Genomic DNA, 57576 nt, shown 5'->3' on the forward strand with positions numbered 1-57576 from the left:
CCTGTCATTTTCACCGGGGGGGGGGGGGGGGGCTTTTGTCCGCCCTGTCATTTTCATGGGAGGGCTTTTGTCCGTCTTGTCATTTATTGACGGGAGGGCTTTTGTCCGTTTCCCTTATTATTATCATGGTTTTACTTGTGTCCAAAATATGTAATTGTTATTATCATGGTTTTACTTGTGTCCAAAATATGCAATTGTTATTATCATCCTCTTGTCATTTTCTAAATATGTATTGTTTTGTCTTGTGCAGCCGTTATACTACATGTATTGGCTATGAACATTGTATTTATGTTAAAACAAAATAAACATAGAATTGAATATAGAAGTTGTACATTGTATATGTTTGTTTATTTGCTCATAAGGATAATTCTGTAAACAACATATTAGTATCCATACCTATGAAATAACCTTGAATTTTTCACAATAACTGTAAACTGTACACATAAATGTTTTATCATGTCCTGGTAATAATAATTGATTAATTTAAAGAGTGTACATATTAATTCCTTCTATTCAAATTTGATTACAGTAGAACCCATACTTAAGACCATCCCGGATTTTTAAGACCACCCCTCTTTTAAGAACAATTCTTATAAGAATGGAATTTTTTGTTCTTTATTTATTAAGCAGCACGCTTCCAGATTTATGTTAAATTTCATGAAATTTAGATAATGTATTTGACAGTAAAATATTGTAAGGTGAACAAGTAAAATTATTTACATATTGCAATGGGCACTTACTATCCATGCAAATAACCAAAAAGAGGTAAAAATGTGCAAAAAAAAAACACCTTAATTACTGCGTTAGTAACGAAGTAGAAATATGGTGATAAAATACTGCAAAATCAGTCTTAAATCGCAAATACCATGTAAATTTCAACATTAATCTTGTTTGTTTTTCCCTTTGTTGAAATATTAGTACATTTTTCTCAATTTTCATTTTCTTGAAATATTTTGGCTCATCTGGAGGCGTGCAGCTTTAAATGGTAACAAGATCTACATTTAAGACCACCTAACTTTTCCACTTTTAAGACCACCAGTTTCAGTCCCAACCCCACTATTGTGACCGATAAGCAAGTTGTTCTTTTACGCGTAGTTGTACATGTAGTCTAAAAAATACATGACATAGGACTTAATTACACAGCAGTGAGAAGAATTATAAATGTGAGATTTGTGATCGTGCATTTGCATGGAAAAACAGTCGTAAAGGACATATGACTATACACACTGGTGAGAGCAATCATAAATGTGATATATGTAGTTTTTCATTTGCACAGTTTAGTAGACTTAAAGCACACATGGCAAAAGTACACTCTGGTATGGGAAATATATGTGACCATGTAACTTTTCCAAAGAAATAATCTTGTAAAGCATATGAAAACCCACTATGGTAAGAAAATTTTTAACAGTAAAATATGTCATAAATCATTTGCATATAGGAGTTATTTTTTTAAAAAAGCATAATATTTGTGGCAGTTCTCACTAGTGAGAAGACTACATGTGATACGTCAATTGTAGACAAAGGTAACCTCATAAAACACACACATCAAAACATTACTCTGATTTTATTGACCTGTCAATATAGGACTCATTTAAATATTCGATCCCACTTCGGTTTGGTCCGTGTAGTTTACGAGAATTAATGTGGAGTGAATTGGATGGATTGAAAGTCACGCCAGCTTAATGTGAAAGTTTTCGTTAATTCACAATAGTGAATTGACTTTAACACTTGGGTCTATGTAGACATTCATTTATAAGATTTGATTTTGCCTTTTGTCATGACCGTAAATGAGGCCTTTTTATATGGTGATGACATTGTAATTTAAGGTCAAGGTCAATATGGTTTTAACACAAAAATGCTTGTTCACCTATAATTAAAGAATGCTTAGAATTGCAGCGTTACAATATGGTATTGAGCTGCTACTGCTTGACATGACCACAGGGACTCGACAGACAAGTGTAAAAATGATTCTAGAAAAAATTCCGATTAAGATATTTCCTTCTACCATAAAATACCTTTAAGCTAATACATAATAATATAAATATAACCCTTCTGATTGTTTAAAATAAAAATAATTCTTCAATTTTGACTTGACTTGCGTTGTCAAATGCTCCTAAATTTTGATTCTTTGACGAGTTAGGTGATATCAGAAATGATTTTGTGCTATGTCTCAATTGATGAAAATCCTTAAATATACGACATGTTTAGGATGATATCGATATCAAAAGATTAAAAAAAATGAAATGGCAATGTTAAAGTTGAAAAAATGCACGGTCCGCCTCGTCTCGAGTCATGGTTCGCCCTGTCCCAAAATACAGTCCGCCCCGTCTAGACTTACAGTCGATCCGCCCCAGTTCTGGTGAAAGGTTAATTCACGGTGCATATCCATATCGGTACCCTCTTTGCGAAATCTGCTGAAACGGTACCCTCTTTGTACATGCACAGGCCATTCTCTGCTCAAAACAAACCAGCGATGGATAACAAGCCAGTAAAAATTCATTGTAATAAGGAAAGGAGGTATGACACGTGGAAAAGATGTATACAACGGAACACTAGAATGTTTTATCTATGTGCTGATTTGTCATGTGCCCGTTTTTCATGAACTGCAACTTCACAATAACCTACAAAAAATCAACATGTCTTGCATCGCTCATCACCTCGACATACTTTTCGGGCTGAAATGAACCTGTGGCTTGGTTATACATTCATCATACATATCTAATAATTATGTTCATTCTGGGATGTATGTTCCAGGTTCATTTACATATCATCTCCGGACAAAATGCAGTACATTGTCAAAAATAATGGTAAAATTCATAAAAAAACACCCTACTTTCAGTTTTGCAGCGGCACGGGCTACCTCTCTTCATTTGAATTTTTATATCACAGGTACCCTCTCATTTTTTAACACATAGGTATACTCAATGCACGACATATGCTTTTATCTGCGTTAATCGTTAAACTTGTACGTAATATTAACATAAATAAAGAAATATTACATTCCTAACGATTAACGCAAATAAAAGCATATGTCGTGTTATCCATCGCTGGTTAAAGTGTTTTTAGCAGAGTGGCCTGTGCATTAGCCTGGGATTCAGGCGTTGATATTTTTTGCTAATTCATAACATACGCGCATCATATTCGATCGTCATAGATAACACATTATCTCTGGTTTTGATAGTATCAACCGGTGCCTTTTGGGAGACTTGATTGTTCTGGGGACTGCGTTCTGTGAACGTTTCCATGCCTTGTTGATCCTTATTCTATTTTTTTATTTGTTTGTTTATTTTGTTTGTTTTTTGTTTTTTTTAAGGGTGCTAGTACGGAAGCTTGTTCTTAATACTACCGTTCATGAACATGCCTATACAAACAGAAGCACATAAAAAATCGCCAGACTGGAACCCAGGCTACCTGTGCATGTGCAAAGAGGGTACCGTTTCAGCAGATTTTGCAAAGAGGGTACCGATATGGATATGCTTCGTGTAATTGTGTCTCCCACTGGAACCAGAGACTGTATTGGACGATCCAGGCATAAGATATTGCCATGTAATATCAAGATAGCATGACATACATGAATATCTCTGTTTTATGTTTGTTTATTTGGTGTAGATGCAGGGATTACGAGGTGTTGATATTATATGAGTTTATTTCTAAGACTGTCTAACAATATGAAGTCAATTAATTGGTCAGTACACTAAGTAGGCGTAGCCTAACAATCAAGGTGCAATATATATTTAATGTAGGATTAAATATGAAACAATATATATTTAATATGATTAAATATGAAAAGGTGATGTCCTTGCCTTTTCTTCCCAGTGAGAAAATCCCGCCTGTCTTCCGACAGCTGCTGGACCACGCTATGGAGGTTGCTTGACCAATATTGGCTGTGTGGAGAGGACATGGATCAACGTTACGGTAGTTCGTGGCATCCAATTCACTGGAGTGTATTGATGTTTTCTTTTTCACATTATACAAGGGAAATCAATTTAAACAGGGATTTATTTTTGAAATTAGTGACGTTGTACATAGGTTTACTAAATCAACTTTAAAATTTTACATTTGTTCCAACAGTAATCATTACAGGATGACACAGAAGGATCAACACCCGCAGGACGTGCGGACTTGCATGGGATTATACATGTTACTACCTTTACTGAAAAGGGAGGCCCAGCTTGTGGATCTTCAAATTCGTTTCTTTTCTCAGAATCTCTTGACAAGACTTAATCTTAAAAGATATGAAGAAAGTCCATGAAGCCTTATTCTAAGCCTGGGACAAGTACGACCCAGCAAACAAAAGACGTTGTACCAACGTTGTACTGACGTTAGACCCTGACGTTGGATAAACGTTGGCAGAAGGTTGGATTTGAAAGTTTTTTAGACGTCAGAATCCGACGTCTATACAACGTCATAAAATGACCCTTATCCAACCTTATCTGACCATAATCCAACCTTTTCTGACCATTATCTGACCATAATCCAACCTTTTCTGACCATTATCTGACCATAATCCAACCTTTTCTGACCATTATCTGACCATAATCCAACCTTATCTGACCATGATTTAACCTCATTTCAAACTTTTTGGAATATGATTTTTTCATTTTAAGCTCATTAGTAGGGTAAACAAATAAGCATTCTTATAATTTTAACAATTTATTTGCAATACGAATCACATGTACAAAACAATAAATGTGGTACTATAACAAATGTAACATTAACATAATGTATTTTGAACTATTAAACTTGACAGTATGTACGTAAATAACGCTTCATGTATTAAATAATCATGTTTTAGATATACAAAATTCTTCATAAACATTAACACTGACATTTTTTATGGTTAACATTCATGCATGTTTTTCTTTTATCACCAAGGCTTATTTCCGACTGAACCGATCACCCTGAGGTTGGGATTTTCCAATCATCTATCCAACTCACTGATTGTATATTTTTCTTTGTACTTTTTGTTCTGAATGTTAAATGGAACAATATTGTGAATAATTTGATATTACTACAAATCAATGTTCATATATCTTAATCAGCATTCTTCTTTCACCTCCACTATGGCGATCTGGGGCATACTTTAAAGTTTAAGCATATCATAATCTGAACCTCTACCGTCTCCAACATTCACACTATCTGAAATTTAAAAATAAATCAAATAATCACTTACAATTGCAAGAAATAAATCACTTTTACATATTACAAATAAATGAAATTCTGACAAAACTCTCCAACTACTTTAACAAAAGAGGCTTATTTTTTATTTACTTTAGTTTTAACCATGTAGTTTCATGTACCTATATATCCATTGATTTTGATAAAAATGGCTTCGTGATCAATGTAATATTTTTAATATACCTGTCACAAAATCTTGTGTTTTTTCTTCTTCATTTCCTCTTAATAATTTTATCTTCCTCCTCTGAACATTCGACAGTTGTTGAATTTATCATAATTTTCACAATCTCTGATATTCACTGAAAGACAAAACAATATTACGATTATCAAAGCACGTTTACGAAAAAAAAACTGATAAAATCTTCAATTAATTACATTTAATTTTCATTAAGTATGACCTGAAAATTTAGTAAGAAATTACGATTTTTGCCTGCGCAAAATTTAATATGAAACTGATATTTTTTATATTTATTATAATTTATATAAATGCTACAACATCAAAGAAATTCACATGTTACTGTCATTTTTATAGATATAATATCTCTGCCCAGCATGATCCGATCTGCTAAGAGTATAAAGGACAGACTGGCTGAGGGTACAAACGTTTTATGATATGAGCATATAACTTGTTTCACTATATTTGATAAGCAGGCTAATTAACAAACTATTACTTTTATTGATTTATAACCTTGATAATGTGTTTACTGACTGATAATATGTTGTCTTATTACATTAATGAAAAGATAAGTAGTCGAAAACAATGTGGTTTCAGATATATCTTACCAAAGTTGTATCATTTGTATCATTTACATGGATAAAATGCCATGAATCATAATCATAATATAAGAAACACTAAGTATGCTCATGGGTAAAATTATTCAATTTAACAACCTATAGTTACACAACTACACAGACATCAAAATCAAACTGTGCGTGAGACCCTACAGTTATCTGATACATGTGTAAATGACTGGCCCCTCATAAAAAAATTCATGTTGATAAGAAATAAGAGGAAATTTTATATGCCAGCATTTGAATAATAGAGTCTAACGTACTGCATTAAACCTTTTATTGATTTCAATTGCTAGTATATTTTACCATTACCATTGATTATGCAAAAAAAATTTAGCAATGGCGATTTAGTGTGGGAAAAATGATCCGATAACACAAATTGTTCTAAAGCAAATAATAAAGTGGTCTAACGAGGAAACGAAAATATTTATCTCGCGAAATCATGTGAATTTAAGTTTTACCAGTCAAACTTTACAATGATCAATTAACCGTCGAATCCATGCAAACATGCGGTAAATAAGCATTAAAAACAATGTATAAAGTTTGCCTACCTTTTTCTATTTGTTTGGAATATACAACTTTGTCTGTCAACCCGTCGTTTTTGTCCGCCAATACAATTGAATTTCAAATCCGATAAGACTCCAATTCGAATTTACTAGATTATTTACCACTATTAAATGAAGCCCACAAAAATAATTACAACTTCATTGTTAATTATTTAACAATCTTCTTTCACTAATTCGAGGAGATAAGTTATTATTAAAAAGAAAATAGAGCAAATATATATTATACTGATCTGCGGCTATCCGTTTACCGAGCGCCACCTATCGAATATCGAACGGTAGCCACCCACGTGACACTGTTGTTGTTTTGATTAGGCAAATAAATTTATAATTTTCCCTTTCTAAAGAAACTTAAAATTCTCACTGTTTATGCTTATATTTATATATATTGGTTTTATAAATTAAATTTACCAATTGTCAGATTACCGACCAAAATCCGACGTCGGGTCGACGTCAAAATGAAACGATTGTTAGACGTCGGGGTTTCAACGTTGGTTTGACGTTGTGTGAAGGTCGCCGACGTCGCGACCAATTTTCAACGTTGATCCAACGTTGAGTCAACGTCGGGTGTTTGCTGGGGAAGATGATGAGATGACTACTTCCCAACTACTGAAATTATGTAGTCACAATTTAACTACGAGATCTATGAGGACTTTTTTAAAGTTTTATATAGAGTGATGAATAAAGAATAAAGAGAGATTATTGTTGTTTATTACGTAAAAATCATGGTGTATCCTCTTACAATACTATACATGTGTCAATTGTTTATATACATGTAGAGATGAATAAAGTTTTTAAAAAGATGAGTTATTAATTACGTGTACAAAATCACTTTGTATATATATTTTGATTATAGAAAACAAAGTTAATTCTTTCCCATACAGATTTTATTTTTCTTTGTATATAATATGTCGATTTTATTCCGATTAATAACATTGTTTCTTCTTTTTTTAGCATTTACCATTTGTATAGTTTGACATAATAAATTAATAAAAAATGTTTTCATATTTTACAGGTTTTACTTAATGTGTAATATATAAGATTAGTTTGCCTAACCGGTAGTTCGACGAAACCACTCTCATTCCTGTCTTCCATAACTTTATAGTCTCTGTTGATGCCGTTTTGGTGGTTTCGGTACGAATCGGTTATGTATGAATCATATTTAGTTTAGACATGATTGACTCCCTTTGAAAATTTGCACCATTTGTAACGATTGTTGGGAAGAAGAGTTTTTTAGTCTTAAATATTGGCAAAAAGGTTTGTAATACAGATTTGTTGTCTATTTTATTGTCTTTTGATAACATTTGTCTGTGAAGTATTGTATTGCTGCTTTTTGAACCAATTTGTTTGATATTTTAGGTCTCATAATTGACCTTTCGAAAACCTAGCTAAACACCGTTTTCCGGTACCGTTTTCCGGTACGTTACGATTTAGCACCCAAATGAAGTTAAAAGTACATATCACTATTATGTGTTTTTTAGCTCGACTTTTCTATGAAAAGGGGAGCTATCCTACTCGCCCCGGCGTCGGCGTCGGCGTCACACCTTGGTTAAGTTTTTCGTACCACCCCACTTTATTTCAGAAGTATTACAAGTATGGCTTTGAAACTTACCATACTTGTTCACCATCATAACCTCCATCTACAGACAAGAGTACATAACTCTGTCAAGGTTTTTGACAGAATTATGGCCCTTTTTTGACTTAGAAAGTGTATTGAGCTTGGTTAAGTTTTTTGTACCACCTCACTTTATTTCAAAACCATTGGAGGTATTGCTTTGAAACTGACCATACTTGTTTACCATCACACCTTCATCAACAGACAAGAGGACATAACTCTGTCAAGGTTTTTGACAGAATTATGCCCCTTTTTGACTTAGAAAATACATTGAATATGGGTAAAATCCACTTATTGCCTTAACCCTTTGAGAATATTGCTTTGAAACTTTTAATGCTATTTCACATCATTACCCCCATCTGTACGCAAGAGAAGGTAACTCTGTCAAGGATTTGTTTTAAAAATTAAGGCCTTTTATCGACTTAGAATCTTGGTTAAGTTTTTAGTACCAGTCCACTTTTTGACTGAACTGTTTGAGATATTAATTTGAAAGTTGGAATACTTGTTTACAATCATGATTCCCAAACATGTCCAGGAGAAGGTAATTCTGTCAAAGATTTTATTTGAATTATGGCCCTTAACTGTCAATGTTTTGTATTATAGGCAAGCACTAAAAAACTTAAAAAATCTAAAAAAATTCATTCCTATCCACTTGTTCACTTTACCATAAATTATGTCATATAAACATTGCTGTAATATTCAAGGGTATCAAACAACTAGTTCACTTTAAAAATACAGAGATTCTTGTATTGCCTTTTACTGCAAAAACTTTTTTTATTGGCAAGCAATAAAAAAAGTCGAGCGCGCTGTCTTACGGACAGCTCTTGTTCCATTTTTTCTACCATTATTTTACCATTTACGGTGGAAAAAAACTTGATGTGTTTGAAATTTATTAATGACCTGTAGATCTACTATCTATCGCAAATTTTTCCAAAAAAAAAAAAAAAAAAAAAAAAAAAAAATATCTACTGGTTGGGGACCACCAAAACCGGACAACCACCAAACCCGGTTGGCCCCGAAAATGCTTGATTTAGAATTTTCTTTGTTCAGTGGTTGTCAGTCACTTTTTTATCAACAATAAATGCATGTTTCTTCTATAATTAAGTAAATAAATTTATTTCAACCTCCGTAAATGGTAAGTTTTTAATGTCTATTTCAAGAATGAATGTTGACATTGAAATTTGGGGGTCAAGAAAGCAATGCCTGACCTCATATAACAGAAATAATTATTTGCAAATAGGCCACTAAAGTTATGAGTATATGTAGCTTGACATCAAACAAATTGCAACACAAGCTTTCTTTAGTATTTTGCAATCAATATAATTATATGCATGGACCTTGTAGTAAAACCCTAAAAGAATATACCTTCGGAAACTTGACTTTGGCAAGTAGTTAACGAGTACCTGTCCAGGCATAAAAATCGTAATATATAATATCGTAATATGTTTAATATGTGGCGACTGTCTTGTCTTTCTCTGTTATAGATTGGTAGTTTTTTAGCCAGCATGTATTGTTGTTCATAAAAATAGAATTTGCAATGAATCATAACAGGTTTGGCCTCTTTTTTATTATTTTATTCACTTGTGACACACAAGATTATTACCCCACCCACTCATAATAATAATGCAAAACGTTCAAATTGCATTATCTTAAAAATACATAATATTTACAATTGAAAAGAGGTTCAAGTAATATTTATATCACATAAGCTTATATAAATAATGGAGAAACATAATCACTTAAGCAAAATGTAACATACGTTACATCAATTACATTGACATTATTCTAGCATTTTTTAACTATTTTTGAATAATTTATAAAAATAAAGACAACAAACTTAGTTACAACAAACAATGCATCTGGTAATATACTCAATTTCTGAAAGTAACTCGTTATTTAGTCTTTTGCTGTGTCATTTAACATATTTGTATGTTACCAAAGTCTCATCCATCCAAATATTACCCATAAATGTTATGCAAATTATCACTTTTAACATGATTTAGTAGAAATAACTTCATCTATCATTGCCAGGATGGTCCAACTATCTATATTGCACAACACTTAAGTTAGTGAAGAATAAATGCTGAAAATGAGCTGTAGTTATGTCTTTAGGAATGGTTCAAAACTAGAATTTTATATGTTCAAAATGCCAATTTTATGTCATGTATCATTTAGGTTGCTTTAAAAAATATTTCACCTATGATATTGAATGCCATCACATCTTGTTTAACCTATTTATGTTTTCTTCCTTATTATATAAAAAGATATTTAAGTGATCTCCACATCTCTATATCTCTCATAATGCCATTAGTTTGACTACACCTAGTCACATTAAAAAAAAAGTTATCCTTTCAATAACTTTCAAAGTATTGCATAGTGGTTAAAAAGCTTTCTCCTGCTGTTTTCGATTGTCTTTTCACTAGATTTACAAGTTGTGTGTTTGCACTTTTCATAAAAAGAACGTCTTGAAATGACTGTTACTGTTACAACAATGGTGGTAACGTATTTTAGCTGTCAGGAGGCCATTTACGCCTTTGATTCTTCCTAGGACCTTACTTCACGCTTAAAGTGTCTTGTTTTACTTAAACATGAAAGTCGAAGGTTTCAACTTTACTGACAACATCGCCACGAAATTTATGTTCTTTCTGCAACTTACACAGTTATTGTCTTAAATAAATATACGTTCAACATGGTTTTCTTGTTTCTGAACTTCTTATCATATTATGGTCTCTTGCAGTTTTCTCTTCTCGTCAAAATGATAACAATACTCTTTTCTATCATTTCGGCTTTACATCCAGTCATCTAAAATGGAATTAAAAAGAGATTACAAAAAAAAAACATTGTCTGGTCTTAAAAAAATAATACTATTCAAAGTATTCATCAAATAAATTTTACCCAAAAAGTGGAGTCCTCTTCAGAGAAATGCATAAATTTGGGTGCACTATAGAGCAAAACGTATGTTCAACGTCAAATACAGCTTTCATGATCACAGACTCAATCAAACCATGCCTGTAATTTTCAGTAAATTTGCTGTTTTTAAGGCTTCCGAGGGATCACTTATTTTACAAGATATTTATAGATGTGAAGTGCTGTGTGGCAGCCGTAAAAAGTTGCCCCATACTTCACTTCAGTATTGTTATATTTTTCTGGTCTTTCGGGATCATTGAATCCAGCACTTTAAAGTGTTGAGAATTTAGTACCGCTCAATCCGGTGCTAGGGGGCATGAGGGATGTTGCACTTTTTCATTATCCGTCATATACAGACTCAATCAAACCGGCTCTGCAATTTTCATGTAAATTTGCTTTTTAATGCATCTGAGGGATCACTTTTTTACCAGATATTTAAATTACATCTGTAACTGTTATTGACGAGAGAAACAGAATTAAATAAAAGGAGGCATTTCCCCTGTGGTCACATGGTTGTAGGTATGACAGGGCTATCATTTTTGGCTTATCAAAAAAAGCACCCGAACTATTTATCAATCACTGTCTTCATATAAATGAGTTATCCATTCGTTTAGGCCAATACTTTCAATATGATTCACAGACCATATACTGTAGTTTTCATAAATATAGGACGAAAAGCATAAGGAATGGAAAACAAACCCTATTAAAGATAGGCAGATGTTAACAGTATCTCAGAATCAAGTTTTACAACTATCAAATTTTATTTTTTGGTAAAGACAAAAAACAGAGAGCCACACGGACAGAAAGGCAGATAGACATGTTTTTAAACAGAAAGACAGACGGTGTAGATGGACATACAGATATCTATATTAGCACAAACATCTCTGATTCATTACGTTTGAATTGAAACTATCTTATCTCATGTGTTTGTAAAATTGTACAACGAATTTAACACTGAAAATGGGGATCTATTACCACTGGCAAAGCAACAGTTAACTCCAAATATAGCTCCTCATCAATATTTGTAGCACAATTTAGTTAAACCAGAGACACAGATAACATGTTATCTATGTCTCTGGTTAAACCATGGAGCTCAACAACAATTTGAACTGCTTACTGTGACTGTAAAATAAGTTTTCTCCCTTTTTGGAATCACAATTTTGAAATTTCATACTCATTGTAAATTATGTATCTGTTTTTGACTCCCCTGACAGCTCATATATCACTAGTATGTAAAAAAGATAATATACTGTATCACACTCAGTATTACCTTTCAATTCTTATCTTCCAAATGTTATTAAAATGAAAACATAGTAGCTATCATACACAATGACATTTTTATACTAAAAACTAATGATCTGTTAATAAATATCATGCATTTATGATTCTAAAATTAATAACAATTTATTCTAGATTTTTCGTGCATTGTTTACCCAAACACGCTTCCGTAGTTACATTTTGAAGTTACCCAGGATAAACTTAAATTTGTTTATTAACCAGGTTTTCAATTTTGAAAATCCTGGTTATTAGATTGGGGTATGGCGGGCGGATGGGCGGATGGGCGGGCGGGCGTCAAACGAAATTGTGTCCGCTCTGTAACTCTTCAACCCTTTGAAGAATTTTGATGAAACTTCAGACAAATGTTTACCACATCAAGATGACGTGCAGAACGCATGTTCCGCATGGCTGGCTCCAAGTTCAAGGTCACAGTGACATTAACATTGAAAATCCTGTCCGCTCTGTAACTCTTCAACCCTTTGAAGAATTTTGATGAAACTTCAGACAAATGTTTACCACATCAAGATGACGTGCAGAACGCATGTTCCGCATGGCTGGCTCCAAGGTCAAGGTCACAGTGACATTAACATTGAAAATCCTGTCCGCTCTGTAACTCTTCAACCCTTTGAAGAATTTTGATGAAACTTCAGACAAATGTTTACCACATCAAGATGACGTGCAGAACGCATGTTCCGCATGGCTGGCTCCAAGGTCAAGGTCACAGTGACATTAACATTGAAAATCCTGTCCGCTCTGTAACTCTTCAACCCTTTGAAGAATTTTGATGAAACTTCAGACAAATGTTTACCACATCAAAGATGACGTGCTGAACGCATGTTCCGCATGGCTGGCTCCAAGGTCAAGGTCACAGTGACATTAACATTGAAAATCCTGTTTACATGATTTTAACTTGATTTGGCAGTCAAAGGTCATATCATCTTTGGAGGTAATTTAAAAAAGATATGATATATTATTTCATGTCTACTTTGTAACTTGTTTTTCATTATACAGAATTATCAATATAATTATAGTGAACTAATTATTCTGTGCTGAACTCGTCCTACATTTCTCAACGGATTTTGTTCAAACTTTCACAGAAGCTTTGTCATCAAGCACCCTGGCACATATTGTCGGGGTTTTGTGATTGGATAGTTTTTGACCTAATTATGGCCCTTTGTTTTTTTCCTTATACATAATATTATAGTGAACACTTCTTCAGTGGCAATTCCTCCTACATTATTCATGTTTTACATTGCACATAGTTACATTGTTTGTTGCTTGTATTTGTATTTCAAATACAACATATTTATCTACAATGGTGATAATTGAAAACCTGGTTTCATGGCATTGCCATGTTTCTTGTTTTTATTTTTCCTACTTCATAAACATCTTATTATCAAAAGGAATGTTAATATATAGGCTAATGATTATTTATATCTCATGAAAATTGCAAAATCTTTACTGTTTTAAAAGACAATCGCTGATTTATATACACGCGAAAACCCATTACAATTAATTCATTGTATTTGATATTTGGGCATGTACGAGGCTAAAAGTTGTAAAAACAAGTAAATATAATATAAAAATTTATACATACTTTGCACAACAGCTTCTAAATCCAACTCCAAGTAGTAAATGTGTAAATTTTGATATATTTAAATCGCGCGGCCTCATAACTTTTGTTTACCTCGACACCGGTTACAGTATAAAACTCTGTGTATGGTGTACATGCAGAGCCATATAAAAACTCGAAACAAATGCAAAATTTGAATTGCTTTTTTTACTGGTTTGCCATGGTTAGATTTTTTTAGGGTTTTTACCTGTTTTATATGATGTGTATAACAAACTAAAAATGTAAAAAAAGCTTGTGTTGCAATTTGTTTGACGTTAAATTTTACTTTAATCGGACTAAAAGTAAACAATAGAATATCAAAAACTTCAGCAATTGCTGCTGAAATATTGTGTGTCATGTTTAAAATAAAGAAAAGAACACCAAAGCTTTTATCTGAATTATATCAACGTTATTACATATCTGTCCGGACACATGGTACTGTAATATGTACAATTTAGGTAATTTTGATACCCTCCTTGACGGGCCTCGGATAAAAGTGTCAACATAATCAGAACTAAACAAACTAGTTTGTTAGTAAGGAGAAGAACCTAGCTGTACTGTGTCAAATTTTTGTACCTTTAGCTTTAAAATTATGAAATTTGTATAGAAAAATGTTCAAAAAGTGTCCGGTTGATGGTCCCTGACCAGTATAGTATGATAAAATTCTGTAGAATTAAAACAGTCGTTGTTGTATCTGCCATAATAGATAGAGATATTTTCTGCAGAAACTTTTGTATTTACTTTTTTGTTTGTATTGAATTATTCATACAGTGGTATTTAACCAGGTTTTCAACGAAAACAGGGTTATTGTAATGCTGAAGTCGGCGGGCGGGCGGGTGTACAGGCAAGCGGGCGGGCATGCATCAACTTTTGGTTTCCGCTCAACAACTTTAGTTTGCTTTGGCCATTTGACACCAAACTTTGCGTGTAGGTAGCTTATATCAATAGGCAGCTTGGGATTGCTACCCAGGTGTCTGTGATCAAGGTCACTGTTACTAAAAATAGAAATTCAGTTTCTGCTTAATAACTTGAGTTTGCTTTGGCCTAATGACACCAAACTTGGTGTATGAATAGCTTATATCAAGAGGCAGCTTGGGATTGCTACCCATGTGTCTGTTATCAAGGTCAAGGTCACTATTTCTGCTCAGTATCTTGAGTTTCCTTTGGCCTATTGACACCAAACTTGGTGAATGGATAGGTTATATCAAGAGGCAGCTTGGGATTGCTATCCAGGTGTCTGTGATCAAGGTCAAGGTCACTATTACTAAAAAAAGAAATTCAGTTTCTGCTTAATAACTTGAGTTTGCTTTGGCCTAATGACACCAAACTTGATGAATGGGTAGCTTATATCAAGAGGCAGCTTGGGATTGCTACCCAGGTGTCTGGGATCAAGGTTAATGTACATGTATTTAGTTTTCATGTTATAACTTGAGTTTGCTTTGACCTTTTGACACTAAACTTGCTGAGTGGCAGCTTTGGATTGCCACTAAGATATCTGGGAGGAACTTCAAGGTCAATTGCTTACAATAGAATTTTCAGCTTCTTCTCAATAACTTCAGTGCTTTTTTACCTATTGATTGCTGTCACATCAAAACTTGGTCGTTGAAAACCTGGTTTTCGTCGCATTGCGGCGCTTCTTGTTAATTATTTTCGTACAAAGAAATTATTGTTTTATTACACTTTAGTTTAATCCAAAAAAATACCCAAAACAAACAGATTGTGACTACATGCCTTTAAGGTGGATTCCCCAGAGTTGTACATATACAGAAAGTACCGGAAAATGGCGTTTAGCTAGATTTTTGAATTCCTGAATTTTTATCTTTCAGTTTTCACGTGAGCAATGCAAACAATACTATCGAATTAGTGAATTACATAAATGAACTGTATTGAACTCTCAGTGTATTATTTTTGTCATTCAGCAATAAGCTTGATACCGTGATAGGATATCAGAATACCAGTCAACCGTTTACATTTCTTATCTAGAGATAAAATAAATTATCTAAAGATCCAATCTGAATCACTACAGTGAGTCATGATGTACATGTTTTAATATGTGATAATGATCTTTCCCGTTCTTTAAACAGGCTGGTGAAAATGCCCGATCAGGCTTATGACATAAAAATCATATTTCTAGAAAAATAATAAAGCTATTTCTTTTAAAGTTAATTTGTTTATTGGGCATACTACATAACAGAAAGAACATGACATAAAAAGAAAGAAAAATGATAAACTAAAAGTTTGCACTTAGTCTCGTTGTTGACATTTTGACGATTGATGGTGGCCATTTTCAGACCAGGCATTATATTTGTCAAAAGCTCGTAACAATACAGTATTCATGATATATTTTGGCTTGGTGTATTAAAAAGAAACAGTTTGTTAAAATGTGTGATTTTTATGATGAGAGATGTATAAAGAGCTATAGATGCACCATATAAGTACTAATTTCTGCGGACTTAATATATTCTGTGATTTTTGTTAAAATAATGGGTTTCAAATTTCTGCGTATTTTATGCCTCTCGCATTGGTACGATTTATTTCTGCGTTTTAATAAGATCTTTATTCAAAATCATCAAATAAAACAGACAACATTTCAAGATTCGTTGTGTTTCATTACTTCTGACGACTTATAATGTGTCTCGTCATAATCTTCATGTATCGGTAGATATATGTACACGTTAATAAACAAAAGACAATAACAGTTACATTCAAACACAATTTGAATAAAAGAATATCTCACATTTTTTTAAGTCAACAAGTGCAGGTAAGTGTGAAAAATAAACAATGACAAAAGCGCACATAGACACAAGGATTTGTACAAGTACAAAATAGTATGTTTATTGCAGGTTTTAATGGCACTAACAAACGTGTCATTTTTAGCTCGACTATTTGATAAGAATAAGTAGAGCTATTGTAGTCACCCGAGCGTCGGCGTCGGCGTAACCACTTATGTTAAAGTTTTTGTAATACCTCAAATATTTTCAAAGTCCATTGACATATGGCTTTGAAACTTTGCACACTTGTTCACTATCATGACCCCAACATGTAGACAGGAGGAGGTAACTCTATCAAGCATTTTGACAGAATTATGCCCCTTTTTATTATGCCCCCGCCATATAATGGCAGGGGCATATAGTGTTACCCTGTTCCGTCATTCCGTCATTCCGTCCTTCCGTCATCATCAGTTTCCGTTCATTATCTTAATAACCCTTGCACATATTGAACTCAAATTTGACATATGGATATGTCATGAGAAAATACAGGTCAAGTTCGAAATTGGTCATGGTTCGATGATTTTTGGCAGAGTTATGCCCCTCTTACATTGAAAATAATATGAAATTTTCAGTTTCCGTTCATTATCTCCCAAACGATTCAAAACATTCAATTCAAAATTGACATATGGATATGTCATGAGAAAATACAGGTTATGTTCGAAATTGGTCATGGTTCGATGTTTTTTGGTAGAGTTATGCCCCTTTTACTTTGAAAATAATATGAAATTTTCAGTTTCCGTTCATTATCTCCCCAACGGTACAACACATTCAACTCAAACTTGACATATTGATATGTCATGAGAAAATACAGGTCAAGTTCGAAATTGGTCATGGTTCGATGATTTTTGATAGAGTTATGCCCCTTTTACTTTGAAAATAATATGAAATTTTCAGTTTCCGTTCATTAACTCCCCAATGGTACAACACATTCAACTCAAACTTGACATATGGATACGTCAAAGGAATGGGCAGGTCAAGTTTAAATTTGGTCATGGTTCAATGATTTTTGGCAGAGTTATGCCCCTTTCACTTTGAAAATAATATGAAATTTTCAGTTTCCGTTCATTATCTCCCCAATTGTACAACACATTTAGCTCAAACTTGACATATCCATACGTCAAAGGAATGCGCAGGTCAAGTTCAAATTTGGTCATGGTTCGATGATTTTTGGCAGAGTTATGCCCCTTTTACTTTGAAAATAATATGAAATTTTCAGTTTCTGTTTATTATCTCCCCAACAGTATTAAACATTCAACTCAAATTTGACATATTGATACGTCAAAGGAATGCGCAGGTCAATTTCAAATTTGGTCATGGTTCGATGATTTTTGGCAGAGTTATGCCCCTTTCACTTTAAAAATAATATGAAATTTTCAGTTTCCGTTTATTATCTCCCCAACAATACTACACATTCAACTCAAATTTGACATATGGATATGTTTTTGGAATGCGCAGACCAAATTCGAAGCTGGTCATGGTTCAATGATTTTTGGCAGAGTAATGCCCCTTTCACTTTGAAAATGATATGAAATTTACAGTTTCTGTTCATTATCAACCCAACAGTGTTACATATTCAACTCAAAATTGACATATGGATATGTCAAAGGAATGCGCAGGTCAAGTTGGAATTTGGTCATGGTTCGATGATTTTTTGGCAGAGTTATGTCCCTTTCACTTTGAAAATAATATAGATACATCTTAGGAATAAGCAGTTTAAGTTTGAATTTGGTCGTGGTTCAATGATTTTAGACAAACTTATCTTTCCTGAATGTTGGAAAAATTTTGAACTTTCAGTTTCAGCACTCATACTTTTGTGGAAATGTATATAGCCATTATGTTGGCTACAAATATGCAATATGCTATTTTTAAAACTGGTTAAGACTGAATAATTTCAGTGCCTTAAACATTGTATAAAAATGGTTAAGACTGAATAATTTCAGTGCCTTGAACATTGTATAAAAATGGTTTGTGTTAACATTGAAAAGTTTTAAGGGCTTTGAACTTAGAATGAAAAAAATAATTTGTGCAAACAAATTTGGAACTAAATATTATAACATTTGAAATTTTGGCTGCATGCGGGGGCATCCATGGCATGATGACACATTTCTAGTTCCAATTAGAATTTACGTTAAAGTTTTTGTAATACCTCAAATATTTTCCAAGTCCATTTACATAATATTGGCTTTGAAACTTTGCACACTTGTTCACCATCATGACCCAAACCTATTTATAGCCATGTTTGTTGTTTTAACATTAATGTATGGATGATCAGAAGGCAGAGTTTCTCCTGCAAACAGAAATTGTACTTCCGATTTAGCCACAAAAATGTTTCAGGTTTTTATGCTTTGGTTGTCTTGACACCAAAATAAGATCTAGAGTCGATATGAAAACCAATTTATTAATAAAATGTCGCTATTTCTGTTTTTATGAAATTTATTAAATGCAGTTTTATAAGGTCTTGAAAGGATTAACAGAATTTCCACTAAGTAAATATATTTTTACAAACGTTTACTAACAGTTGCTTGTTCCTTTCTTTCTTTTTAAACAGTGACAACCACGTGGTACTGGCAGAAAGAAACAACAACAACAAAAACACTGTTGAGCAGTAAATATTCCAGTTATCGAAAATGTTACCTGAAGAAACATGTGGCTGAATATCCAGTTAAAAAGAATTATTTTATTAATCATTGTAGAAAATTGGTAACCTCAAAATACAGCTGTCAATACAGTGTGTTTTAAATCTTTTACTTGTAGATTCAATCTTCAAGTATATTTAACAATGTCTACTAGTGAGGAAAGTTTCAGATGTAAAATATGTGATCGGTTTCTTTCATCTAGTGGGGATCTTAAAAAACATATGACAATACACACTGGTGAGAGAAATTATGAATGTGCAATATGTCATCGTTCATTCACTCAAAAAGGTCATCTTAATAGACATATGAAAATACACACTGGTGAGAAGAATCATGAATGTGAAATATGTCATCATTCATTTTTTCAAAGTGGGGATCTTAAAAGGCATATGACAATACACACTGGTGAGAAAAATCATAAATGTGAAATATGTCATCATTCATTTACTCATAGTGGTCATCTTAATCAACATATGAAAATACACACTGGTGAGAAGAATCATATATGTGAAATATGTCATGGTTCATTTTCTGGAACCAGTATTCTTAAACAACATATGACAATACACACTGGTGAGAAAAATCATCAATGTGAAATATGTCATCGTTCATTTTCTCAAAGTGGTAATCTTAAAAGGCATATGACAATACACACAGGCGAGAAGAATCATAAATGTGAAATATGTCATCGTTCATTTGCTCAGAGCAGTAGTCTTAAAAAACATATGACAATACACACAGGCGAGAAGAATCATAAATGTGAAATATGTCATGGTTCATTTTCTCAGAGCAGTAGTCTTAAAAAACATATGACAATACACACTAGCGAGAAGAATCATAAATGTGAAATATGTCATGGTTCATTTTCTCAAAGTGGTCATCTTAAAAGACATATGAAAATACACACTGGTGAGAAGAATCATGAATGTGAAATATGTCATCATTCATTTTTTCAAAGTGGGGATCTTAAAAGGCATATGACAATACACACTGGTGAGAAAAATCATAAATGTGAAATATGTCATCATTCATTTTCTCATAGTGGTCATCTTAATCAACATATGAAAATACACACTTGTGAGAAGAATCATATATGTGAAATTTGTCATGGTTCTTTTTCTGGTACCAGTATTCTTAAACAACATATGACAATACACACTGGTGAGAAAAATCATCAATGTGAAATATGTCATCGTTCATTTTCTCAAAGTGGTCATCTTAAAAGGCATATGACAATACACACAGGCGAGAAGAATCATAAATGTGAAATATGTCATGGTTCATTTTCTCAGAGCAGTAGTCTTAAAAAACATATGACAATACACACAGGCGAGAAAATCATAAATAAATATGTCATGGTTCATTTTCTCAGAGCAGTAGTCTTAAAAACATATGACAATACACACAAGCGAGAAGAATCATAAATGTGAAACGGACAAAAGCCCTTCTGTGAAATAAACAACGGAGACAAAAGCCCTCCCGTAACCAAAATATATATGTATGTTACTGTGTGTTTTTAGCTCACCTGACCACGAAGTGGTCATGGTGAGGTATAGTGATGGGGCTATGTCCGGCGTCCGTCGTCTTGCGTCGTTCGTCGTCAACAATTGGGTTGTTAACAGTCTAGCAGTCTTAGTTTTGATCGGATCATCATCAAACTTTGTCAGAATGTTTGTCTCAATGAAATACAGATCGAATTCGAAGATGGGTTATCTCGGGTCAAAAACTAGGTCACAGGAGCTAAAAATAGAAAAAAGCTTGTTAACACTCTAGAGGCTGCAGTTTTCATCCAAATATTCTGGAAATTTGTCAGGAAGGTTGTTTTGATTATATCTAGGTCAAGTTCGAAGATGGGTCATCTCCGGTCAAAAACTAGGTCACAGGAGCTAAAAATAGAAAAAGCTTGTTAACACTCTAGTGGCTGCAGTTTTCAATTAAATATTCTGGAAATTTGTCAGGAAGGTTGTTTTGATGATATCTAGGTCAAGTTCGAAGATGGGTCAAGTCCGGTCAAAAACTAGGTCACAGGAGCTAAAAATAGAAAAAGCTTGTTAACACTCTAGAGGCTGCAGTTTTTATCCAAATATTCTTGAAATTTGTCAGGAAGGTTGTTATGATGATATCTATGTCAAGTTCGAAGATGGGTCATCTCCGGTCAAAAACTAGGTCACAGGAGCTGAAAAATAGAAAAAGCTTGTTAACACTCTACTGGCTGCAGTTTTCATCCAAATATTCTGGAAATTTGTCAGGAAGGATTTTTTGATGATATCTAGGTCAAGTTCGAAGATGGGTCATGTCCGGTCAAAAACAAGGTCACAGGAGCTAAAAATAGAAAAAGCTTGTTAACACTCTAGTGACTGCAGTTTTCATCCAAATATTCTGGAAATTTGTCAGGAAAGTTGTTTTGATGATTTCTAGGTCAAGTTCGAAGATGGGTCATCTTCGGTCAAAAACTAGGTCACAGGAGCTAAAAATAGAAAAAGCTTGTTAACACTCTAGAGGCTGCAGTTTTTATCCACATATTCTTGAAATTTGTCAGGAAGGTTGTTTTGATGATATCTAGGTCAAGTTCGAAAATGGGTCATTTCCGGTCAAAAACTAGGTCACAGGAGCTAAAAATAGAAAAAGCTGGTTAACACTCTAGTGGCTGCAGTTTTGATCCAAATATTCTGGAACTTTGTCAGGAAGGTGGTTTTGATGATATCTAGGTAAAGTTCGAAGATGGGTTATGTCCGGTCAAAAACTAGGTCACAGGAGCTATAAATAGAAAAAGCTTATTAACACTCTAGTGGCTGCAGTTTTCATCCAAATATTCTGGAAATTTGTCAGGAAAGTTGTTTTGATTATTTCTAGGTCAAGTTCGAAGATGGGTCATGTCCGGTCGATAACTAGGTCACAGGAGCTAAAAATAGAAAAAGCTTGTTAACACTCTAGGGGCTGCAGTTTTCCAAATATTCTGGAAATTTGTCAGGAAGGTTGTTTAGATGATATCTAGGTCAAGATTGAAGATAGGTCACCTCCGGTCAAAAACTAGGTCACAGGAGCTAAAAATAGAAAAAGCTTGTTAACAATCTAGTGGCTCGGTTTTCATCCAAGTATTCTGGAAATTAATCAGGAAAGTTGTTTTGATGATTTCTAGGTCAAGTTCGAAGATTGGTCATCTCCGGTCAAAAACTAGGTCACAGGAGCTCAATATAGAAAAAGCTTGTTAACACTCTGGTGGCTGCACTTTTCATTTAAACATTCTGGAAATTTGTCAGGAAGGTTGTTTTGGTGATTTCTAGGTCAAGTTTGAATATGGGTCGTGTCCGGTCAAAAATTAGGTCACATTGCCCAAATATGGAAAAATCTTTATAACACATTAGAGGTCACATGTTTGACTCAGTTGTCATCAAACTTGGCCATGATGCTTGTTTAAGACATTGCTTGGATGCGGTTGTGTCAGGTGAGCGATCTAGGGCCATCATGGCCCTCTTGTTTAATTAATACACTCAACATATTTGTAATATATAGACTCGTTATTGGTTCAGCTAGTTTGCCTAGCTGATAACCCCGGCAAAATTTCCCCCCCTGGCATCCCCTCACTTAAACCCATTAAAAAAAAGATTTAAAACCACGACGGTTTTTAAATCTTCTTCCATGTTTTCCCAGTAATATGAATGAAAGCCATTAAATTTAAAAATTGGGTAATATTTTTTTGGGTAGTTTTTTGGTTGTTTTCAATTAAACCTAAATTATTTTACAGTCGTTTAAAAACCCCAATCTTTTTTTATATTTCAAAAACAAATAAAGAACCCAACGGTTTTACACAAATTATATACGGTACTAAAAAACTATTTTGATATTTTTTGAATTTTAATATTAATGTCTTCTGTTTTGCGTAAGGTCTGAAGATTTACCATATTAATAATTAGGGGCAATTTATTGTAAATATTACTCTTTATACTACATATTTTTGTTATTTTTCCCAATGTTTTGCAACATACTTTGAAAATATTTGGACAAATCTGCTGTCCAGTAAACAGATAAACACATGGGAGTTAATATGTGCATGTTAATCATGTATTTATCATTAATATTTTGTATGATATCATAAATGCCATTTTCTTATATGATGTAGCTAAACTTCCGGAACTTGTTGTGAATAAACGTTATTTCTTCACAAATTATGTCTATATACGTATGTTACTACAGACTGTGAAAAAATGTGTCAGTAGAACACAAACATAAAATCCATGAAAAGCGAAGTTCTAAACAGAATTACAAGATACTATTTACTTTTTTGCTTCCAAGGGAGACAACTCCACATACCATTCATGTATCTCAGCAGTTTACTGTTTTATGCACTTAGGAATTGTATCTCCTAGCTACACAAATTTCATATGATCATTAACATTCATTAAAGGTTATGTTATAATTTTGCAGAAATAACGTCAATCTATTGACACTACTACATTTTTTTTTCTTATAGAAGTTAACATTGTGGTATTAAATGGGACACAATGAATAGAAACAATACTAAATTGTTTAAATGTGTAAATTATATCATTTAACATTGGAAAGTATGTCATTTGTTATACTTTAAACTTCACATTCTCAAAATGTTACCAACAACTTAAAAAAAAATTGTATTCTTAAACAAAATTTACATGAAGATCTGTTTTATCCAGACATTTATAAAACCATATCCTGTCAAATAATTTCTAGGTCTGTTTTCACTATGAAACTTTACACTGTTCAATTAAACCATTCTAAGACTATTTAAACTATAAAATATTATTTACCATTTGAAATAGTATGTAACAATGTTTGATATTTGTAAGAGACCATGGTCTTAGTGTAGCTAAAACATTTGTCTAAAAAACTACATTCCAGTAAAAACATTTATCTGGTTGTTACACTTATTAAAATTTTGTCTCGGTAAAATATCATTTTTAAACAGCCTTCCCATATGTACACCACAGACAGTAACTGTAACCATAATTGTTATTAGAGTGTAGGACAAAAGCCCTCCCGGACAAAAGCCCTCCCGTCAAAAAGTGACAAGGCGGACAAAAGCCCTCCCGTGAAAATGACAGGGTGGAAAAAAGCCCCCCCCCATGAAAATGACAAGGCGGACAAAAGCCATCCCGTAAAAATGACTTGGCGGACAAAAGCCCTCCCGTGAAAATAATATGGCGGACAAAAGCCCTCCCGCAGCAAATACATATATGTACATTGAATAGTTTATATTTTCTTTTCAATGCACTCAACATATTAAAAAGTAATCATGAATATTTTGTTTTCCATTGGCATAACCGTGTTTGTATGAGCTTGAGCACATTCCTGAGAGGCATCTGAATAATTAGTGCTAAAATCAGTAAGTGCATATTTATTCACGTAGATATGAAGGATTACACCTATGTGAAGTTAATATTAATAGAGTAATAAATGATAAAAAGAAGTTAAAATTATCTAACTTAAAAGTATAAGACATTTATAATGTTCCTTGCAATGAGTCATTTACTTTCAAAAGTGGCTTTGTTTTTAACGACATTCGTGTAAAAAGTTACCTCGTTAAACATTTCAGGAAGGTATACTCAGAATAAAAGGTGGTTCTAGTCCATACACATACTAAGGCCAATTGAAAACAACAAGAAATATATGTAACAATTTTAATATGTTGAGTGCAATGAAAAAACACAAGTATTCAACATACATATTTATTTTTGTTACGGGAGGGCTTTTGTCCGCCTTGTCATTTTGACGGGAGGGCTTTTGTCCGCCCTGATAATATCACGGGAGGGCTTTTGTCTGCCCTGTCATTTTCACGGGAGGGCTTTTGTCCGCCCTGTCATTTTCACGGGAGGGCTTTTGTCCGCTTTGTCATTTTTTGACGGGAGGGCTTTTGTCCGGGAGGGCTTTTGTCCGTTTCCCTTGTTATATTATCATGGTTTTACTTGTGTCCAGAATATGTAATTGTTATTATCATGGTTTTACTTGTGTCCAAAATATGTAATTGTTATAATAATGGTTTAACTTGTGTCCAAAATATGTAATTGTTATTATCATGCTTTACTCATGTTCAAAATATGTAATTGTTATTATCATGGTTTTACTTGTGTCCAAAATATGTAATTGTTATTATCATGGTTTTACTTGTGTCCAAAATATGTAATTGTTATTATCATGGTTTTACTTGTGTCCAAAATATGTAATTGTTATTATCATCTTCTTGTCATCTTCTAAATATGTATTGTTTTGTCTTGTGCAGCCGTTATACTACATGTATTGGCTATGAACATTGTATTTATGTTAAAACAAAATAAACATAGAATTGAATATAGAAGTTGTACATTGTATATGTTTGTTTATTTGCTCATAAGGATAATTCTGTAAACAACATATTAGTATCCATTCCTATGAAATAACCTTGAATTTTTCACAATAACTGTAAACTTTACACATAAATGTTTTATCATGTCCTGGTAATAATAATTAATTGATTTAAAGAGTGTACACATTAATTCCTTCTATTCAAATTTGATTACAGTAGAACCCATACTTAAGACCATCCTTGATTTTTAAGACCACCCCTCTTTTAAGAACAATTCTTATAAGAATGGAATTTTTTGTTCTTTATTTATTAAGCAGCACGCTTCCAGATTCATGTTAAATTTCATGAAATTTAGATAATGTATTTGACAGTAAAATATTGTAAGGTGAACAAGTAAAATTATTTACATATTGCAATTGGTACTTACAATCCATGCAAATAACCAAAAAGAGGTAAAAATGTGCAAAAAAAAAAACACCTTAATTAAATTACTGCATTAGTAACAAAGTAGAAATATGGTGATAAAATACTGCAAAATCAGTCTTAAATCGCAAATACCATGTAAATTTCAACATTGATCTTGCTTGTTTTTCCATTTCTTGAAATATTAGTAAATTTTTCTCAATTTTCATTTTCTTGAAATATTTTGGCTCATCTGGAGGCGTGCAGCTTTAAATGATAACAAGATCTACATTTAAGACCACCTAACTTTTCCACTTTTAAGACCACCAGTTTCAGTCCCAACCCCACTATTGTGACCGATAAGCAAGTTGTTCTTTTACGCGTAGTTGTACATGTAGTCTAAAAAGACATAGGACTTAATTACACAGCAGTGAGAAGAATTATAAATGTGAGATTTGTGATCGTGCATTTGCATGGAAAAACAGTCGTAAAGGACATATGACTATACACACTGGTGAGAGCAATAATAAATGTGATATATGTAGTTTTTCCTTTGCACAGTTTAGTAGACTTAAAGCACACATGGCAGAAGTACACTCTGGTATGGGAAAAATGTGACCATGTAACTTTTCCAAAGAAATAATCTTGTAAAGCATATGAAAACCCACTATGGTAAGAAAATTTTTAGCAGTAAAATATGTCATAAATCATTTGCATATAGGAGTTATTTTTTTTAAAAAGCATAATATTTGTGGCAGTTCACACTAGTGAGAAGACTACATGTGATAGGTCAATTGTAGACAAAGGTAACCTCATAAAACACACACATCAAAACATTACTCTGATTTTATTGACCTGTCAATATAGGACTCATTTAAATATTCGATCCCACTTCGGTTTGGTCCGTGTAGTTTACGAGAATTAATGTGGAGTGAATTGGATGGATTGAAAGTCACGCCAGCTTAATGTGAAAGTTTTCGTTAATTCACAATAGTGAATTGACTTGAACACTTGGGTCTATGTAGACATTCATTTATTAGATTTGATTTTGCCTTTTGTCATGACCTTAAATGAGGCCTTTTTATATGGTGATGACATTGTAATTTAAGGTCAAGGTCAATATGGTTTTAACATAAAAATGCTTGTTCACCTATAATTAAAGAATGCTTAGACTTGCAGCGTTACAATATGGTATTGAGCTGCTACTGCTTGACATGACCACATGTGGGACTCGACAGACAAGTGTAAAAATGATTCTAGAAAAAATTCCGATTAAGATATTTCCTTCTACCATATAATACCTTTAAGCTAATACATAATAATATAAATATAACCCTTCTGATTGTTTAAAATAAAAATAATTCTTCAATTTTGACTTGACTTGCGTTGTCAAATGCTCCTAAATTTTGATTCTTTGACGAGTTAGGTGATATCAGAAATGATTTTGTGCTATGTCTCAATTGATGAAAATCCTTAAATATACGACATGTTTAGGATGATATCGATATCAAAAGATTAAAAAAAAATGAAATGGCAATGTTAAATTTGAAAAAATGCACGGTCCGCCTCGTCTCGAGTCATGGTTCGCCCTGTCCCAAAATACAGTCCGCCCCGTCTAGACTTACAGTCGATCCGCCCCAGTTCTGGTGAAAGGTTAATTCACGGTGCATATCCATATCGGTACCCTCTTTGCGAAATCTGCTGAAACGGTACCCTCTTTGTACATGCACAGGCCATTCTCTGCTCAAAACAAACCAGCGATGGATAACAAGCCAGTAAAAATTCATTGTAATAAGGAAAGGAGGTATGACACGTGGAAAAGATGTATACAACGGAACACTAGAATGTTTTATCTATGTGCTGATTTGTCATGTGCCCGTTTTTCATGAACTGCAACTTCACAATAACCTACAAAAAATCAACATGTCTTGCATCGCTCATCACCTCGACATACTTTTCGGCTGAAATGAACCTGTGGCTTGGTTATACATTCATCATACATATCTAATAATTATGTTCATTCTGGGATGTATGTTCCAGGTTCATTTACATATCATCTCCGGACAAAATGCAGTACATTGTCAAAAATAATGGTAAAATTCATAAAAAACACCCTACTTTCAGTTTTGCAGCGGCACGGGCTACCTCTCTTCATTTGAATTTTTATATCACAGGTACCCTCTCATTTTTTAACACATAGGTATACTCAATGCACGGCATATGCTTTTATCTGCGTTAATCGTTAAACTTGTACGTAATATTAACATAAATAAAGAAATATTACATTCCTAACGATTAACGCAAATAAAAGTATATGTCGTGTTATCCATCGCTGGTTAAAGTGTTTTTAGCAGAGTGGCCTGTGCATTAGCCTGGGATTCAGGCGTTGATATTTTTTGCTAATTCATAACATACGCGCATCATATTCGATCGTCATAGATAACACATTATCTCTGGTTTTGATAGTATCAACCGGTGCCTTTTGGGAGACTTGATTGTTCTGGGGACTGCGTTCTGTGAACGTTTCCATGCCTTGTTGATCCTTATTCTATTTTTTTATTTGTTTGTTTATTTATTTTTTTTTTAAGGGTGCTAGTACGGAAGCTTGTTCTTAATACTACCGTTCATGAACAGAAGCACATAACAAATCGCCAGACTGGAACCCAGGCTACCTGTGCATGTGCAAAGAGGGTACCGTTTTAGCAGATTTTGCAAAAGAGTCGGTACCGATATGGATATTGCTTCGTGTAATTGTGTCTCCAAACTGGAACCAAGAGACTGTATTGGACGATTTCCAGCATAAGATTGCCCCTTGTAATAATCAAGGATAGCATGACATAACGCATGAATATCTCCTGTTTTTATGTTTTTTTTTATTTGGGTGTAGATGCCAGGGGTTACGAGGTGTTGATATTATATGGTTTATTTCTAAGACTGTTAAAATATGAAGTCAATTAAAATTGGTCCAGTACACTAAGTAGGCGTAAGCCTAAACAATCAATAGCCAATATATATTAAATGCGTTTTTGGATTAAATATGAAACAAATAAATTTAATATGGATTAAATATGAAAAGGGTGATTGTCCTTGCCTTTTCCTCCCTGTGAGAAAAACCCGCCTGTCTTCCGGAACAGATGCTGGACCACGCTATGGAGGTTGCTTGACCAATATTGGCTGTGTGGAGAGGACATGGATCAACGTTACGGTTGTTGGTGGCATCCAATTCACTGGAGTGTATTGATGTTTTCTTTTTTTACATTATACAAGGGAAATCAATTTAAACAGGGATTTATTTTTGAAATTAGTGACGTTGTACATAGGTTTACTAAATCAACTTTAAAATTTTACATTTGTTCCAACAGTAATCATTACAGAATGACACAGAAGGATCAACACCCGCAGGACGTGCGGACTTGCATGGGATTATACATGTTACTACCTTTACTGAAAAGGGAGGCCCGGCTTGTGGATCTTCAAATTCGTATCGTTTCTCAGAATCTTTTGACAAGACATAATCTTAAAAGATATGAAGAAAGTCCATGAAGCCTTATTCTAAGCCTGGGACAAGTACGAAGATGATGAGATGACTACTCTACTTCCCAACTACTGAAATTATGTAGTCACAATTTAACTACGAGATATATGAGGACTTTTTTAAAGATTTATATAGAGTGATGAATAATTAAAGAATAAAGAGAGATTATTGTTGTTTATTACGTAAAAATCATGGTGTATCCTCTTTAATACTATACATGTGTCAATTGTTTATATACATGTAGAGATGAATAAAGTTTTTAAAAAGATGAGTTATTAATTACGTGTACAAAATCACTTTGTATATATATTTTTATTATAGAAAACAAAGTTAATTCTTTCCCATACAAATTTTATTTTTCTTTGTATATAATATGTCGATTTTATTCCGATTAATAACATTGTTTCTTCTTTTTTTAGCATTTACCATTTGTATAGTTTGACATAATAAATTAATAAAAAATGTTTTCATATTGTACAGGTTTTACTTAATGTGTAATATATAAGATTAGTTTGCCTAACCGGTAGTTCGACGAAACCACTCTCATTCCTGTCTTCCATAACTTTATAGTCTCTGTTGATGCCGTTTTGGTGGTTTTGGTACGAATCGGTTATGTATGAATCATATTTAGTTTAGACATGTACGTCAATGCCCCAGAGTGGGTTATGTACAGTATTGAAAGAAGAAGAAGAAGATTGACTCCCTTTGAAAATTTGCACCATTTGTAACGATTGTTGGGAAGAAGAGTTTTTTAGTCTTAAATATTGACAAAAAGGTTTGTAATACAGAATTGTTGTCTATTTTATTGTCTTTTGATAACATTTGTCTGTGAAGTATTGTATTGCTGCTTTTTGAACCAATTTGTTTGATATTTTAGGTCTCATAATTGACCTTTCGAAAACCTAGCTAAACACCGTTTTCCGGTACGTTACGATTTAGCTCTGGGGAATTACACCCAAATGAAGTTAAAAGTACATATCACCACAGGCGGCAGTATCAGTGTTTGGACACCCCATCCCTATCTGCCCCTGGACCCCTACTACAACCCTGAAAAAAAATTCAACACTCTAAGGCTTACTATAAGGTACCAAATACAAAACCACCGATGAAATTATATATATAAAAAATTTTTTCCACTATCAAAATTATAGTTATAGAAAGGTGTAAAGCCTACTATATGTCCATCTGCCAAACAATGTCACGCATACATGTGACATCCCGGCGGGATTTCAAAAAATCCCGATATTTCAACACTGATCCCGATTCCCGATATTACAGCTTGAATTCCCGATATTTAAAAAAAAAATCAACATAAAAAAAATCAAACACGGCACCTGTATCTAAAATGTAAACCGTGCCTCCGGGCATTGATTGTTATCTGTCCATATCCTAAATTATAGCGGATTAAATGTTGAGTCGCTAATTGACAGCAAGGTGACGTAATAAACAGTTCCAATACCCAAAGTTATTCTCACATGTTTAACTTATCACGTGTCGTGTGTCAGTCAATTGACCTCTTTTGTAATTTGGCAGTAGGTATTACACACTACGTCATCAAAACTACCCTGTAAATTTACATGTATGAATTCGGCTCAACCTTTGATTTTCTTTGATTAGTGCCGCACTGATAAAGATAAAAGGTGAGCAGAATCATTTAAAGTGGATCATTCAAAAACCTGTTCGAGATGTCTAATTAACCTATTTTTAGTGAGTGGGTAATTTTTTGTTTTGTTTAGGAATTACACAATCATCGAGGCAAAAATGTGGATTTAATTAACGGAACGATTCTTGCATTTATTTTGAGTCTTCTACTTATGTTACGTTATTTAACTGTCATAGTCTTATGTTCATGAATAGTTGTTGCATGTTTTCAAATAGCTTGTGTTTAATTATTGAATGACTGAAAAGACATATAATTCTTCAAACTGAAAATAATGAAATGTGAAAGTGTGACTGTTTTAGAAATAGCCTGTATGACTACACTTATCTATTTATCTATTTATTTTTTTATTTTTTTGTGAAATAAATTAATATTGATCAATAAAAAAATCATAAAAAAGTATAATCATTTAAGGATTTTGAGGGTAATATAGATTCTTTGAACCAAATGTTCCAAACACGCATTGAAATTCGAGTCGATAAAAAAATCCAGTTTTGAGCCTCAAAATCCAGCTGAAAATCCAGATTTGGCCCATTTCATTTGTCACATGTATGAATGTGGAACACGAAAATCGTCGTTTCGGCGACTGAGGCGCATTCCGGCGGGATTTCGCTGCATCATTCATTTATATCAATAAAAAGAACTTGAATTCCACAGCTTACTTAATTCAAGTCCAACGAATATTACTATCATTCCGATTTTTTCTGTTTCACGGTATTTTTTGAATTGTGGTAGCCATTTTGCAGTCTGATACCTGGGTTGAAATACACGATCTGATTGGACGAGCCAAATTGGACGTCCAATCAGATCGCGTATAACACACAGGTATCAGAATCCAAAATGGCAACGACAAGTCAAAAATTACCATGAAATCAAAAAAATCGATAGAATATTGATATTCATTGGACTTGAATTAACAAGGGGCAGGACGTGAAGTGGTTGCACACTTGGTTCAAGCGAGCGAATTGGTTGCAAACTTGACAAAATGGCGAAAACGGCGTGAATTTTTGAAACGGGTTAACGAATTTTTGCCAGGCAAGTGGGTTTCTTTGTTATTTTGAAGTTCATTAGTATGTCTATTCCATAATGCAATATATATGCCACACTCGGTTAAAGGTTTCAGCATCCTAGATTCTGTTTTGACGAAGTTATTGAAGATATAAACTGATCATGTAGATTTTTTGAAATTTGACATGACTGTTCTGGCCGGGTTTTCTCCTAATTTATTTAAATTTTGAAGTTTTAAACTGCATTTAACAATAACAAAACATGTTTCTGTCAATGCTGTACAAACGGTTTAGTTCGCAAGTCCGAAGATAACGTTCAATACACAAAAATATCTTGTTCAAGCACATTTTGGTTGCAGACTTATACTTCAAGCATTGTTGGTTGCAAACTATTGTGTCAATAATGTGGCATGCATATTTTTAGCGAGGAATAACTTATCATTTTTTTTTAAATAATTAGCAATATTATGGCAATTATACCGGTTCATCTAATAAGAAATATATATAAAAATTGTGCATGCTTGCAGATATATCCTAACACAGGGTCTTTCAAATAGATATATAACACAATACAATGTATGCTAAATTAAAGTTCAGTTGTGTTTATCTTCATCAATTTTTCTCCTCGATATACTCCTTTTCTTTTTACAAAGTCTTAGGACTTTTTTATATCTTTGCATGACTAACTGTAAAGGAAAAGAAGAAAAATAGCAACAAACAGCTTTCATTATTGTTCTTTTTTGAGATTTGAAATGAAATTGATTATATAGTATATAAAAACTATATTAACATTGACACAAGGGCATTATTCACATGTTTCTTTAAATTGTTCCTTATTATTGACCAATCGAAATTTTTTCCAAATTCCTTAACTCGAACAATGACTTTAAGTAGTTTTGTCACATAACAGTTAATGTAAATAACCAATCGTATATCATTTATATTATGATCTAATAATCAAAATCATCTTTAGAATACCAATGGACATATGATGTACATCAAATCCGAAATATTGTAAACAAGCATGTACGTCATTTTAACTTTTGGTTTGTAAAAACATTTTAAGTACATGTCTAAAGCAACTGCTGATCTTTACATACGAAACAAACAAATTAAAATTTCTTGTGGTAAACTTTGGAAATTTTTCCGAATAACATCGTATGTGTGCACATGTCCTTATGTTTATGATGAAAATGATTCACTTAAATACAACAGTACTCTCACATGTATACGTTTGTTTTGTATGTAGTTTTCATTTGCATTTTACATATGATGACATATTTTAGAATTGAAGTATCAATAAATATTTTTCTATATGCTATTATTTTGTTTGCAGGCTTTTACTGATGATTATAGTATTGAACTGAGAACCATGTAATTTGAAACATAAAGTGCATAATTGTTGTAAAAGAAGAAAGTATAAATAACATTTATAACAAAAAGAAGTAACAGAACATAAATGTCAATAATTGCCATTGAAAATAGGTTAATAGATATAACGTTCTACACTCCTTTTGCAAAGTTTTACTATGGATTTCAATAGAATAAGAATAAGTTTGCAACCAAAAATGCTTGAAGTATAAGTCTGCAACCAAAATGTGCTTGAACAAGATATTTTTGTGTATTGAACGTTACAAAACTATATTGAATTATGGAATAGACATACTAATGAACTTCAAAATAACAAAGAAACCCACTTGCCTGGCAAACATTCGTTCACCTGTTTCAAAAATTCACGCCGTTTTCGCCATTTTGTCAAGTTTGCAACCAATTCGCTCGCTTGAACCAAGTGTGCAACCACTTCACGTCCTGCCCTTGATTAAGTAAGCTGTGGAATTCAAGTTCTTTATATATATATATATATATTATATATATATATATATATATATATATATATATATATATATATATATATATATATATATATATATATAATCGGCATTTTCTACGCCTGTTAAATATTAATTTTAAGGGATTTAAAGGGGGATTTTTTGAGGTTTTAGGGGGAAAAAAACACACTTTTTTGGTGGGGGAATGGGGCCGATATTCGGCCCCAAAAATTTACCAAACAAGAGCCCTGCTATTATGTGTTATTTCCATTTTTCTACCATTATTTACCATTTACGGTGGAAAAACTTGATGTGTTTGAAATTTATTAGTGACCTGTACTATCTTTCGCAAATTTTTACAAAAAAAAATAAATAAATAAATAAAATATCTATAGTATGATAAAATTCTGTAGAATTAAAACAGTCGTTGTTGTATCTGCCATAATAGATAGAGATATTTTCTGCAGAAACTTTTGTATTTACTTTTTTGTTTGTATTGAATTATTCATACAGTGGTATTTAACCAGGTTTTCAACGAAAACAGGGTTATTGTAATGCTGAAGTCGGCGGGCGGGCGGGTGTACAGGCCGGCGGGCGGGCATGCACCAACTTTTGGTTTCCGCTCAATAACTTTAGTTTGCTTTGGTCTATTGACACCAAACTTGGTGTGTAGGTAGCTTATGTCAATAGGCAGCTTGGAATTGCTACCCAGGTGTCTGTGATCAAGGTCAAAGTCACTGTTACTAAAAATAGAAATTCAGTTTCTGCTTAATAACTTGAGTTTGCTTTGGTCTAATGACACCAAACTTGGTGTATGAATAGCTTATATCAAGAGGCAGCTTTGGATTGCTACCCAGGTGTCCGTTATCAAGGTCAAGGTCACTATTTCTGCTCAGTAACTTGAGTTTCCTTTGGCCTATTGACACCAAACTTGGTGAATGGATAGGTTATATCAAGAGGCAGCTTGGGATTGCTATCCAGGTGTATGTGATCAAGGTCAAGGTCACTATTACTAAAAAAAGAACACAGTTTCTGCTTAATAACTTGAGTTTGCTTTGGCCTAATGACACCAAACTTGATGAATGGGTAGCTTATATCAAGAGGCAGCTTGGGATTGCTACCCAGGTGTCTGTGATCAAGGTTAATGTACATGTATTTAGTTTTCATGTTTTACTTGTTGTACAAGTGCAAAATAGTATGTTTATTGCAGGTTTTAATGGCACTAACAAACGTGTCATTTTTAGCTCGACTATTTGATAAGAATAAGTAGAGCTATTGTAGTCACCCGAGCGTCGGCGTCGGCGTAACCACTTATGTTAAAGTTTTTGTAATACCTCAAATATTTTCAAAGTCCATTGACATATGGCTTTGAAACTTTGCACACTTGTTCACTATCATGACCCCAACCTGTAGACAGGAGGAGGTAACTCTATCAAGCATTTTGACAGAATTATGCCCCTTTTTCCAATTAGAATTTATGTTAAAGTTTTTGTAATACCTCAAATATTTTCCAAGTCCATTGACATAATATTGGCTTTGAAACTTTGCACACTTGTTCACCATCATGACCCAAACCTATTTATAGCCATGTTTGTTGTTTTAACATTATGTATGGATGATCAGAAGGCAGAGTTTCTCATGCAAACAGAAATTGTACTTCCGATTTAGCCACAAAAATATTTCAGGTTTTTATGCTTTGGTTGTCGTGACACCAAAATAAGATCTAGAGTCGATATGAAAACCAATTTATTAATGAAATGTCGCTATTTCTGCTTTTATGAAATTTATTAAATGCAGTTTTATAAGGTCTTGAAAGGATTAACAGAATTTCCACTAAGTAAATATATTTTTACAAACGTTTACTAACAGTTGCTTCAAGTTCCTTTCTTTCTTTTTAAACAGTGACAACCACAATTGGTACTGGCAGAAAACAACAACAACAACAAAAACACTGTAGAGCAGTAAATATTCCAGTATTCGAAAATGTTACCTGAAGAAACATGTGGCTGAATATCCAGTTAAAAAGAATTATTTTATTAATCATTGTAGAAAATTGGTAACCTCAAAATACAGCTGTCAATACAGTGTGTTTTAAATCTTTTACTTGTAGATTCAATATTCAAGTATATTTAACAATGTCTACTAGTGAGGAAAGTTTCAGATGTAAAATATGTGATCGGTTTCTTTCATCTAGTGGTAATCTTAAAAAACATATGAAAATACACACTGGTGAGAGAAATTATGAATGTGCAATATGTCGCTGTCTATTCACACAAAATGGTCATCTTAAAAGACATATGAAAATACACACTGGTGAGAAGAATCATGAATGTGAAATATGTCATCGTTCATTTTCTAATAGTGGTCATCTTAATCAACATATGAAAATACACACTGGTGAGAAGAATCATGAATGTGAAATATGTCATCGTTCATTTTTTCAAAGTGGGGATCTTAAAAAACATATGACAATACACACTGGTGAGAAGAATCATGAATGTGAAATATGTCATCGTTCATTTTCTCTAACAAGTATATTAAAACAACATATGACAATACACACTGGTGAGAAGAATCATGAATGTGAAATATGTCATCATTCATTTTCTCAAAGTGGTAATCTTAAAAGGCATATGACAATACACACTGGCGAGAAGAATCATCAATGTGAAACATGTCATCGTTCATTTTTTCAAAGTGGGGATCTTAAAAGGCATATGACAATACACACTGGTGAGAAGAATCATGAATGTGAAATATGTCATCATTCATTTTCTCGTAGTGGCCATCTTAATCAACATATGAAAATACACACTGGTGAGAAGAACCATGAATGTGAAATATGTCATCGTTCATTTTTTCAAAGTGGGGATCTTAAAAAACATATGACAATACACACTGGTGAGAAGAATCATGAATGTGAAATATGTCATCGTTCATTTTCTCTAACAAGTATATTAAAACAACATATGACAATACACACTGGTGAGAAGAATCATAAATGTGAAATATGTCATCATTCATTTTCTCAAAGAAGTAATCTTAAAAGGCATATGACAATACACACTGGTGAGAAGAATCATGAATGTGAAATATGTCATCGTTCATTTTCTCGAACCAGTATATTTAAACAACGTATGACAATACACACTGGTGAGAAGAATCATAAATGTGAAATATGTCATTGATCCTTTTCTCAAAGTGGTCATCTTAAACAACATATGAAAATACACACTGGTGAGAAGAATCATATATGTGAAATATGTCATGGTTCATTTTCTGGAACCAGTATTCTTAAACAACATATGACAATACACACTGGTGAGAAGAATCATCAATGTGAAATATGTCATCGTTCATTTTCTCAAAGTGGTCATCTTAAAAGGCATATGACAATACACACAGGCGAGAAGAATCATAAATGTGAAATATGTCATGGTTCATTTTCTCAGAGCAGTAGTCTTAAAAACATCTGACAATACACACTAGCGAGAAGAATCATAAATGTGAAACGGACAAAAGCCCTCCTGTGAAATAAACAAGGGAGACAAAAGCCCTCCCGTAACCAAAATATATATGTATGTTACTGTGTGTTTTTTTTAATACACTCAACATATAAAAATTGTAATATATATTTGTAGTTGTTGTTTTCAATTGATATATATTATATATGTGTCAGCTCATCTAGAACCACCTTCTTTTCAGAATATACCTTTCTGAAACAATAAAAAAACAACAGTTTACACAAATTATATATTGTACTAAAAAACTATTTTGATATTTTTTGAATTTTAATATTACTGTCTTCTGTTTTGCGTAAGGTCTGAAGATTTACCATATAGATAATTAGGGGCAATTTATTGTAAATATTACTTTTTATACTACATATTTTTGTTATTTTTCCCAATGTTTTGCAACATACTTTGAAAATATTTGGACAAATCTGCTGTCCAGTAAACAGATAAACACATGGGAGTTAATATGTGCATGTTAATCATGTATTTATCATTAATATTTTGTATGATATCATAAATGCCATTTTCTTATATGATGTAGCTAAACTTCCGGAACTTGTTGTGAATAAACGTTATTTCTTCACAAATTATGTCTATATACGTATGTTACTACAGACTGTGAAAAAATGTGTCAGTAGAACACAAACATAAAATCCATGAAAAGCCAAGTTCTAAACAGAATTACAAGATACCATTTACTTTTTGCTTCCAAGGGAGACAACTCCACAGACCATACATGTATCTCAGCAGTTTACTGTTTTATGCACTTAGGAATTGTATCTCCTAGCTACACAAATTTCATATGATCATTAACATTCATTAAAAGGTTATGTTATAATTTTGCAGAAATAACGTCAATTTATTGACACTACTACATTTTTTTTTCTTATAGAAGTTTACATTGTGGTATGGGACACAATGAATAAAAACAATACTAAAATGTTTAAATGTGTAAATTATATCATTTAACATTGGAAAGTATGTCATTTGTTATACTTTAAACTTCACATTCTCAAAATGTTACCAACGACTTAAAAAAAATTTGTATTCTTAAACAAAATTTACATGAAGATCTGTTTTATCCATTCAATACATTGGTTTAGTCAATGGATGTCTTATACAGACCCAACAGATAGTGGTCCAATATATAATGTATATATGGTAGTTCATACTACTTACCGTAATATCCCTATTAAATGCCCCGGGGGCTTAACATTTTCCAAAAGGGGGGGGGGGCTATTATTACAACACGTTTTTCCTAAATCCAAAAATCATTGAAAATACATTTAGTGTACCGTAACATGGGTTGGTAATAACATTAAAATGTGTTAAGATTTTAATGTTAATGTGATACATTTTTGTGTTTACTATGAAATAAAATGGATTCTGAAGGATTTGAATAAAATTACGGATTTATTAAAGACTTCACCACTCATGAGCAGATTTTTTTCCATATCAAAAAGCCTGGGGGGGGGGGGGGCTTTTATTAGGGGAGGATCGTTTGATAGGAATTTTACGGTAAGTCATTTAATGACATTTATAAAACCATATCCTGTCAAATAATTCCTAGGTCTGTTTTCACTATGAAACTTTACACTGTCCAATTAAATCATTCTAAGACTATTTAAACTATAAAATATTATTTACCATTGAAATAGTATGTAACAATTAATGTTTGATATTTGTAAGAGACCATGGTCTTTAATTTAATTAGTGTAGCTAAAACATTTGTCTAAAAAACTACATTCCAGTAAAAACATTTATCTGTTTGTTAAACTTATTAAAATTTTGTCTCAGTAAAATATCATTTTTAAACAGCCTTCCCATATGTACACCACAGACAGTAACTGTAACCATAATTGTTATTAGTGTGTAGGACAAAAGCCCTCCCGGACAAAAGCGCTCCCGTCAAAAAGTGACAAGGCGGACAAAAGCCCTCCCGTGAAAATGACAGGGCGGACAAAAGCCCTCCCGTGAAAATGACTGGGCGGACAAAAGCCCTCCCGTAAAAATGACTTGGCGGACAAAAGCCCTCCCGTGAAAATAATAGGGCGGACAAAAGCCCTCCCGCAGCAAATACATATATGTACATTGAATAGTTTTTTTTTTTTCAATGCACTCAACATATTAAAATTGTAATCATGAGTATTTTGTTTTCCATCGACATAACCGTGTTTGTATGAGCTTGAGCACATTCCTGAGAGGCATTTGAATAATTAGTGCTAAAATCAGTAAGTGCATATTTATTCACGTAGATATGAAGGATTACACCTATGTGAAGTTAATATTAATAGAGTAATAAATGATAAAAAGAACTTAAAATTATCTAACTTAAAAGTAAAAGACATTTATAATGTACCTTGCAATGAGTCAATTACTTTCAAAAGTGGCTTTGTTTTTAACGACATTCGTGTAAAAAGTTACCTCGTTAAACATTTCAGGAAGGTATATTAATTCAGAATAAAAGGTGGTTCTAGTCCATACACATACTAAGGCCAATTGAAACAAGAAATATATGTAACAATTTTAATATGTTGAGTGCAACACAGGTTTCAACTTATTTGTTTTTGTTATGGGAGAGCTTTTGTCCGCCTTGTCATTTTCACGGGAGGGCTTTTGTCCGCCCTGTCATTTTCACGGGAGGGCTTTTGTCCGCCCTGTCATTTTCATGGGAGGGCTTTTGTCCGCCCTGTCATTTTCATGGGAGGGCTTTTGTCCGTCTTGCCATTTATTGACGGGATGGCTTTTGTCCGTTTCCCTTGTTATTATCATGGTTTTACTTGTGTCCAAAATATGTAATTGTTATTATCATGGTTTTACTTGTGTCCAAAATATGTAATTGTTATTATCATCCTCTTGTCATCTTCTAAATATGTATTGTTTTGTCTTGTGCAGCCGTTATACTACATGTATTGGCTATGAACATTGTATTTATGTTAAAACAAAATAAACATAGAATTGAATACAGAAGTTTTATATGTTTTTTATTTATAAGATAATTAATTCTGTAAACAACATATTAGTATCCATTCCTATGAAGTAACCTTGAATTTTTCACAATAACTGTAAACTGTACACATAAATGTTTTATCATGTCCTGGTAATAATAATTAATTAATTTAAAGAGTGTACATATTAATTCCTTCTATTCAAATTTGATTACAGTAGAACCCATACTTAAGACCATCCTTGATTTTTAAGACAACCCCTCTTTTAAGAACAATTCTTATAAGAATGGAATTTTTTGTTCTTTATTTATTAAGCAGCACGCTTCCAGATTTATGTTAAATTTCATGAAATTTAGATAATGTATTTGACAGTAAAATATTGTAAGGTGAACAAGTAAAATTATTTACATATTGCAATGGGCACTTACTATCCATGCAAATAACCAAAAAGAGGTAAAAATGTGAAAAAAAAAAACACCTTAATTACTGCGTTAGTAACGAAGTAGAAATATGGTGATAAAATACTGCAAAATCAGTCTTAAATCGCAAATACCATGTAAATTTCAACATAAATCTTGTTTGTTTTTCCCTTTGTTGAAATATTAGTACATTTTTCTCAATTTTCATTTTCTTGAAATATTTTGGCTCATCTGGAGGCGTGCAGCTTTAAATGGTAACAAGATCTACATTTAAGACCACCTAACTTTTCCACTTTTAAGACCACCAGTTTCAGTCCCAACCCCACTATTGTGACCGATAAGCAAGTTGTTCTTTTACGCGTAGTTGTACATGTAGTCTAAAAAAATACATGACATAGGACTTAATTACACAGCAGTGAGAAGAATTATAAATGTGAGATTTGTGATCGTGCATTGGCATGGAAAAACAGTCGTAAAGGACATATGACTATACACACTGGTGAGAGCAATCATAAATGTGATATATGTAGTTTTTCATTTGCACAGTTTAGTAGACTTAAAGCACACATGGCAAAAGTACACTCTGGTATGGGAAATATATGTGACCATGTAACTTTTCCAAAGAAATAATCTTGTAAAGCATATGAAAACCCACTATGGTAAGAAAATTTTTAACAGTAAAATATGTCATAAATCATTTGCATATAGGAGTTATTTTTTTAAAAAAGCATAATATTTGTGGCAGTTCTCACAAGTGAGAAGACTACATGTGATACGTCAATTGTAGACAAAGGTAACCTCATAAAACACACACATCAAAACATTACTCTGATTTTATTGACCTGTCAATTATGAATACATTATAGGACTCATTTAAATATTCGATCCCACTTCGGTTTGGTCCGTGTAGTTTACGAGAATTAATGTGGAGTGAATTGGATGGATTGAAAGTCACGCCAGCTTAATGTGAAAGTTTTCGTTAATTCACAATAGTGAATTGACTTTAACACTTGGGTCTATGTAGACATTCATTTATAAGATTTGATTTTGCCTTTTGTCATGACCGTAAATGAGGCCTTTTTATATGGTGATGACATTGTAATTTAAGGTCAAGGTCAATATGGTTTTAACACAAAAATGCTTGTTCACCTATAATTAAAGAATGCTTAGAATTGCAGCGTTACGATATGGTATTGAGCTGCTACTGCTTGACATGACCACATGGGGACTCGACAGACAAGTGTAAAAATGATTCTAGAAAAAATTCCGATTAAGATATTTCCTTCTACCATAAAATACCTTTAAGCTAATACATAATAATATAAATATAACCCTTCTGATTGTTTAAAATAAAAATAATTCTTCAATTTTGACTGCACGCTCCTGGTTGACTTGCGTTGTCAAATGCTCCTAAATTTTGATTCTTTGACGAGTTAGGTGATATCAGAAATGATTTTGTGCTATGTCTCAATTGTTGTCTGTTTAGCAAAATAATATACATGTATACATTGTTTATTAGCTATTCCTTTGTTTTCATATTGCAATTAACTAATGTATATTATCAATATTCCTCAATACAGCTAACAAATTATAAATGGTAGATATAAAAATATTACAATTAAAGTAATTGTTTCAAGATTATAATAACATCAGCACAAAATCAATCAGTGGTCGAACAATCTCGATGAAGACCCGATAACCAACCCGGGAGAATATCTTGATCAACCACCATGAAAACAATGTTTTCTCTATATTGGTGTATTACTGAGTAAACCTCACTATGTGTTTTTATCACAAACTCCTGTATTACCGCTGGTAAACATCCGCTAATGGTACTTTGTTAAATATTGACTAGGCCTATGAAAAGAAGACATGGGGATATCATAGTTTATGACATAATGTATGCACATGTCTTTTGCAAAAATCAGTTTCTGCCTTATTCAAACCCAATGTTTATCGATCTCGACATTTCGTTATCTCGATATTTTTTGGACGGTCCCGCGATGACTTAGAGATAACGAGAGTCGACTGTATAAAAATATTACAATTAAAGTAATTGTTTCAAGATTATAATAACATCAGCACAAAACGAAAATATGTTTTACAAATGAGATTTTCTCAATCCAATCCCACTAGCATACGCTACCGTTTTAAGCTTATAATTGTATGAGTCAATGTTGATAATAAATTTTATAAATATAAAAGTATATTAATCCACAGTACACCTTATTCCGTGTGCGCATGTTTAATTCATACATATTCAACTAGATCGATGTTTAATTTTTTATACATAAATCTGTTCGATATGAAAATCCTTAAATATACGACATGTTTAGGATGATATCGATATCAAAAGATTAAAAAAATGAAATGGCAATGTTAAATTTGAAAAAATGCACGGTCCGCCTCGTCTCGAGTCATGGTCCGCCCTGTCCCAAAATACAGTCCGCCCCGTCTAGACTTACAGCCCCAGTTCTGTCTCCCACTGGAACTAGAGACTGTATTGGACGATCCAGGCATAAGATATTGCCATGTAATATCAAGATACCATGACAAACATGAATATCTCTGTTTTATGTTTGTTTATTTGGTGTAGATGCAGGGAATACGAGATGTTGATATTATATGAGTTTATTTCTAAGACTGTCTAACAATATGAAGTCAATTAATTGGTCAGTACACTAAGTAGGCGTAGCCTAACAATCAAGATGCAATATATATTTAATGTAGGATTAAATATGAAACAATATATATTTAATATGATTAAATATGAAAAGGTGATGTCCTTGCCTTTTCTTCCCAGTGAGAAAATCCCGCCTGTCTTCCGACAGCTGCTGGACCACGCTATGGAGGTTGCTTGACCAATATTGGCTGTACGTGATGGAGTACGTGGAGAGCACATGGATCAACGTTACGGTAGTTCGTGGCAGCCAAATTCACTGGAGTGTATTGATGTTTTCTTTTTCACATTATACAAGGGAAATCAATTTAAACAGGGATTTATTTTTGAAATTAGTGACGTTGTACATAGGTTTACTAAATCATGCAACTTTAAAATTTTACATTTGTTCCAACAGTAATCATTACAGGATGACACAGAAGGATCAACACCCGCAGGACGTGCGGACTTGCATGAGATTATACATGTTACTACCTTTACTGAAAAGGGAGGCCCAGCTTGTGGATCTTCAAATTCGTCTCTTTTCTCAGAATCTCTTGATAAGACATAATCTTAAAAGATATGAAGAAAGTCCATGAAGCCTTATTCTAAGCCTGGGACAAGTACGAAGATGATGAGATGACTTCTTCCCAACTACTGAAATTATGTAGTCACAATTTAACTACGAGATCTATGAGGACTTTTTTTAAAAGTTTTATATAGAGTGATGAATAAAGAATAAAGAGAGATTATCGTTGTTTATCACGTAAACATTATGGTGTATCCTCTTTAATACTAATCCGTGATTACGTGTACAAAATCACTTTGTATATATATTTTGATTATAGAAAACAAAGTTAATTCTTTTCCATACAGATTTTTTTTTGTATATAATATGTCGAATTTATTCCGAACAACATTGTTTCTTCTTTTTTTTAGCATTTACCATTTGTATATGTATAGTTTGACATAATAAATTAATAAAAAATGTTTTCATATTTTACAGGTTTTACTCAATGTGCAATATATAAGATTAGTTTGCCTTCCCGGTAGTTCGACTTTATAGTCTCTGTTGATACCGTTTTGGTGGTTTCGGTACGAATCGGTTATGTATGAATCATATTTAGTTTAGACATGATAGACTCCCTTTGAAAATTTGCACCATTTGTAACGATTGTTGGAAAGAGTTTTTTAGTCTTAAATATTGGCATAAAGGTTTGTAATACAGAATTGTTGTCTATTTTATTGTCTTTTGATAACATTTGTCTGTGAAGTTTTGTATTGCTGCTTTTTGAACCAATTTGTTTGATATTTTAGGTCTCATAATTGACCTTTCGAAAGGAAGACAGACAAAACCCCACCAGTTAAAACCCCACCACTCAAAATTTTAAAGAGTGGACGAAACCCCACCACTAAATTTTATAGAGTGGACAAAACCCCACCACTAAATTTTACAGAGTGGACAAAACCCCACCACTAAATTTTATAGAGTGGACAAAACCCCACCACTAAATTTTACAGAGTGGACAAAACCCCACCACTTTCCAATTATTGGGCAAGATTTGATGAATTAAAATATATATAATATACAGTACACATTTTCACATTTTATTTTTTAATTTCAATATAACATTTGTGTAATATAAGAGATTATACAAATAATTTACAATCAACATCAAAGAGTAGTAATTTATTTGAGACTGTGCCACATTTATGACCTTGAGTTATCCATTATTTTTAGTTTCTTCAAATTCATTTCTTCAATTTATTTATATAAAAAATTAACTACTTACTATTAATCAAGAATGTAGCACATTTTCATCAATAAAAGATTAAAAAATAGCACATTTTTATAGCACATTTCTAATTTATTCAGTTCAGTCAATTTTCCTTCATTGTACTTCATTGTACTTAGTTTAAGTGGATACTGTGGCGGAAGCCTGAAGAAACTTGGGTACAGTCTTCTCCTTATTGATGAGTTGTTCACACATTCTTTTGAGTTTCTGCTGATGCACATTTGTTTGTTTTTTAACATGTTTACAAGAAAGTTGTGTCCACTCTATAAAACTGAAGTGGTGGGATTTTGTCCACTCTGTAAAAATAAGTGGTGGGGTTTTGTCCACTCTATAAAATTTAGTGGTGGGGTTTTATCCACTCTATAAAATTTTGAGTGGTGGGGTTTTAACTGGTGGGGTTTTGTCATACATTCTTTCAAAAACCTAGCTAAACACCGTTTTCCGGTACGTTACGATTTAGCTCTGGGGAATTACACCCAAATGAAGTTAAAAGTACATAACACTATCTATCGCAAATTTTTCCAAAAAAAAAAAAAAAAATCTATACTGTAGTATGATAAAATTCTGTAGAATTAAAACAGTCGTTGTTGTATCTGCCATAATAGATAGAGATATTTTCTGCAGAAACTTTTGTATTTACTTTTTTGTTTGTATTGAATTATTCATACAGTGGTATTTAACCAGGTTTTCAACGAAAACAGGGTAATTGTAATGCTAAAGTCGGCGGGCGGGCGGGTGTACAGGCCAGCGGGCGGGCATGCATCAACTTTTGGTTTCCGCTCAATAACTTTAGTTTGCTTTGGCCTATTGACACCAAACTTGGTGTGTAGGTAGTTTATATCAATAGGCAGCTTGGGATTGCTACCCTGGTGTCTGTGATCAAGGTCAAGGTCACTGTTACTAAAAATAGAAATTCAGTTGCTGCTTAATAACTTGAGTTTGCTTTGGCCTAATGACACCAAACTTGGTGTATAAATAGCTTATATCAAGAGGCAGCTTGGGATTGCTACCAAGGTGTCTTTTATCAAGGTCAATGTCACTATTTCTGCTCAGTAACTTGAGTTTCCTTTGGCCTATTGACACCAAACTTGGTGAATGGATAGGTTATATCAAGAGGCAGCTTGGGATTGCTATCCAGTTGTCTGTGATCAAGGTCAAGGTCACTATAACTAAAAAAAGAAATTCAGTTTCTGCTTAATAACTTGAGTTTGCTTTGGCCTAATGACACCAAACTTGATGAATGGGTAGCTTATATCAAGAGGCAGCTTGGGATTGCTATCCAGGTGTCTGTGATCAAGGTTAATGTACATGTATTTAGTTTTCATGTTATAACTTGAGTTTGCTTTGACCTTTTGACACCAAACTTGCTGAGTGGCAGCTTTGGATTGCCACTAAGATATCTGGGAGGAACTTCAAGGTCATTTGCCTACAATAGAATTTTCAGCTTCTTCTCAATAACTTCAGTGCTTTTTGACCTATTGATTGCTGTCACATCAAAACTTGGTCGTTGAGAACCTGGTTTTCGTCGCATTGCGGCGCTTCTTGTTAATTATTTTCGTACACAGAAATAATTGTTTTATTACACTTTAGTTTAATCCAAAAAAATACCCAAAACAAACAGATTGTGACTACATGCCTTTAAGGTGGAACCCCCAGAGTTGTACATATACAGAAAGTACCGGAAAATGGCGTTAATTAAGCTAGATTTTTGAATTCCTGAATTTTTATCTTTCAGTTTTCACGTGAGCAATGCAAACAATACTATCGAATTACATAAATGAACTGTATTGAACTCTCAGTGTATTATTTTTGTCATTCAGCAATAAGCTTGATACCATGATAGGGTATCAGAATACCAGTCCACCGTTTACATTTCTTATCTAGAGATAAAAGAAATTATCTAAAGATCCAATCTGAATCACTACAGTGAGTCATGATTTGATCTTTCCCGTTCTTTAAACAGGCTGGTGAAAAAGCACGATCAGGCTTATGACATAAAAATCATATTTCTAGATAAATAATAAAGCTATTTCTTTTAAAGTTAATTTGTTTATTGGGCATACTACATGTATATGATATAAACAGAAAGAAAAATGATAAACTAAAAGTTTGCACTTGGTCTTGTTGTTGACATTTTGACGATTCATGGTGGCCATTTTCAGACCAGGCATTATATTTGTCAAAAGCTCGTAACAATACAGTATTCATGATATATTTTGGCGTGGTGTATTAAAAAGAAACAGTTTGTTAAAATGTGTGATTTTTATGATGAGAGATGTATAAAGAGCTATAGATGTACCATAAAAGTACTAATTTCTGCGGACTTAATATTCTGTGATTTTTGTTAAAATAATGGGTTTCAAATTTCTGAGTATTTTATGCCTCTCGCATTGGTGCGATTTATTTCTGCGTTTTAATTAAGATCTTTATTCAAAATCAAGCAATTAAACAGACAACATTTCAAGATTTGTTGTGTTTCATTACTTCTGACGACTTATAATGTGTCTCGTCATAATCTTCATGTATCAGTAGACATATGTACACGTTAATAAACAAAAGACAATAACAGCTACATTCAAACACAATTTGAATAAAAGAATATCTCACATTTTTTTAAGTCGACAAGTGTGAAAAATAAAGAATGACAAAATCGCACATAGACACAAGGATTTGTACAAGTACAAAATAGTATGTTTATTGCTTGTTTTAATGGCACTAACAAACGTGTCATTTTTAGCTCGACTATTTGATAAGAATAAGTAGAGCTATTGTAGTCACCCGAGCGTCGGCGCCGGCGTAACCACTTATGTTAAAGTGTTTGTAATATCTCAAATATTTTCAAAGTCCATTGACATATGGCTTTGAAACTTTGCACACTTGTTCACCATCATGATCCCAAACTGTAGACAGGAGGAGGTAACTCTATCAAGCATTTTGACAGAATTATGCCCCTTTTTCCACTTAGAATTTACGTTAAAGTTTTTGTTATACCTTCACAGTCCATTGACATAATATTGGCTTTGAAACTTTGCACACTTGTTCACCATCATAACCAAAACCTATTTATAGCCATGTTTGTTGTTTTAACATTAATGTATGGACGATCAGAAGGCAGAGTTTCTCTTGCAAACAGAAATTGTACTTCCGATTTAGCCACAAAAAGGTTTCAGATCTTTATGCTTTGGTTGTCTTGACACCAAAATAAGATCTAGAGTCGATATGAAAACCAATTTATTAATAAAATGTCGCTATTTCTGTTTTTATGAAATTTATTAAATGCAGTTTTATAAAGTCTTGAAAGTAAATATATTTTTACAAACGTTTACTAACAGTTGCTTCAAGTTCCTTTCTTTCTTTTTAAACAGTGACAACCACAATTGGTAATGGCAGAAAGCAACAACAACAACAAAAACACTGTAGAGCAGTAAATATTCCAGTATTCGAAAATGTTACCTGAAGAAACATGTGGCTGAATATCCAGTTAAAAAGAATTATTTTATTAATCATTGTAGAAAATTGGTAACCTCAAAATACAGCCGTCAATACAGTGTGTTTTAAATCTTTTACTTGTAGATTCAATATTCAAGTATATTTAACAATGTCTACTAGTGAGAAAAGTTTCAGATGTAAAATATGTAATCGGTTTCTTTCATCTAGTGGTAATCTTAAACAACATAGGGGGGGGGGGCTTTTGTCCGCCCTGTCATTTTCATGGGAGGGCTTTTGTCCGTCTTGTCATTTATTGACGGGAGGGCTTTTGTCCGTTTCCCTTATTATTATCATGGTTTTACTTGTGTCCAAAATATGTAATTGTTATTATCATGGTTTTACTTGTGTCCAAAATATGCAATTGTTATTATCATCCTCTTGTCATTTTCTAAATATGTATTGTTTTGTCTTGTGCAGCCGTTATACTACATTGTACAGTAAAAACTCTGAATACCAGACCCTCTGAAAACCGGAATCCTCTAAAAACCGGACCATTTTGAAAGTCCCGTTTTTTTCCCTTATATGTCCATTGAAAAAAAATCCTCTGAATACCGGAACCTCTGAATTCCGAAAACCGGACGATTTTCTATGGTTTCTTATGATAAACATGCATAAAAAATCCTCTGAAAACCGGACAGCAATTTAAGTGTCAACTTTCTGTGTATTTTACTATAGATTAAAACATAATCACAACTGGTGACATGTTCAATTACCATTTAATGATCACCTCCTTTTTATCTATGCAGGTGTGAAAACACTTGTCAGTGTGTGTTAATTTCTTATTGGCAATTAAATTAAAGCTCTTTCACCATAATTGTGTCTTTCCCTGTATACTAAGGTATGATTTTTCAAAATGTTTCAAATCTGTTGTTTTTTTTATTATTAAAAATTGGGAAACTTTTGTAAAATGATTCAAGTTGTGCTTACAATTTTGACCTTAAAGTTATCTTTACTTGGATATTAATTATATGCTAAAATAGTAATACTAAATTCCATTAATTACATTACAAAAGACAATTTCAGACAATGTGTTGTTTTAAATTCTGATTTGCAAAATTATATTCATGGTAATGCATGATAAAATTACTTAAGACATTTATTGCAAAAAGAAATTAAAATACGACTTAGAAAAAAAAGGTTGAAAAGTAAATACAAAATGATTGAACAAAGTCATTTTTCAAGCACATCATAATTATCAATAAATGTATAAAACCTCTGAAAACCGGAATCCTCTGAAAACCGGACTTTTGGTCAAGTCCGGACAGGGTCCGGTTTTCAGAGTTTTTACTGTATTGGCTATGAACATTGTATTTATGTTAAAACAAAATAAACATAAAATTGAATACAGAAGTTGTATATGTTTTTTATTTACACATGAAGATAATTCTGTAAACAACATATTAGTATCCATTCCTATGAAGTAACCCTTGAATTTTTCACAATAACTGTAAACTTTACACATAAATGTTTTATCATGTCCTGGTAATAATAATTAATTAATGTAAAGAGTGTACATATTAATTCCTTCTATTCAAATTTGATTACAGTAGAACCCATACTTAAGACCATCCCGGATTTTTAAGACCACCCCTCTATTAAGAACAATTCTCATAAGAATGGAAATTTTTTGTTCTTTATTTAAAGCAGCACGCCTCCAGATTCATGTTAAATTTTATGAAAATTTTGATAATGTATTTGACAGTAAAATATTGTAAGGTGAACAAATAAAGTTATTTACATATTGCAATTGGCACTTACAATCCATGCAAATAACCAAAAAGAGGTAAAAATGTGCAAAAAAAAAACCTTACTGTAGAAATATGGTGAAACAATACTGCAAAATCAGTCTTAAATCGGAAATAACATGTAAATTTCAACATTGATCTTGTTTGTTTTCACCTTTCTTGAAGTATTAGCACATTTTTCTCAATTTTCAATTTTTTGAAATATTTTGGCTCATCTGGAGGCGTGCAGCTTTAAATGGTAACAAGATCTACATTTAAGACCACCTCACTTTTCCACTTATAAGACCACCAGTTTCAGTCCCAACCCCATTATTGAGACCGATAATCCAGTTGTTCTTTTACGCGTAGTTGTACATGTAGTCTAAAAGACATAGGACTTTACACAACATTGAGAAGAATTATAAATGTGAGATTTGTGATCGTGCATTTGCATGGAAAAACAGTCGTAAAGGACATAAGACTATACACACTGGTGAGAGCAATCATAAATGTGATATATGTGGTTTTTCATTTGCACAGTTTAGTAGACTTAAAGCACACATGGCAAAAGTACACTCTGGTATGGGAAATATGTGACCATGTAACTTTTCCAAAGAAATAATCTTGTAAAGCATATGAAAACCCACTATGGTAAGAAAATTTTTAACAGTAAAATATGTCATAAATCATTTGCATATAGGAGTTATTTTTTAAAAAAAAAGCATAATATTTGTGGCAGTTCACACTAGTGAGAAGACTACATGTGATAGGTCAATTGTAGACAAAGGTAACCTCATAAAACACACACATCAAAACATTACTCTGATTTTATTGACCTGTCAATTATGAATACATTATAGGACTCATTTAAATATTCGATCCCACTTCGGTTTGGTCCGTGTAGTTTACGAGAATTAATGTGGAGTGAATTGGATGGATTGAAAGTCACGCCAGCTTAATGTGAAAGTTTTCGTTAACAAAAGTAATTTAAAAAAAAAACACATTGCAGGTTCAAAAGGTCACGCACCCATGTAAATCCACAAACAGAATAATATCACTTCTGTTCAATATAAATAAGTCAGATATCAAACTGACAAACACTTAAACACCAACTGAATGACACACTCTTTTGCTTTTTTCCATCTTAATTAAATTCCAACATTGAAACTCATAGATTTTTGGCATTTTATATTGTTTAACATCCAACATAAATCAATAAAATAAATATTTTTTTCTTAACGACAACGGCACACTTCTATTGTTACTTCACGTGCCGTCCACACCTGTCCGAACCTAATGACCCGATTTAATCATGCGACAAATCTATTTATAGGCATTCTCAGTTACGTAATTACTAGGGTACTGTTGCACTGAATTAAAATGTAGGTAAAAAAAGGGCAAAAAAAAACCAAAACATTATTTTTTCTATACTGCAGTATGTGTCTGAATTGTTTAATTTTCGTTAATAATTCTTATGAATGAACTGTATTAGAACTTTGTGTTGCTCTCTGCTATGCATGTGACTTTTTGTATGTAAAATAATTGACATGTATTATCTCTTGTATTTGTATGTATGCAAACAGAGAATATGTAAATAAAACTTGAAACTTGAATTCACAATAGTGAATTTACTTGAACACTATGGTATTGAGCTGCTACTGCTTGACATGACCACAGGTACTCGACTGACATGACCACAGGTACTCGACAGACAAGTGTAAAAATGATTCTAGAAAAAATTCCGATTAAGATATTTCCTTCTACCATAAAATACCTTTAAGCTAATACATAATAATATAAATACATGTATAACCCTTCTGGTTGTTTAAAATAACAATAATTCTTCAATTTTGACTGCACGCTCCTGGTTGACTTGCGTTGTCAAATGCTCCTAAATTTTGATTCTTTGACGAGTTAGGTGATATCAGAAATGATTTTGTGCTATGTCTCAATTGTTGTCTGTTTAGCAAAATAATATACATGTATACATTGTTTATTAGCTATTCCTTTGTTTTCATATTGCAATTAACTAATGTATATTATCAATATTCCTCAATACAGCTAACAAATTATAAATGGTAGATATAAAAATATTACAATTAAAGTAATTGTTTCAAGATTATATATAATAACATCAGCACAAAATCAATCAGTGGTCGAACAATCTCGAGGAAGACCCGATAACCAACCCGGGAGGATATCTTGATCAACCACCATGAAAACAATGTTTTCACTATATTGGTGTATTACTGAGTAAACCTCACTATGTGTTTTTATCACAAACACCTGTATTACCGCTGGTAAACATCCGCTAATGGTACTTTGTTAAATATTGACTAGGCCTATGAAAAGAAGACATGGGGATATCATAGTTTATGACATAATGTATGCACATGTCTTTTGCAAAAATCAGTTTCTGCCTTATTCAAACCCAATGTTTATCTCGACATTTCGTTATCTCGATATTTTTTGGACGGTCCCGCGATGACTTAGAGATAACGAGAGTCGACTGTATAAAAATATTACAATTAAAGTAATTGTTTCAAGATTATAATAACATCAGCACAAAACGAAAATATGTTTTACAAATGAGATTTTCTCAATCCAATACCACTAGCATACGCTACCGTTTTAAGCTTATAATTGTATGAGTCAATGTTGATAATAAATTTATAAATATAAAAGTATATTAATCCACAGTACACCTTATTCCGTGTGCGCATGTTTAATTCATACATATTTAACTAGATCGATGTTTAATTTTTTATACATAAATCTGTTCGATATGAAAATCCTTAAATATACGACATGTTTAGGATGATATCGATATCAAAAGATTAAAAAAATGAAATGGCAATGTTAAATTTGAAAAAATGCACGGTCCGCCTCGTCTCGAGTCATGGTCCGCCCTGTCCCAAAATACAGTCCGCCCCGTCTAGACTTACAGTCCGCCCCAGTTCTGTCTCCCACTGGAACTAGAGACTGTATTGGACGATCCAGGCATAAGATATTGCCATGTAATATCAAGATACCATGACAAACATGAATATCTCTGTTTTATGTTTGTTTATTTGGTGTAGATGCAGGGAATACGAGATGTTGATATTATATGAGTTTATTTCTAAGACTGTCTAACAATATGAAGTCAATTAATTGGTCAGTACACTAAGTAGGCGGAGCCTAACAATCAAGATGCAATATATATTTAATGTAGGATTAAATATGAAACAATATGATTAAATATGAAAAGGTGATGTCCTTGCCTTTTCTTCCCAGTGAGAAAATCCCGCCTGTCTTCCGACAGCTGCTGGACCACGCTATGGAGGTTGCTTGACCAATATTGGCTGTACGTGATGGAGTACGTGGAGAGCACATGGATCAACGTTACGGTAGTTCGTGGCAGCCAATTCACTGGAGTGTATTGATGTTTTCTTTTTCATATTATACAAGGGAAATCAATTTAAACAGGGATTTATTTTTGAAATTAGTGACGTTGTACATAGGTTTACTAAATCAACTTTAAAATTTTACATTTGTTCCAACAGTAATCATTACAGGATGACACAGAAGGATCAACACCCGCAGGACGTGCGGACTTGCATGGGATTATACATGTTACTACCTTTACTGAAAAGGGAGGCCCAGCTTGTGGATCTTCAAATTCGTCTCTTTTCTCAGAATCTCTTGACAAGACATAATCTTAAAAGATATGAAGAAAGTCCATGAAGCCTTATTCTAAGCCTGGGACAAGTACGAAGATGATGAGATGACTACTTCCCAACTACTGAAATTATGTAGTCACAATTTAACTACGAGATCTATGAGGACTTTTTTTAAAGTTTTATATAGAGTGATGAATAAAGAATAAAGAGAGATTATTGTTGTTTATTACGTAAAAATTATGGTGTAACCTCTTTAATACTAATCCGTGATTACGTGTACAAAATCACTTTGTATATATATTTTGATTATAGAAAACAAAGTTAATTCTTTTCCATACAGATTTTTTTTTGTATCTAATATGTCGATTTTATTCCGAATAACATATTGTTTCTTCTTTTTTTAGCATTTACCATTTGTATAGTTTGACATAATAAATTAAAATGTTTTCATATTTTACAGGTTTTACTTAATGTGTAATATATAAGATTAGTTTGCCTTACCGGTAGTTCGACGAAACCACTCTCATTCCTGCCTTCCATAACTTTATAGTCTCTGTTGATACCGTTTTGGTGGTTTCGGTACGAATCGGTTATGTATGAATCATATTTAGTTTAGACATGATAGACTCCCTTTGAAAATTTGCACCATTTGTAACGATTGTTGGGAAGAAGAGTTTTTTAGTCTTAAATATTGGCATAAAGGTTTGTAATACAGAATTGTTGTCTATTTTATTGTCTTTTGATAACATTTGTCTGTGAAGTTTTGTATTGCTGCTTTTTGAACCAATTTGTTTAATATTTTAGGTCTCATAATTGACCTTTCGAAAACCTAGCTAAACACCGTTTTCCGGTACGTTACGATTTAGCTCTGGGGAATTACACCCAAATGAAGTTAAAAGTATCCCGGTGTAACCCAAAATCGGCGATATAAGAACAAATGTCAATGGCATTTTCAATAAACTACAGTAATCTATAATTATACTTGATATAATTTTACTACAAATATTTAAAAGTTACTTTAAAGATCCTGTAACACATTATTTTTATGGTTTTATATACAAATTATGATGCTCAAATTAAGATTTATCGATATTGTAAGTTTCAAAAAAACATTATTTATAAAGATATTACCGAATTTAATATTTCATGTAAATAAAGGGAGGTAATTAGAATTTAGTTTTCTATAAATTCTAAGTCAATTTTTCCAATAAGAAATGAATGCATATAATTTAATGATTACCTTAAATATGTACAAATATGTGCAATACATATTTTACATATTCTTCCATGTTTGAAAATTGACAAATTTGCATAATTACATACATATATAATTCAATGAAGAGTGGTATGCAATCTCAATTACAAAACATACAGGACCTTTAAGCACAGGAGCCTGAAATTATATCAGAAACAAAAAAATAACGATTTAAAAAAAATTCCCATATACATACTATAAAAAACACAAGGAAGGCAACAACATTTCCCCACCCACCGCTACATTTACCAGGAATATTTATAAAAACGCCTGGGATTTACTTCCGAGCACTTTTAATAAATAAAGCACATTAAAATCTATCAGAAACACTGATTACTCTTATCAACTATCCAACTTTTACGCCAATTGAATGAATTTATCACTGCATTTCTCCCATCGTCGGTTCCATTGCCAGTTCTGCGCTAAATTCCGTCATACCGTCATTGACTGGTTTTTGTAGATCCCGAAATTCTATCAAAAACGAAAAAGAACGATTTAAATAAAAATCCCATATTATAAATACTATTATAAATTCTGTAGAATTAAAACAGTCGTTGTTGTATCTGCCATAATAGATAGAGATATTTTCTGCAGAAACTTTTGTATTTACTTTTTTGTTTGTATTGAATTATTCATACAGTGGTATTTAACCAGGTTTTCAACGAAAACAGGGTTATTGTAATGCTGAAGTCGGCGGGCGGGCGGGTGTACAGGCCAGCGGGCGGGCATGCATCAACTTTTGGTTTCCGCTCAATAACTTTAGTTTGCTTTGGCCTATTGACACCAAACTTGTGTGTATAGGTAGCTTATATCAATAGGCAGCTTGGATTGCTACCCAGGTGTCTGTGATCAAGGTCAAGGTCACTGTTACTAAAAATAGAAATTCAGTTTCTGCTTAATAACTCGAGTTTGCTTTGGCCTAATGACACCAAACTTGGTGTATGAATAGCTTATATCAAGAGGCAGCTTGGGATTGCTACCCAGGTGTCTTTTATCAAGGTCAAGGTCACTATTTCTGCTCAGTAACTTGAGTTTCCTTTGGCCTATTGACACCAAACTTGGTGAATGGATAGGTTATATCAAGAGTCAGCTTGGGATTGCTATCCAGGTGTCTGTGATCAAGGTCAAGGTCACTATTACTAAAAAAAGAAATTCAGTTTCTGCTTAATAACTTGAGTTTGCTTTGGCCTAATGACACCAAACTTGATGAACGGGTAGCTTATATCAAGAGGCAGCTTGGGATTGCTATCCAGGTGTCTGTGATCAAGGTTAATGTACATGTATTTAGTTTTCATGTTATAATTTGAGTTTGCTTTGACCTTTTGACACCAAACTTGCTGAGTGGCAGCTTTGGATTGCCACTAAGATATCTGGGAGGAACTTCAAGGTCATTTGCCTACAATAGAATTTTCAGCTTCTTCTCAATAACTTCAGTGCTTTTTGACCTATTGATTGCTGTCACATCAAAACGTGGTCGTTGAAAACCTGGTTTTCGTCGCATTGCGGCGCTTCTTGTTAATTATTTTCGTACAAAGAAATAATTGTTTTATTACACTTTAGTTTAATCCAAAAAAATACCCAAAACAAACAGATTGTGACTACATGCCTTTAAGGTGAATTCCCCAGAGTTGTACATATACAGAAAGTACCGGAAAATGGCGTTTAGCTAGATTTTTGAATTCCTGAATTTTTATCTTTCAGTTTTCACGTGAGCAATGGAAACAATACTATCGAATTACATAAATGAACTGTATTGAACTCTCAGTGTATTGTTTTTGTCATTCAGCAATAAGCTTGATACCGTGATAGGGTATCAGAATACCAGTCCACCGTTTACATTTCTTATCTAGAGATAAAAGAAATGATCTAAAGATCCAATCTGAATCACTACAGTGAGTCATGATATGATCTTTCCCGTTCTTTAAACAGGCTGGTGAAAAAGCCCGATCAGGCTTATGACATAAAAATCATATTTCTAGAAAAATAATAAAGCTATTTCTTTTAAAGT

The 57576-nt window shown here is 32.9% G+C and overlaps 3 protein-coding genes and 1 long non-coding RNA gene across 5 annotated transcripts in view; 3 read left to right on the plus strand and 1 right to left on the minus strand.

The window, feature by feature from the left end:
* Positions 1-4284: 4284 nt before the first annotated feature.
* On the minus strand, positions 4285-7111 carry LOC132723462 (uncharacterized). The gene is made up of 3 exons (XR_009624744.1): positions 6522-7111; positions 5362-5477; positions 4285-5139 (listed from the first exon to the last, which is right to left on the minus strand). It is a non-coding gene; the product is annotated as an uncharacterized LOC132723462 (long non-coding RNA).
* A 345-nt stretch (positions 7112-7456) lies between these two features.
* On the plus strand, positions 7457-22872 carry LOC132723466 (zinc finger protein 271-like). Its single transcript, XM_060708187.1, has 2 exons — positions 7457-7790; positions 19265-22872. Exon 2 carries the CDS (start codon positions 19496-19498, stop codon positions 20774-20776), a length of 1281 nt encoding a protein of 426 aa, XP_060564170.1. The 5' UTR covers positions 7457-7790; positions 19265-19495; the 3' UTR covers positions 20777-22872.
* A 7426-nt stretch (positions 22873-30298) lies between these two features.
* Positions 30299-37735, plus strand: LOC132723467 (zinc finger protein 470-like). The gene is made up of 2 exons (XM_060708188.1): positions 30299-30380; positions 36004-37735. Exon 2 carries the CDS (start codon positions 36237-36239, stop codon positions 37287-37289), a length of 1053 nt encoding a protein of 350 aa, XP_060564171.1. The 5' UTR covers positions 30299-30380; positions 36004-36236; the 3' UTR covers positions 37290-37735.
* Positions 37736-44801: 7066 nt separating this feature from the next.
* Positions 44802-57576, plus strand: part of LOC132723468 (zinc finger protein 271-like) — an 18005-nt gene continuing 5230 nt past the window's right edge. The window contains exon 1 of one of the 2 annotated variants that reach the window (XM_060708190.1): positions 44802-44857. The gene's annotated coding sequence lies outside the window, so the exon portion shown is untranslated. Of the gene's footprint in view, positions 44858-54933; positions 55016-57576 lie in introns of those variants that run through there. The other variant, XM_060708189.1, reaches the window with a different exon arrangement.

The sequence above is a fragment of the Ruditapes philippinarum genome, unplaced genomic scaffold (assembly GCF_026571515.1).
Source record: "Ruditapes philippinarum isolate M1 unplaced genomic scaffold, ASM2657151v2 ctg611_1_1_1_1, whole genome shotgun sequence".
Taxonomy (NCBI): domain Eukaryota; kingdom Metazoa; phylum Mollusca; class Bivalvia; order Venerida; family Veneridae; genus Ruditapes; species Ruditapes philippinarum.

Excerpts from the sequence above, each read along its gene's own strand:
- LOC132723466 (XM_060708187.1), top strand. The coding sequence starts at position 19,496 with ATGTCTACTAGTGAGGAAAGTTTCAGATGTAAAATATGTGATCGGTTT.
- LOC132723467 (XM_060708188.1), top strand. The coding sequence starts at position 36,237 with ATGTCTACTAGTGAGGAAAGTTTCAGATGTAAAATATGTGATCGGTTT.